The sequence below is a fragment of the Adiantum capillus-veneris genome, chromosome 8 (assembly GCF_014529385.1).
Source record: "Adiantum capillus-veneris isolate H3 chromosome 8, ASM1452938v2, whole genome shotgun sequence".
In the NCBI taxonomy this organism is placed as follows: Eukaryota; Viridiplantae; Streptophyta; class Polypodiopsida; order Polypodiales; family Pteridaceae; genus Adiantum; species Adiantum capillus-veneris.
The window spans coordinates 54,752,771-54,824,859 of NC_140938.1; the positions used below are offsets into that span (position 1 = coordinate 54,752,771).

General features: G+C 42.4%; 2 pseudogenes; both read left to right on the forward strand.

The window, feature by feature from the left end:
* Positions 1–11,025: 11,025 nt before the first annotated feature.
* On the forward strand, positions 11,026–12,445 carry LOC147452161 (uncharacterized; annotated as a pseudogene).
* A 24,632-nt stretch (positions 12,446–37,077) lies between these two features.
* Positions 37,078–38,387, forward strand: LOC147452162 (uncharacterized; annotated as a pseudogene).
* Positions 38,388–72,089: the final 33,702 nt, after the last annotated feature.

A 72,089-nucleotide genomic window follows, 5' to 3' on the forward strand; every position in this document is an offset into this window, starting at 1 on the left:
GCTAAGTGGTCGTATGGATCCCCTGATCCACTGTATTTTCTGACCCATTTTTGAAAATCAGCTGGTCTGACGCGCCTGTTTGGTTCAACTCCAGGTCTTATGAGAGTTGGTCCTGTTCCGAGTCCTTCAAACCAGTCTGTTGGAAATAATGACTCATGTAGTCCTGGACTGGCCTTAGTGTCACCCAATTTTCTATGTGATGAGGTGGTTTTTGGTTTCTTCACATTACTCTCTGATGATCTCTCATGGTGTTCATCCCTTGGAATTGTTTATGGTCCTTGCCCCAATATCCAATCTCGTATGGAATACCCTTGGTATTTCGTTTGTTCTACCTCCTCAGGAGTCATCTTAACAAATTTGTTGTTATAACAATCCCAAAACAGATAGGTTGGTAGGTCCGCTGATCCTTTATCTTTGATCTTGAAGATATAGATGATCTTCATGGCCGGTAATTGTCCTGGTTTGGTATGAGAAGTCCACAGAAGATCTTTTATGTTTCTATCTTCCCAACAATAGACTCCGATCCGAGGATTATCCGTACTAAGCCGTTTCAAAGGTTTCAAGTCTACTTGATCGTATCCCTCGAATTCTAAAGCTGGTGGTCCTTCTTTTGCTGACATATATGAGATTATGGTGTTTACTTCTAACCCCCATTTGTCTACCACGTCAGGGTTTTCAACTTGTAAATATTGAGTTCGATCCACGTACATTTTTCCTTGTTTGTTTTCCCTAACCTCTTCTTCGAACTCAATACCATGGTCATCAATGCGAGTAGCATACTCCTTGTTAGGGTCCAAGTTAACCTGGGCTCCATGACGGTTAGTCTAGTAAAAAGATAGTATATGCTTATAGCGCACTGTCGTTCCGGTTTCCGAGTGAGTCGAGTAAGAAGACATTTCGGATGTTGAATCCGAAAAAGTGTCTGAGACTTCTTCAGGAATCGTGTGCAAGGAATTGCTTTGATTCACGCTTTCTTCGGTAGATACTCTACTGGAGGTTTCTCCGAGTATGCCCTGATTTCCTAGTACACGACCAGATCTAAGGTTCATAAAGACTCATGAAGCCTTGGATGGAGTACTCACCTTTGGATTGGCTTGTCGTCAATTTCCACCTAGTTCAATTGCAACTTTCTGTCAAGCCACTGATTCCTCGTCTGCAACCTGATTCATGTACAAATTTGATCAAGTTAGCTATTCTTCTCTAAGGACAATAGAGTTTTTGCTATTCTCGTGATTGATCTCTGTGTATCACTTCAAATCGAGCTATGAGAGTCAAAATTTGACTTTCAAATTCGACTTTAGCAAAAAATCAAAGGTCTAATCTGCAACCTGCAAACTGAGTGTACATGTATCAATTTTGATCTGATTGAACCCAAAATTGCCCTGTGGCTTTATATTATGTTGGTCTATCACTGTATAAGTTCAAAAGTCAAAATTGATATCTTTGGATAGCAAAAGTAAATAATCACGATTATTTACTTTTGTCAGTTTTTTACACTTTTTTGATTGGTTTGGCAAGTATACAACTTGTTCCCTGGACAAGTTTCAACAAGTTTGGACAAAATCTAATCAAGTTTATCAACTGTTTGGTGTCCGCAGACTCTGATTTCATGAATCTGGCTTAAGTCTCACTTTTGGGATCCAAATTTCACCAAAATGGATTGTGAGGTCTACTTGATGTGATTGACCTTGTGGTATACTCAAATTTGCAAATTCATCAAGTTTTGAAGCAGATGTAAATAATCGTGATTATTTACTCCAACTATATTTTTGCAATTTTTTGCCCCAACTTTGATACAGATCTGCTAAGCACCTTTAGTTAAGGTCACTAGCCAATTTTCATCAAGTTTGGACAATTTTTGGTCAAATGGTCATCAATTATCTGTCTGTAGACTAACTTTGCAATTTTAGTCACAAATTTCAATCCAGTGATCCAAATCTTACCAAATTTGGTTTGTGGGCTTATTACAACATGGTGAAACTAGTGGTATGCTGACTTAGTCAAAAAAGTTGAAAAATAGGACATGCTCAGCAAAAGAGCTCCTGGAAAAGAGCCGAAGACCGAAGTGCCCGACGCGCACAATCCTCACGACGACTCCAACCGCAATGGCCCGGGTCGTCAAAATCTTGGTGAAGAGAGCTCCAGAAAGCAACCACACGCCCTCCGTCCCCGTGACGCGTCCCTGAACACCGGGCCGTCACCCGTGACCCGCGCCGGCCCCGATCCGAGCCGGGCACCTCCATGATAAAAAGGAAAGATGCGAGCCAGACAGGGCTCCCCGTGACGCGTCCTGAACACCGGGCCGTCACCCGTGACCCGCGCCGGCCCCGATCCGAGCCGGGCACCTCCACATGACAAAAAGCAAAGATGTGAGCCAGACAGGGCTCTCCACATGAGAAAAAGGCAGATGCGAGCCAGACAGGGCTCTTTATATCAAAAACAGAGAATCTCCAAAAACGCGACGAACCAAGCCAACGGTGTTCGTCGCGCCCCGGCCACTTTTGTGGCCCATGCTGAGTTGAAGACCCATTCAAGTCTACAAAGAGACCACAGGGCCCCGAGCTATGCCCTCCAAATGACGTCCAAACAGGGACCAACTCGCAAGTGCTGCATTGCGACGGAACGCTCCTTCAGATTCGGCTTTCAAGAAGCCTCCGCGCGGGCCAACGCAGCAGGTGGCTCCACACACACTGGGTTACCTATTCGGGGAACGCTCAAGTACGGGGAATTCTACTTGGGTGTTCAAAGCATACTTTTTCAGCCTTCTGCCAAAACCCCAAAAATACACACACTCACTTTATTCTCAAAAGTACAAAAACAAAGCATGCCTACTTACTTGCATTTGGGAACAGTTTTGATCACTTTGCACTTATATGCACCCCTTTGTCCCCACGGCCTCATGCATAGCCGGACACTCTTTTCCCACGTTCGACGCGGTCGTCGAACTCTCTTCAACCGGGGGTGTATATAAGGGGTATGAGCCTCCCGAGAACGGCCACGGGAGGGGACCCCCCACCTAGACACGGTAGCCTCACTCCACGCACTCGCGCACCGTGGGGACTCCACGCAAGGTTCCCCGGGGCACGCTATGAACCTCCGTCAGTGCGGCGGAGCCTGAGGCTACGTGGGGCTAGGGACCCGGAACGCAAGACCCGCGAAGACCCGCGAAACGCAAACGGCCGTCGACCCATGGAACGCAACCACGCCCGAGCCGGTCCCGTCCGAGCCGGGCCCCCCGTGTACACATGTTTATCACATCAATATAAGCTTATGAATCAAATTTCAACAATTTTGGATAAAATTTCCCCCAATATTTACTCAAGATTCAAAAAGTGAGTACAAACTTTAGTTTTTACCCAAATTGTTTTGCCAGTTTAGTGATCCAAATCTCTTGGGCCTTTACAAAAGTTGTTTGTACACATGCAATGAGTCATGAATCTTGGCCAACTTAGAGCAGAAAGTTAATAATCGCGATTATTAACTTTAGGCTTGAAATGAGCACTTTTTTGCAATTTTCTCAAAGACAGGCTTTATATGAGCTATTTTAAGCCTATGAATCAAGTCAAAACTTAATTTGGTCTAAAATGTCAAGAAAAAGTAACTAATCTGAGTTTTGGTCAACTCTTGAAATGTTTTACTTTGAAGTGTCTTTGAGCTTACCAACCGGTTCGTACAACTCTTCGGCTTACTCTCCAGTCGGATTGAGTGGTTCGAGTCTTTTCGAGCTATTTCTAACCGTAGATCTGAAATTTTGCAACTTCCAATAACAACTCACACTTGATTCTTTCAGAGAGAGAAATGTTTTGAAATCCACCTCGGATCCTACTTACCCTACTAGATTCTCATGCAATGGGGTTGTGGAAAGTGTCCACAAACACTCGTTTTCTTATGTTTTTTATGTTTGTCAGAGCCTTGATCTTAAGACTTTTCTCGTCTACTAATCATTCTCCAAATCCTAATCTAAATCTACAATCCTACGATCCTAAAGGCACTCGACAAGTACGATTACTTCCAAGCTACCTCTACACAACAAAAGACGACAATCTTAAGCTATGCGGTTTCTGAAAGAAAGTTTTGAACTCTAGGCAAATTTAGAGGAAGTTGATGGACAACTACACAAGAAGCTTGTGTTTTTCCCTAGTTTAGGTCTCTTCGATCCCTGGTAGCGGTGCCAAATGTGGGACGCATGTCTAACCTCATCATCCTATCTTATTGCAGTATTAGCAAGAACCACGATTAATTTGTCAAACCATGAAACAAAGCTAACTCGACTAGTGCATAGAGGCTACAAGAGGTTTTCAATCTCTCAAAAAACAACTAACAACTCGCATCTAACTCAAGCTATACTCAAGTGACTGAAATCACCAAAAGCCAATCGCTCATCAACAAGCAAATCACATCCGTTATAGCATCAAATGACATCCAAATGTAACAAAACTTTTAGGACAAGTTTATAAGACCTAAGCACACATGCTTATGGTCTCAAACCCCACTTTAGGTCAAGTTCCAAAATGGTGATTATTAATAGCAGTGGATTTTTTACCTAGTCATTTTCAACCCAGAATGCATCTAAATGCTTAGCAATGATGTCCCAATACCCCTCTATGCTTAGTTTTTTATTTAAAAAGTGATTTTATTTTCTAACGAGTTATTTTTCTCTACACACGATGGCTTCTCCTCATAATGGGGGCCTTACAAATATGTGCTTTTAACACAAAAAAATACAAGGAATAAATCAGGCTCCATACTTAACAATCTTCCACTTGGAGATGATCTCCAAACCAAACCTGTGACTGCTTTCCATCATGGCTTCTTATCTTTGAATGCTGATTGAAGATGAGAAAAAGCTCAACTTCTCCTTGTTGACCACCTTTGTAAACATGTCTGCAGGATTTTCACTTGTATGCGCCTTTCCTAGCTTTAGCTGTCCCTCTTCCAAAAGAGTGCGTATGAAGTGATATCTCACCTCAATATGCTTTGTCCTTGAATGAAAGGCTGAGTTCTTCGCAAGATGGATAGCGCTTTGGCTATCACTGTACAAGACACAATTGTCTTGTTTGAATCCAAGCTCTTCTAAGAATCTGTGAAGCCACAGAATTTCTTTGCTTGCCTCCGTCATTGCTACATACTCTGCTTCCGTGGTAGAAAGTGAAACCACTTTCTGCAGCTTTGAAGCCGAGCTTACTGCTGTGCCTCCAACCGTGAACACATAGCCAGTAGTGCTCCTTCGAGTATCTTTGTCACCTGCCATATCTGCATCAGCATACCCTTCTAGAAAAATATCAGTTCCTCCAAAATACAAAGCATTTGTTGTTGTCCCTTTTAGATACCTAAGTATCCACTTCACAGCTTGCCAATGCTCTTTACCTGGGTTGTCCATGAACCTACTCACAACTCCCACTGCATGTGCAATGTCTGGCCTTGTCCAGACCATAGCATACATTAGAGAACCTACCGCTGCAGCATATGGAACTTTAGACATATAGGCTATCTCCTCTTGTGTCTTTGGACACATATCCTTGGCTAGTTTAAAAATGACCAGCCAAAGGTGTAGAAACCATTTTTGCATTTTGCATTGCAAACCTTTCTAGTACCTTCTTGATGTAATCCTCTTAAGATAGCTTTATTGTCTTCTTCGTCCTGTACCTTGATATTTTCATACCAAGTATCTTCTTTGCAGCACCTAAATCTTTTATTGAAAAATATTTAGACAAATCCTCTTTTAGGTCTTTGATGTCTTGCATGTTAGCGCTTGCAATCAGCATGTCATCAACATGCAACATTAGGATGATGAACTTCCCATCTCCCAAATTCTTCGTGTAGACACAGTCATCCGAGTTGCATCTTGTGAATCCATGATCCAACATCCATCGATCAAACTTCAAGTACCATTTTCTTGATGCGTGCTTTAAACCATACAAGCTCTTCTTTAATCTACAAACCATTTTCTCCTTACCTTTTACTTCATACGCCTTTGGCCGAATCATGTAAATTTCCTCCTCTAAGTCACCGTGAAGGAATGCCGTATTTGCATCCATTTGCTCAAGATTTAAATCATGAGCAACCACAAGGCTTAAGACAAGCCTAATTGAGTTCATTTTTACAACATGAGAAAATATTTCACTGAAGTTAATACCTTTCTTTTGAGAAAACCCCTTTACCATAAGCCTAGACTTATACCTTTTCTTCCCACCTTCTTCTTCCTTCACCTTATACACCCATTTTTTCTGCAGTGCCCACTTACCTTTAGGCAACTCAGCTAGCTCCCATGTTTGGTTGCGATGTAGTGAGTCTATCTCCACTTGCATGCTCTTCATCCATTCTTTTTTGGATTCATGATGCATAGCTTCTTCGTATGATTTTGGCTCTCCAGAATCTGAGATCAAGAGATGGTTGAAGGAAGGAACAAACCTTTCTGTAGGTCTACTTGCTCTTGTGGATCTTTGGGGTATAGGTTGAGGCTCCTCATTTGGTTGATGTTGTTGCACATTGTCACCATTTGTAGTCCTTGAATCTTCACCGTCCTCAAGGTCCATGTACTCATCACCTGTTTCTTTTGTTTGTTTTCTTTCCAAGTAGTCTTTGTATATATTTTTTTCGTTAAAAATTACATCCTACTCCTAAAGATTTTACCATCTTCAGGATTCCATAGGCGATACCCAAAGTCACCTTCTCCATAGCCAATGAAGAAACGTTTTTTGGACTTTGCATCTAGCTTTGATCTTAGGCTTCTATCTATGTGCATGAAAGCCTCATACCCAAACACTTTGAGAAATGCATATATCACTGGTTTAGTTGTCCATGCCTCTTCTGGAACTCCCCCATCCAATGCCGTTGAGGGTGACCGATTGATTAAGCACACAGACATACTTACAGTTTCCGCCCAAAGCTCAAGTGGTAGGCCTGCATGTAGCCGCATGCTTCATGCTCGCTCCATGATTGTCCTGTTCATCCTTTCCAAAATCCCATTTTGTTGAGGTGTCCTTGGGGTTGTCCTTTGCCTCCGAATGCCATTGCTAGCACAAAAGCTTTCAAAATCTTGGCCGCAATATTTGCCTCCATTGTCGAATCTAAGGCATTTAACATTAGTACCTGTTTCATTCTCCACAAAGGCTTTCCACCTTTGAAATATGAAAAACACATTGGATTTATTCTTCATTACATAAACTCATGTTCTCCTAGTCGCATCGTCTATGAATGTTACATAGTACAATGAGCCACTAAGTGATGGTGTACTTGGAAGACCCCAAACGTCAGAATGAACCAACAAGTTTTTTATTTTTTCTTTCATTTTTAGATTTATGAAATTTTACCCTCTTTTGTTTACCATAAACACAATCTTCACAGAACTCTAAGTCCACTTCTTTCAAACCTGGTAGAAGCTTCTTTGTTTGAAGAATTTGCATTCCTTTGGCACTCATATGCCCAAGCCAGTAGTGCCACACCACACTGTTGACTTCCGTAGTTGTTGCACAAGCTGAAGGTTGCGTGCTAACAGTACACAAGTAAAGTGTACCAACCTTTTCTCCCTTGGCAACCACCAAAGATCCCTTTGAGATCTTCCACCGTTTGTTTCCAAATCCAATTTTGTGACCTTCATAGTCCAATTTTCCTATAGAGATCAAATTTTTGCGAAGAGAAGGAACCTGCCTAACATCTTTAAGCTTCCATTCATTTCCGTTAGCAACTTTGACAGAAACTGTACCTTTGCAGAAAATCTCACAAGCTTCATCATTTCCCAAGTATACATACCCAAAATTACGTTTGGTGTAATCTTGGAAATGTTGCTTGTGTGGTGTCACATGGAATGAAGCCCCGAAATCTACTATTCAGGAATAAGACACATTGTCTAATGAGAGAAGTAGAGCATCTTGCTCTACTTTACCTGCCACATTGGCCTCCGATGTTGGCTTGTTGTTTTGAGACTCCGACTCCTTCTTCTTCTTGGACTAGCAATCCTTCTTGACGTGGCCCTTCTTGCCGCAGTTTCAACATTCAAGAACTGACTTTGTCCGTAACTTGCTCCGCCTTGAGCGATCACGACCCTTTTGGTTTTTGAACCTCTCCTTAGGCCTTCCTCTTGTTTCCACTGACAATGCAGCACTTGATGATTCTCCTGTGCTTCTTGTTCGCATTTCCTCGCTTAGGAGAACACCCACAACATCATCAAACTTAAGAGTATTTGTGCTAGAGATAGAATTACTTACAGCCATAACAAGGCTGTCCCACATATCCGGTAGAGATGATAGTATAAGAAGATCTCGCACTTCGTCATTGAAATTGATTTTCACCGATCGAAGTTGTCTTATGTTTATGTTAACATACTTCACAGCTACCACAACAATACATGTATAAGCCTCCTAGAGGTACCTTGGTTGAAATTCAATAAGAGGATGCTCATCACAAAGGATCTTCTCTTTGCTATGCTTGGAGAAATGTAGGAGAACATGATGCTTTTAATCTGATTGACCTTGGTTCTACTCACAATTTTATATCCAAAGAGTTGGCCACCAAGCTAAGCATCAAAGCCTATGAGATGGGAGATGTCCTACCTGTCGATGTTGCTTTCAAGGGGAAAGAAGCCTCAGTCACTCCCTTAATTGGGAAATTGAGGCTCCATGTCAAAAGCTATGTGGACAAGGGGGATTTCTTTATCTCTCCTCTCACGCACGAGGATGTAATCCTAGGGGCACCATGGTTTGATCGCATGGCTACCAATGTTAAATTCCATGAAAGGCAGATCTACTTTAGGTTCAGGGAAAAAGATATGTACATAGATGCTAAGGAGCTGGGTAGTACCATATCTCTTGTACATAAGCAAGCTTTCAATATGTCAATAAAGAACTCTATTTCCGTGTACATGATTTTTGTTAAAGATTCTCAAAATGAATCTAATGATTTAGCAAAATAAAATATAAACAAAAGGAATTAGACTTATCCAATTTCCTCAAGGGGTTCCAAGATGTTTTTATTGACGATATTCCTTGTGAACTGCCTCCCAAACGAGGCAATGACGACCATGCAATTTAACTTCTTCCCGGTAGTTCACCGCCTAATAAACCTCCTTATAGAGTTTCCCAAGCTCAACAAGAGGAGATTACGCGGCAAGTGCACGAGTTACTTGAGAAAGGCATGGTTAGGCCTAGCTCATCTCCATTTTGTTCACCAGTGTTATTAGTGCAAAAGAAAGACGGATAATATAGTATGTGTTTTGGCTATAGAGCATTAAATAGGATCACTTTCAAGAATAGGTTTCCCGTTCCACGGGTAGAAGACCTATTTGATAAGTTACAAGGGTCGACCTACTTTAGTAGGATTGACCTAAAAAGTTGCTACCATCAAATAAGGATAGTTGATCAAGACATTGCAAAGACCGCATTTTGCACTACGTTTGGTCTTTACGAGTACATTGTCATGGCTTTTGGCTTGACCAATGCACCAGCCACATTTAATCGCTTGATGAAGAAGCTGTTCAGGCCTCACTAAACGTTTACTAAAGTGTTATTTGATGATATAATCATCTACTCTAATTCGTTAGACGAACACAAGCAACACCTCCAGGTACTATTTCAAGTTTTACGAGAGAATAAACTTTATATTAATAAAAAGAAAACTGAATTTTTCTTACAAGAGATTCAGTATTTAGGTCACATTTGTTACCATATACATGTGGTAGTGATGTGTGTGAACACACTAGGACCGTCGGGGCATTTTTTTAAAGGAGGTTTTTCCCTCCGTGCATTGTATATACGCCCATCACTCTAGGGCTATCTATCTTTCCATTGCACACTAAGTAAGACACTCTCTATTGTGTGCCTTGAGCTTCCTTCGTCTTCTCCAAGCTGTGTGCGTTTCTCTGCAACCCTAATTCCAACAATTGGTATCAGAGCAGGTCACGTCCTCCCGGGCTTAGTCGCCAGTTGCTCCAGCACACGCCTGCTCACTTTCTTCGATTTCAGTGAGTTTTGGCGAGCGTTCGCAAGTTGACAAATGTTTTGAGAAAACTCGTAGAGCTTGGTCTGCTCAGAATTTTGATTTGGGCTCATTTCGGCCTCCGTTTCCACTACAAGCAGTACTGCACAGGCTATTTCGTCATTTTGCTCAAAATTTCTGTCAGTGCCATTTTCCGCATAGCAGGTGCCTTATAGTCTTCTACGGTTTGTGCTATATAGCACAGGTTGTTCCCGCTCCGTTTCTCCTATTTTCGGGCAGTTTTCACATCAGGTGTAACATTTACCATGGCTGACAACAACAACACAGATGTGTTCAAGATGTTTGCTGCTGAGGACAGGCTGGATGGGGACAACTACCCTATGTGGGCTTATATGATGCAACATGTTCTTGTGTCAAAGGGTATCTGGAACATTGTGCAGGGCATTGATGTACGTCCTGGTTCTGAGGATGTAGGCGATGTTGAGGATGTTGCAGGTCTTGCTGCAAGGATTGCTGCTGTTAGAGTTGTTTTGCCTACAGTAGAACAAGCTTGTTGGGATGTTAAGGATGCGCAGGCTCATGCATTGAATGCGTTGTCTGTGATGCGTACCATTGTTCCTCACATTCGTTCAGTAAAATCTGCAAAACAAGCTTGGGATATTTTAGTAGGTCTTTATGCAAGCCGCAATGAGGCTAAAATTGCTTGGCTACGTAAAGAGCTGGAGTCGAAGATTATGCATGAGGAAGATGATATGGACACTTTCCTTGCTAATGTCAAAGATATCAATGAGCAGCTTATTTCTGCAGGTGAAGTCATTTCAGGAAGCTCCCTTGTGTAGGCTGTTCTTGACATACATAGGCTACGTAGGTGACGAAGGAGTAGTTTGCAGAAGAATGGGCAGGGCGAAGGCGCAGGCGCACGGAGGAAAGGGGCGGCCTCGCAGCAGGCCTTGGGAGGCATAGGCAGAAGACCCATCCTCCTCCAATCACCAATGGCCCGTGCCCCCACCAATTCCTCCTACCCCTGATGAAACAGCTTTGTTGCCGTTGCCGCCGCGCCAGGTAGTGCAAGACTTCGAATTTTGGCAAGTCATGGCACAGATCGCCGAGGACAAGGCGCGTCTCCTCTCCACAACTGAGTGGATCCACAGGGCAAAAGAAGATCCGGCCCAGTGGATCCACAGCCACACGCAGCCCCTGTTACAGGCCCACTCTCAGGCAATTCAAGAAGGAATTGCTCGGCCTCAAGACAACGCAAGCACCAATGATCTGTTCAGGATGCCCACCCATCTCATCTTCTCCAGGCTTCCCGTGGGCCAACTCTTCCAGCTTCGTTGCATCTGCAAGGTCTAGAATTAGGTGCTTAAAGACCCCTTCTGCTCCATCATCTGTGCTGGGGTGGAGCAGCAGGAAGAGCACTGGTTCGTCATGTCTCACCCCCTTCCCTATGGCATGCGCCTATGGGATTTCAGGGGCTTTAGCAGCCTTGACCCCACTGACACCCCCTTCTACCTTCCTCTGCCCAGCTTCAGTCACGCCCGCTTATCATACTTCCTCAGCAGGATGCAATGCAGCCTCTTCCCCCTGTGCGGGCTGCTGCCGCCCTCGCATAGTCAGTGCAGGAGGCCTCATGTGTGCTTTTGTCCACCGGCCAGATGCCTTAGACGATTACTCAGTCATTGTCTTTAACTGCCTCACAGGCTCTGTGCGGGTGCTTCCCCCTTGCCTGGATTTGAGCTACCTCTCCAAGGGATCTCACGACGACGGACTGGTTGGATGCGAAGTGTACATGTCGGTCGATATGCAGGATTCTTCCCGGTATTATGTCATGCTTACTCACCAAGGAGCAGTTGTAAGCACCTACCCAGGCAGTTCATACTTTGAGATATTAGACTCGATGCGAGGCTCCTGGAGAGTTGCGTGCGACATGGATTCGGCTACCTTCGCCAATTCCTCTTCTGAGGTATTTCATGGGGACTTCTTTTTTCTCGCATACAGTGCTTTGTCTGAGAGCACGCTGTTGGGATACCATGCTGCACGTGATCTGTGGAGCAAGGTGTCGTTGCCCACGAAAGAATAGAGGGACACGAGATGGGAATGCATCGACCCCACCTTTTTGAAGCACAAAGGAAGACTTCTGCAAGCCCTCCCACTTTTGCAAGCCCCTGGGCAGGACGCAGATGGTATTCTCTTGGGATTTATTGCGTCGGAGCTGCAATTTGTTTCATCCAAGCCTGCTGCGTGGGTGGAGGTGGCAAGAACACCGCATCATCTCTGGTAGGGGCTCCCCCGCATGTATTGGTGGCACAGGATCATGGCAGAGGGAGATATCTTTTGCATGACTTTTCAAGAAGCATTCTCGGAGGGGCAGCACATAGCACCTGTTGTGTATGATATCGCCAGAGACTTCTGGTATGTATTACCTGGCTCAACGGATCTCGGTTGCATCTTGGTGCATAGGCCAAAACTAAGCATGCTCGTGCCATGCCTTGAGGTGGAGGATGAGACATAAGCTAAAAAATCACTCCTATTGACACATTTAACTCTAGGTTGTATATTGGTGCACAAGTATGCTGGAACCACGCCTTAAGGGAAGGTGGAGAGGCAGGTGTATCTGCTGTCTGGAGTGCAGATATAGCAATGATTGTTACCATTTTGTACGTACTGTTTTGTATCCCCCCCTTCTTACTGTTGGCATTGATGGCCACCCACGCAGGGGGGGAATACCCTTTTGAAGATTGCTCATTGTATGGACTTTCTTGCAGTTTATGGTGTAAATTTGATTACTTTTGCTTAATGCCAGGGATGATTTTTTATTTTCACAAGGATTAGCTGACTGTGCTCAAAGTAGTGCTTTTAATGCGGGAGGGATTCTCAAAGGCTGGTCGCTACTGGTTGTGCAGGCACTTACTCCTCCTTGGCACTATCAAATTGTCCCAAGACTTGTTTGACAAGTTTCCACATTTGATTGCCAATGGAAATTGCAATGTCATACCTTTTGATTCTAACTGGCTGTTTGTTAGAGAGGAGTTGATCTGCTCAAATCTAGTATGACAACAATGTCTCCGGCTATTAATTGGCATAGGCCATATGACAAAAGAGGTGGTGTATGCCTTAAATACAGGGCCGAATTGGCTCAAAAGCGTAGAGTTGATGCAAGCACTTGGCAAAATCAACATTTGAAAGCAGGGACCATGGTAAAAGCTTGTTGGCTCATTAAGGTGGTTGCATAGGGATTTTGGATATGCAAGCCAAAAGGGTCACTTCTGTGGGCACATCCATGCACCCTGCAAATGTCTGTGTTAGGCTGAGTGCAGGCGCTTTGGGCATGTTGCAAGGTTCCCAAGGGCAGGCAGGAGCCTAGGGCCGATGATCAAGCAGGGCAGGGATTTCTTTTTGGATTGGAGCCGAGAACTGCAGGCCACGCCGGCGTTTTTAGAACTGGTTCTGCCAGGTTAATCTTGGACAGCTAATGAGCGGATTGTGGGTGGGGAATGCCTGCTTGATGTGGGATGTGTCCTTAAGAGGATAAACCTTCAAAGGGGAAAACCTAGTAGAAAATGCCTGGCAGTGGCTCTTCAATAGCTGCTCTTTAATTGTAAACTTCTGGAGTGGGGTGCCACCATGTAACATCATCTCTGACATTGTAGAGGGCCCAGTTTAGTGCCAGCAAAATAATATAGGCTTGGCACAATGTACTTTCTTTACAGCTTTTCATCAAATTGGGTCCAATTCGTCTACTATAAGATTCAAAGAGTGCCGTTTGAAATCTCTAGGAAGCTTAATGCTGCAGCAAACACAAGGAGCTTTGGACTAACTCCCATGTAGCAAAAAAAAATAATATAGCTAGATGTTTGCTAGCTTAAACTAGCAAGAGTGCAAACTAGTAAGTGTGAGAATTTGCTAGATACTAAAGTAGCAAGTCTCTCACCATATAGTAAGTGACTTACCATATACCAAGTACACATTTCCCACATGGCAAGTATATGGTAAGTCAATGACCACATAGTGAGAAATTGCTAGTTAGATCTCAACTAGCAAATTTTCTCAATTGCTAGTTTGCACTCCTAGTTTAATCTAGCAACCATCTAACTAATTGGACGTCTTATTTGCTACATAGCAAATGGTAAAAATGTACAATCTAGTAATAAATTTAAAAATATCAAGTTGATTTATCATGCTTAGAACTTATAATTAACTTGGAGAGAAAGAGAGAGAGTGTGTGCTCAAAATTAAGACTCTATTTAAAAAAATAAACAAGCTCAATGAATCAAACTTATATTATCTCCAAAAAGTCCATGAATAGCCTTCCTAATCAAATATAATGTTGACATCATTTAAAGATAGACACCCAATGTTATTGGCATTTATAGACACTATGCCTTCTTAAAATAACCAAGTGACCATATCACTACACATAATTGTAGTGTTAATTTCACTTGATTTTCTAAACAAAAAACCCGGCATCTTGTGCATGGTCATATAAGTGGTTTTTAAGAGACGATAAGTCTCTTCCACTGACTTTGCTCCCAACCACTTCATTATGATCGTCTTTTGGTCAATTTTAGACAATGATTGTGTCTGAAATAAAGTAAGGGATTAATTTAAAAAAACATAAGAAAATATTTTAACATGATTTGACAAATGTAGAAAAAGTTTATAAAGTACACATTACAAACATGCTCTTTTGATGGAGAAGATAATTCGTTTGTATCAACAACAGTCACATCCTAAATAAGAAGCCAAACTTTACTACATGAATAGAGCTCAAAATAAGAACTCATCAATGAAGGTAATAAAACAAAGAAGATCACCTTGGGTCTCTTCTTCTTTGAAATGTCACTCTTATCTTCTAATAATTGCGATAATTTTGCGCTAGGCTATAAGCAAAAAAATAAACTCCTTAAAAGAACTCATTATGATTTGGTTAAGATTATGGTTTTGAAAAGCATTTAAAATTCTCAAACTATAACCTTTCTCTTGCATGCACTCTTCCTTTGATCCTCTTCTAATGGTAATGTGTGCATGCCCACCTCCTAAAAATAGCAAAGATGTCCACAAAAAAATTTAAAGGCTTTTAAAATGCAATAAATACAGGAAATCATATTTAGCATTTTATAAGAAATACCTCAATTTTCTCGTTGGAATGGTTACTTGTAGAAATATTTGATGACTTTTCAAGTAGACGGTCATGAATAAAAGTTTCATACTCCTAATAGGAGTAACACAAGTGTTATATTCTATAAGCACAAGTATTAATCATAGTCCATACTTAAAACATAGATTACAACTAGTGTATACAAAACACATCTCATAAATATCATGTTCTCCACTTATATTTTCCCAAGGTATGTCAGGAATGTACACATTATTTTGATCCTACAAATGCATCAAAGTTAGCACAACATGCCATTTAAAAATTTCAAGTTATTATATGCTTTATGAACATAAATGCTACCTGCAAAACTCGTGGTTGTTCATTTCCATCTCCTAAATTTTCCTCTTCCAAATTTCTCTCAAGCTTTAAATGTTTAAAATAAACAAAAGTTTTAGATTCAAACATGCGTCATATAAATTAAAAAACATAGTCTTACTGACAAGCTTTGAAAGAGATCCACATTGATTGATTTCATCCAATTGTTCATGAGTTTCAATTGTCTCAATCACCTTCATATCTTCATTTACAACCTAAAAGAATTGAGATATTAGCCTAGCGTATTTGAGAGAATAAACATATGCATTTTCAATGAAATTAGCTTACCGAAGTAGCAGTAGATGATGTCGATCCACTAGATTTTCTCTTCTTCCAGTTTCGTTTTGCTGCAAGAGACTTGACACAATAGTTGTAGATATCTACCTCCTCCCAAATATAAGGCTCTCCATGTACAACTATTGGCTTGATGTTTCCTATGTTTTCCTTGATAATGTTCTCTATTCTTTTCTTCTTTGCTGCATTGTTTCGTAGATCCTTTGTAGGTTCTACATTCTCAAACCACTCACCCACAAGGCTATGGTTTGCATTCCATACTCTCACTTGGTCATCACAATGTCTCCGTAAAAACTCTTTTCCATAAAGCTTACTTTTATCTCGATGAGCTAAAGATGGAGCACGGAACAATTGAGCGTACATCATAGATTTACGCTCCTCATTGCTAAGCTCATGAGACACATTGCTCTGAGCCTCTGTTTTTGAGGCCCGCCACAAATCTAATATTTTCAAAGCATCATCTCGAGGCTTTGAGAGCAAACTATCCAACAATGATTGTGGACAATCCATTATGTACCTATCCATAAGAAGAAATAAGATGTACTCAAGTAAATAAATGATACTTACAAGATTTAATGTTATTAGTTTATAATTAAAATTTCACTTACAAATTTAAGTCTTCATATAGATTGCCACATGACAGGTATAAATTTGATGTGTTGTCCATGCTCATTGATCTTCTTTCGTTTCAAGACAAGCCAATGTTGAGCTAGATAAACACATTCATTCCAGCTTTGCCATGTGTTCCCTTCTACACGAACTATCCATATGTTTGAGTTTTGCATATCAGTCTTCAAAAATGCAAACCTTGCTTCCTTTTTTGTAGTATCTATTTCTCGCACTACAGCATATTGTAAGGATTGTCTGTCTCCATCCTTCACAAGTACTTTCACTATGTCATGGAGTTCCAACCACAAAGGAGGATTTCCATAGGATCCCTCCTCAATAAGGTTCTCTCTTGGTTTTAAATCTTTTACCTCATAAGCAATCAACTTTTGACTTCTAGGTATTTGTAAAGGAACAAACTTGTGGAGTAAAGAGTGAATGGGTCTGATAGAATCCCAATTCGAAGGAAGAGGATTATTCTCAAGTACAGTCATTGATGTAATCTTATCAATTAATAAAGTCTCTGATGTCTCATCACCCACAATGCATTGCTTATAATATTCTCCACCAAAAAACAACATGTGCTCATTTCTATGTTGCATTGAAAAAATTGTAGTTATTCTTGCCTTCCAATGCCCTCTGCAGTTGCTAAGGTTTTCATCCTGGTCCACCTTCACAACCACATGGTCCCCAATACCATAGATCTCTCCTCTGAAAAGCACCTTCTTATACACTGTAACGTCATTTATAGAAAACGATTGAGACTCAATGTGCCAAAATGACCTAAGATATGTAGCTCCATGTATGCTTGGCTCCTTGAATGTACGTCTCTTCTTTGATATTGCAATCCCTTTTGTTAAGAGATTATCAATACAAGGCCCATGATCTCCATACTTCTAGAATTTATCCCAGATGGATCTAGCCTTCTCAATTGAAGAAACAACTAGTAATCCATCTATGTGCTAAGGAAAACAATTGTTGCAATTAAGATCTTCATGGTTCACTTCACAAGATAGACGTAATGAGCCATGGAGTTCTTGAATGAAACGCTCATTGGGTAGTAGCCCATCCTTGTCTTCTTGGATCACTTGGAATGCTCTTGTAAAAACACTCCTCAAATAGAACTGCACAAAAGCTGCCTCATTGTTAAGGTTATTGGACTTGATGCCACTATAAATTTTGACCATTCGTTCAAATATGTAGCACCAAAAGCGATCATGTAGGCCATGCCGCAAGACATCATCTAACAGCTCACCATTTCCTGTAAGTAGGGAAAATTTCTCATAAGACATGAAAGAATATGAACATTAATTGTAAACATACGAATAGACCACACTAGCATATTGGGTCCATATACGCACCAAAAACATGCTCAAGTGGTGAGGAAGTTGCACCTGCCATGTCATCTTTTCATACTCGCCATGATTGTAAGAGCTTAATCACAACTTCAATACTATGAAGAGACCATCCATGATCTCTACTATAGTTGTAAAATTAGTGTGCTATGTCTATTAACAAAATACCCAATATCTCCATGTCAGAAGGGATGTTTCTTACGGTTCTGAGAACATAGGGCAAGCACCATTGTATGAACTTTTGATTTTCCTCTGCCTTGAAGCTATCATGATATATGCTAGGATAGTTTGGCCATCGACCGGATCGAATTGATGTAGGCACCAGCTTAGAAACCTTTGTCACATCATCATCAATTTCCTTCTTGAGGCTTGATGAAGCATTCTCCATCAAGTGGGAGATATACTTTTTGAAGACATTTAGTGATAATGTGTGCATGGCATCATACACTAGGTCAATAGGGACATCAAATCCATAGAGATCATACAACCTCCAAAGGATTGATGGTCCTGAAAGACCGGCTCTTTTCCAAACTGCTTCTTTCTCTACATTAGTGGAGCAACGTTTGGCTTCATCTAATGCCATAAGCATATCCTGGGTTCTTCTCTTGATGGGCTTGTATCGAGATTGTTCCCGATTTCCATCATAGACATATCGTCTTTCTCTTCTTCCCTCATTTTGTGTTAGGGAGGCTTGGGCCTTGTCTCTCCTACAAAACTCTTGGCCACCATTGTTGAACATCCCAATTTTACATTGGGTAGGATGATCTCTAGTAACCATCATCACCATGGCACGTAGTTTGCAATCCTTTGTCATATGTGTTGCTTCACCAAATATCTTGTCAACAGGATAGTCATAGGTCACATCTATACCTTCCAGGAAGAGGGATTCCAGCTCATCTATTAAAGGCTTCAAAAATGTCCCAAAGACATCTCCACATGTCTTGATTATTTTCTTACAGCTCGATAGGATAAAAATTACTGGTAATACACCAATAGAGGAGTACTTTCCAACATTCAAGACCATGATTTCAACAGCTACACAACTCTTTTGAGTGGTTCGAGAAGTTTGAAAACCATCCCAATGAAGCAACAAGGAAATATTGCGAGGGTCGCCCTATTTACAAGTATATATACAACAATCTAAATGAAAAATATTCATTTGTAAGTACTCTAAACCTTTGTAGTCTATGAAAAAAAATAGAAAAAGAAGAGCACACCTGACAAAGTACCCTCTCTGAAGTTGTGACTTCTCTACACTCAGAGCATAGAAATTGATACTTGCTAGTTTCCTCATTCCAAGCATCTTCTAGCATAGGGTGGCGCTTGCATTCTGGAAATGTTGTGTATACTTTCTTGCAAGAAGGTGTGCTGCAAACTACTGGCAATTCATACCATGCTTGTGGGTCCCAAAAGTCTTTTACCTCTTGGAACTTGGCACCATCCCAGAAGTCCACAATACTTCTCCCACTTGTCATTGCATCGGAGTCAAGCCATTGTTCCTTGTTACACCAGATGCTTAATAGTTCATGGCAAAAGGTTCTTCTTTGAACATGTAGGTATATCTGTGGTCCAATAGGAATGTAGTCGAATGAAAGCATCATTCTTCTAGGAGTGTTACACACCTTGCATTTATCACAACATGCTGCACAATCTCTCTTTAGTTTTCTGCAAGAGCGACCATTTGAACATGTACATTTTGGCATTTCCCCAACATAGTTGTCCTCATGACTTGGATATAAAATCTCTGGTGCGTGACTTGCATTAGAAGTACCAGTACAGATACGATGTCGTTGGCTACATAACATGCCAAGTCCCTTGAGAATACCCTGCATTTGGTCCCAACAAGCAGGCACTTGAATGCCATTAAGATCACCATCCCGGCCATGTTGGGGATAGCTGCAACAATAACTTTGCCAAACTGCTTTTCAGGCAATTGTTGCTTACTCTGAAACCTCCAAAGCCTCCAAACAATAGACGCAACATTTTGTCTTGAACGCCAATAGGTATTTTGTTCTCGTCCCATAAATCTTGAAGCTCTAAGATTCTTTCAACAAGCTCAGAAACTAGATTGAAATGGCCCTTTGTTCCATCATTCTTAGGGCCATTAGAGTCAACATGAAGATTCATGTCAGTATCACAATCCTCCGTAGTGTGGTCATCCAAATTGTCACTATCATCCATGGCAATATCACAAACTTGGGTAATTTGCGTCATCTGTCCTAGGTTCCGTTGCATATTTGAAGGAAAAGGGTCTACTTGCACGGTGTTTTGCAATCCAAATCCACTCTTCAGTACATCAAATTTATGCATGATTGCTTGATGTCTATAAAAGGTTGATAGATGAACATGTCGTCCACCTTGACAATACACTTTGCAAATACAAAAAGCAGTTTTGTTTGTTGCATTTTGGGTACCACTCATCGAGCGTACATTTGCTTCTATGCCGCCTTGCAAGGGAGTAGTATCTCCTGCATGGCTCTGTATGTGTGTGGGTTGGGTTTTACCAACCGAAGGATGAACTTTTCCTAAAGAGTCCTGAACTTGATGATTGTAAAAGGTTCGCCTTGTTACGAACTCCCATCCCACACTTGAGTGCTTGCATTTATAATTGCATTGACACTTATGGGTCTCCATACTACCTACTGTTGTAGCCATCCTTGCCTAAAAGCATTGGGTTGAATAATTAGATTTTTTTGGATTGAAAATGTTTAAATTACTCAATGGTTTACATGAAAAGGTGCTTCCAATCCAAGATACAAAGAGAGACTAACCCATTTCATAAAAAAAAATAAATTATATATCCATGAAAACGGTTAGCACATCTATCTAATGAAAGATACACAAATATAAAAAGGCACAAAATACTTTAACTTCACAAAAATTTGTTGATTTCATAGAAACATTCAGCTATTCCCAATTTCAGGAGATAATGCGGGAAGATCACAAATTATTATCTTTCTCCCGGGTAGCATAGTCATCAAATAATTCAGCCTAAGGCCCAATACATCGGTGGGTACAATGTTCTTGTAGAAACTAACGAGACCTAGTGTCTCTTTAATTAAAGTGATTCCTAGGTTAAGGTACCAGTCCTTTGGATCGTCCAAGAAAATGATGACTCCTATGGTTGGGGGTTTTGTGTGTCCAAATAAAAAGTACCGTCTCTCTGGCCATGGATCATACTCCGCACCATTGTGTCCCAAATTGGCCACAATATTTTGCACCAGCTCGGAACGCACCTTATACGATGCTTTTTTTGCAACCATTGTCCTAGCTACCACAAAACAAAAAGAATAAATTCAAAATACCCTTCTCTCTCTCTCTCTCTCTCTCTCTCTCTCTCTCTCTCTCTCTTCGCGCACGCGCGCGCGCATGTGTGTGTAAAACAACTTCAACGATGAGCCAAATGAGTGGCATAGTTTGGATGGATGACCCTAGTGTCAAAATACCCCTCTGTGTGTGTGTGTGTGTGTGTCTGTGTGTGTGTCCCCCATAATTAAAACAATTTCAACAATTAGCCAAGTGAGTGGCAGAGTTTGGATGGATGGATCCAAATGAGTGTATGTGTGTGTGTCCCCCCCCCCCCCCCCCCCCCCCCCTTTAAATACCCTTGTGTGTAGTTATGATGGATGGCTCGAAATGAGTGCCATCTATTAAAGAAACTTGAGTGCCATATATAATCAAATTGACACTGCTACATAAACGACACACATTCAAGGAAACTTGTGTGACTAATTTATTCATAACAAATTCCATTGTTATGCAAATTTTTCAATACTTATGTACATTAGGGGGTGACCCTTCCATAAAGATAAGGGGCCGCAGCCGTGTTCGGGAAAAATCATTTTTCCAAACATACAAAATTCTTTTCTTGAATTTGCCAAGAGGAAATTTTAAAAATTTTAGATCTTTTTTAGAGTTTTTACATTATTTTTCTCTATTTTGGGGCGGAATTTCTCCTTTTCCCCTTGCCCTCAATCGGCAATTTTTAAAATTGAAAATGGCACGATATTAAAATTGAAAATGGCACGACATTGTAGAGGGCCCAGTTTAGTGCCAACAAAATAATATAGGCTTGGCACAATGTACTTTCTTTACATCTTTTCATCAAATTGGGTCCAATTCGTCTACTATAAGATTGAACGGTTGCCGTTTGAAATCTCTAGGAAGCTTAATGCTGCAACAAATGCTTGGAACATCTGCACCTTAGCCGGATGGAAGTGAATCTTCAGTTGATCTGGTCGATCAACCATTGCTTAAGGACTTTGAAAATCCTGGCTCACCAAAAAGTATGTGTCAACGATTCTAGGAAAATCATTTACGGACGGAATCGACAATGCTTCTTCCTCCGATAGCGGAAGGAAATGAAGGAAAAGCACACTTGCATGCGCAAGCAAGGGTAAACACGCAACGGAGGAGGGCACGCCCGTAGGTGGTTTGCATGGATCCAGGAAAGGCAAAGCGATGAAGCGATGGGGTGAGGACGTGCGAACGTTTGTAGCTCTCGCTAGCAAATGACCCCCGGGTTAGACACATCCACCTCCAATTTAGAGACAAGAAGTTTGGAATATTCTTAGAATCTTGCTTAGGTGTTATCTTGTGATTTGCTGAAAAGTGCACCATTACTCAGCTTTGGGTGTCTCTAATGCTTCAAAAAGCCATGAGATGGAGCAAGAAACGCACAAGAAAATTCCAAGCATGGAAGTTACATACGAACACAAAACCTTAATCTCTTCCATGCAAAGTGGTTACCGATTCCATCAATAAAACACCAATTTGCGGTGTGGTAAACCCTAGCTTTCTTCCTCAATTCAAGTGAAACCCACTTTAGTGGAGTAAAGAAGTTACCTTGGCCATAATCTCAAGAAGATTTAGAAATTTTCTCATGTACAAAAACGGAGTCTTTTGTGGGGCCAGCGGTCCCTTGCCTCCAATCGTACCTAGCTAGGTATGCGGTGCCTCCCTCACGGAAGCTCATGATGTTGACTTAAGTCGCAATGTGGGAATTATTGTGAGAATTTGTCCAAAACTTTTTGTGAACGCAAGTGACAATGTTTTGGAAGTGTTGCCAAAAGTATGCATTACTACAAATATCAATTTAGCATGTCTCGCTTAGTATTTGCTAACTCCTTTTTATTAAGCAATTGGAGTCCCTCCCAGTAACAGTCTAAGCATCTCCATGCCAAGATTCTCCCTATGATCGCTTGCTATGCAAGCAAAGACATTTCTTACTTTGTTTTTGCTCCCATGTATTTTTTTTTCCCCCACTTTACAGGTTTCTTTTGTTTGCTCTCTCTCTCTCTCTCTCTCTCACACACACACACACACACACACACACACACACACACACACAAAACATGGTATTATTTAGAAAGTAAATTTGTGATCTCTCTCTCTCTCTCTCACACACACACACACACACACACACAACATGGTATTATTTAGAAAGTAAACTTGTGATCATATGGACAATATCTTGAAGCTCTGTATTAAACACAGTCTCTGTAGCATCTCATTATATTGCAATTTATTAGCAAAATGAACGTGGGGACATAGAATCATGTGTCACTAACAATGGCTCAAGCTATAATTGTGGTAAGAAAGTCATAGATTACCCTCTTTACACTTTGTGGTTATATTTCCATAGATCAAGAGATGCAATGATTGGAGTTGTGGGACTTTTCATTGCACACTAAGTAATACTACTCTCTGTTGTGTGCCTTGAGCTTCCTTCGCTTCTCTGAGCCGTGTGTTTCCTTCAACCCTATTTCCAACTATTGGTATCACAACAGATTATCTCGTGGGCATAGTCGCAAAAGCACAGCTTGCTCACTTTCTCCGGTTTCAATGAGCTTTGGTGAGCGTCAGCACGTCGACAAATACCTTCATTCGGGCTTTATTTTCGTCACTATTTCACTACATGCACTACTGTGCAGACAAATTCGTTTTACTTTGTGAAATTATTATCAGTGTCGTTTTTTGCATAACAAGTCCCTTACAATCTTCTTCGGGTTGTGCTATAGTGGGTAGAAATTTGCAAATTAAGTTGTGGATTCAAAGACTGTTTCAGATGCAAAAGAATAAATTAGATGCACCTTTGTCTAGTCGTACTCGTTCAGGTTCTCCCCATGCATCTTATGCATCAGAGTGTTATGCTTTGGTTGTTTGTAGCTTATGTGATGTAGAGGAATCTCTGTCTTTTGATGAAGCACATAATTCAAAAAATTGGATATCATGCAATCAAAATATGATGCACTTATAGAAAATGACGCATTGACGGGAGCAAAGCGAACCCCGAACCCCGACGGCCTCTAAAACACCGGGGACCGAATGGTGCGCCTCGAGCCTGTCATGGTAAAGCAAACAGGGGGCACCACCTAGCTTCAGCGGCTAGGACGCAAACAACACACCACCATAACAAAGTTTTCATCCAAGAGAGATGGATGCTTGGGAGCAATGATGAAGAGGAAAGGGAATGGGATCAAGTGAGAGAGAGAGAGAGAGAGAGAGAGAGAGAGAGAGAGAGAGAGAGAGAGAGAGGGAGGGGGTATAGCGGCTTAGTACTTAGGCACCACAAAAGGATGGCGAATCCGCACACCCTTCACACATACACAAGCTCACTCCAAACACAAGACTAGGTGGCGATTCCGCACATCTCACATGGGCAAAACATTGCAAGAAAACATACTCACAAAACCTCAAGCTTTATTTAGAGAATAAGACGATGAAATGGGGAGCATAGGGTAGGAGAATGAGAAGGGAGAGCGTGGTAGAGCACATGGCGGATAGGTGGGAGTTGATGGCGAAGACTCGCACGAGGGTTACGGCCATCATCCTTCATTTAGTTTCCCTTCATCTTCCATAGCCCAAGGGTGTAGAGGTCATGCTTAAGACGAGCATGGTGATTGCGGTGATGGTGATGGTGTGGGTTTGTGTGTGTGCACTAGGTACACACAGTGCATAGTGTACTCTTTGGTGATGGTGTGTGTTCTTAGTGTGATGGTGACCCCTCTTTATATAGGGGAGGAGGGGGGAGAAATTCTAGAATTTAGAAATGAAGAAATCATTATCTACATAGGCCATGTGACTGTGGGCCCCACTTGCCTCGTTGTGTGTATATGTGCCAGAACAACAGTTTCATGAGAGAGAGACTAAGAGAGAGAGATAGGTTGATGAAAAAAAGTGAGAGGTGACATGGAGAATAAAGTAATTACAAGAGGGGAGAGAGAGGAGTGTGTTCAGAGGTGAATCTGTGTGCAGATGTGTGTGAACACAAGAAAAATCAGGTAACCACCGGGTGGGGATGGATCTGTGGGCACCTTTTTCAGTGAAACTGAGTGTGTGTGAGTGTGGGGGAGGTTATTTAGCTACAAGACAAGAGACATGGCACCCTTTAGAGAGAGAGGGGGGTATTTGGGTCATGGGATATGATAGGAGAGAGAAAGAGGGGGTGGGGTATACTATTTTGGAAGATAGGGTAAGTTGCATGTGAGTTAGGGTGCATTATTGGTGAGTTATAATGCATTATTGGTGAGAGGTGGGGTAGCTTGAGGGGAGAGAGAAAGGAGAAAGGACAAGGGGAAGAGAGAAGGGGTTGACCTTTTGAGTGGAGGAGAGGAAAAGGGACACCCGGCGGGGCAACAATGAAGAAAAAGGAGGCAAGGTGGGGATGGGCTACCCTGCAGGCATGAGGTGGCCTATTTTACCTTTCTTATATATTTACATAATCATACTTTATTTTTTTTCTTACTTTTTCCAATGCCTTTTATCACTCCCTCCCTAAGAGGGGGTTTTCATGGGGTGGGGACGAGAGAAGAGGGGTATGGGAGCTTGGCTTGTGAAAAGCCCCCATCATTAGCCCTCCCCTTTTGGCTAGAGGCATTCATGTCTCTAGCTCATATGTTTGATCATTATTGTCGGAGGTGGCGGCTGATGGTGTGTCCTCATCTGGAATGTCAATTGGTGGAGCCTGGTCAAATTGAAGAAAATAAGGTTTAATTAGCCAACCATTTACCCTGGTTTTATGAAGTTTTCCATCAGCCTCCATAAGCTGGTAGCTTCCATTGGCATACTTTTTCCTGATGATGAAAGGGCCTCCCATCGGAGCAGGAGTTTCTTATCCTTGCGCGTGTCGAAGCGATTGTCGTAGCGGAGCACCAACATTCCTTTCTTCAATTCTTTTTTCCGGAGATGCTCGTTAAAGCTAAGCCGTCTATGCTCTGCTTGTGCTGCATAATAATTTATTGCTTCTTCTCTGTCGAGCTGCAGTCTTTCCAAGTTGATGATGTGATTTCTCAAATGCATGTTGTGTTGTTGAAGTTGGCTTGCCATTACTCTGAGACTTTGTAGTTGCACTTCAATGGGCAAGATTGCTTCCTTACCAAATACTAGATGATACGGTGTGAATCCCAATGATGTATGAAATGAAGTTCTGTAGGTCCATAAAGCTGGTAGTAGATACTTATCCCAGTCTCCGGGATGATTACTTACCTGCTTGGTAATAATTTTAGAAACCATTCCATTTACCTTTTCAACTAGGCCATTACATTGAGGGTAATATGGTGAAGAGTGCCTCCTTGTAATGCCCAGTTTTTGCATTAACTCTCCTACCAAGTCTGCTCTGAAACTGGCCCTCTATCAGAGATGATCTCTAAAGGTGTGCCAAACCTACAGCATAGGTGCTCGTAGATAAATTTAGCTACCTCTACCATTGTGATTCTAGTGGTGGCTGTAGCCTCTTCCCATCTAGTCATGTAGTCGACCCCCATGATAATGTAGAATTTTCCTGAGTTGGCCCTAGGTAATGGCCCAATGGCATCGATACCCCATTTTTCAAATGGGCCATATGAGAGAATAGGTGTCTGTGGTTCAGGCATAAGTGACCTAGTGCCGGTCTTTTGACACAACTTACACGTTTTGCACCAATGGTGTACATCACGGTTGAGGTTAGGCCATATGAAGCCTGCCTGCAAGATTTTCCTACTTGTTATGTCTAGGGCAAAGTGACCACCACAAACCCCGTCGTGATAGCAAGCAATTACTCCCGTGATTTCGTGAGAGAGAGGGACCTTCCTGAGTATTTGGTCCTTACCCTTACAGTACAAACCATCATTGATGAGTCGATACCTTGTGGACTTCCGCGTCAGCCATTGCTTCTGTCCCTTTGTTAAATCTGATGGGCATTCCCCTGTTTCCAAAAAATGCATGATGTGTCAGGCAAGGCATCACTGCCTTGAAATAGAGGGAGCTTTAGTTTTATTACTCCAACCACCACTTCCTGTAGTCTTTCACTTGCTAGGGCATCTGCTTCTTGGTTTTGAGCCCTTGGGATATGGTGTATTTGAACTTCTTCAAACTTACCCAACAAGGTTTTTACACCACTTAAGTGAGTCCTTAAACTAGGATTCTTGCATGTCCATGCTCCATTTACTTGCCTTACCAGAAGTAGAGCATCCCCAAATACATTAAGGCGTTGTACACCTTGCGAGACGCACCATTGTAGACCCTTGGTTAGTGCTGCATACTCAGCTTCATTGTTAGAATGTGAATCTAACAATTGGCCCAACGAAAATACCTTTGTCCCTTTGTCATCAAAGACCACTATGCCTGCAGCTGCTTTGTCGGATGCTCGCTTGTAGGCTCCATCAAAGTAGAGAGAGTATTCTCCTTCTAACATCGGTGGTACTGGAGGTAATCGGACTTTTCCTTCCTTAGATTGCTTCTCCTTCCTTTCAAAGACTTGGTAGGTCATGAGTCCCCCCAAAATTGTCCTTTTCGTGCTTTCTACCTGTATCGTGTAGTCAAACTCTTGCAGACGAACTAGCCATTTAGTAATTCTAGCAGACACATCCATGTGTTGTACAACATAGGGAAATATTTCATCCGTGGTTAGAATCACAAATTTCTTAGGCAGCAAACATGACCTAAACTTTGTAGTTGCAAATCTAAGAGCTAGGACTAAGTGTTCCACATGGGTGAAACCTTTCTCTCCTGCTGTCATCATTTGACTAGAGAAGTAGATTGGCCTCATGAAAGATGTCGTCGTATCCTTTTGGAGTAGCACAGCCCCCAATGAGTCATCACCAACACTTGAGGTGACATAGAATTTTTCATCCCACTTAGGTGGTGAGATAGTTGGCAGAGTGGCTAAGACCTCCTTTACCTTGTTGTAGTGATGTTCGCGTTCCTCGTCCCAAGTGAAAGTTGATCTTTGAGTGAGTTGTTGCAGTGGTAGAACAAGTTGTGATAGTAGATGTATGAATCTACTTAAGTACCTCACCTTCTGTAGAAAAGAGACCAGTTGACGTGCGGTCGTTGGTGAAGGTAGGGCTATGAGTGTGGACACCTTACTTGGGTCGGCGTTGATACCTTTTGCTGAAATTTCATGGCCTAGTAGAATGACTTTACTCTCCCCAATGTGGCATTTATCCACATTTAATTGCCCACCTAGGCTCTGCAACCTGGCCAAACCTTCAGTTACCTTTTCTAAATGTGAAATATGGGAGCTATATATACAAAAATCATCAATGAACACTCTTATGGATGTTCCAAAGAACGGTTGAAAAACATATGTGACATATCTTTGGAATGTGGCAGGTGCATTTGTGAGACCAAATGGCATAACCCTGTATGAAAAACAACCCCATCGCGTGATAAAAGTGGTTTTTAGCTGATCTTCCAAGGCTATGCGTATTTAAAAGTATCCAGAATAACCATCACAGACGGTATATCATTCAAAACCCGCTACTTCATTCAGAATTTCATCCAAGAAAGGGAGAGGAAAGTGCTCTCTCTTTGTAGCTGCATTTAGTGGTTTGTAGTCAACAGAGACCCTCCACTTACCATTCCTTTTAGGCGTCACCACTACGGGTGACACCCATTCTGAGTTTTCTACAGGATAGATGAATCCCGCCTCTAGCAGTTTCCTTACCTCGGCCAAGAGTGCCTTTTCTTGTACGACCCCCAGTCGTTGTAGCTTTTGCACAACTGGTTTTACCCCTTCCTTCAGCTTAATATGATGTTCCACCATTGTACTGCCTGTGATTCTTTCATAGTTGTCAATGAACAGGTTAGGAAATCCCATCAACATTTGCAAAAAACTATCTTTCTTCTCAAGTGTTAATTCCGTAGACAACATACCCTTCAACCTACTTCCTCCTAGGCCAGGTGATTTGCTCTCCTCTTCATTGGGTTGCCCTTTTGGTGATGGATCACAAGTTGTGCTTACCCTTTGTGGATCCTTCATAATGATACCCATCACATCAATGGAACTGTCACTTTATTTGGTGGATGTGGTCTTCTCCTCAGAACTGGAAGATTCGCTAGTGGTTTCATCTGCCGATGTTTCCAGATTCATTTGCTTCTGCTTGCCAATCCTCATGTCGTAGTAGATTGTCTCTTCTTTCTTACCGGTCATGCGTAGAAGGCCAGTACCCCAGTCCTATTTTGCCTTCATGGCCATCAACCATGGCCTTCCCAAAATTAGTGGATAGCCCTCCCCCTTAGTAGGCATTAAAAAAACATCTACCTCTACCTCAGTGTTGAAAGCTTTGATTTTCACGGCACTTACCACACCCACACACTTTACTTTTGCGTTGTTTGCCATCTTTGCCTTGCATGGAGAAGGCGTGTCAACCTTGAGCCCTAATCGAAGCATCATAGCTTCGCTCATTACACTGATTTGTGCACCTCCATCAATGTAGGTGTTTCCAACCCTTTTTCCTTTTATGTTTATGTCAACAATTGGAAGGATGTCATCCATGTTGCATCCCGAAATTGCTCCGGCTACCTTTGTTTTGGAGCGTCTTGTACTTACCATTTTAGACCATTGTCGCCTTACTTTAGGTACAAGATGTAGCAGCTGTGGCCATGTAATCTTCGGTCCTTGCTCTGCCACATCCAATGTTAGATCATAGGTCTTAGAACTTTCCCCTAGCTGGAAGTCGGTGATGCCCAATTTCCGTCGTGGCCTGGATGGCCTCTTGCTAGTTTCTCCTCTCATGCTTCTCTCATCATCTGATTGTGTAGCCTTCTCCCTCCTAGCTCTTTTCATAGTCATGGCCTCAAGTGGTTCTAAAAAGGTTACCTTCTCCCTACCCTTGTCCCTCTCCTTTGCTCTGGGTGGATCCACTTCTACGGCTTTTCCTTTCTCTTCTAGCCTTATGATGTTTACAGGGCGATCAAGTGGTGGGGCTGGTGGAAGAGGTGGAATGGATGCTTGTAGTGGTGTCTGGGGTGGACGTAGAATTTGTGTTAGTGGGGTTGGTGCTCGGGGTGGGGGTGCTCTTTCTCTAGGGGGTGACAATTGGTTCCTCCTACCTCCTCTATTATAGTTTTGTCGTGGTTTGGGACAGTAGTACATACCGTGACCGTCTTCTCCGCAGTTGTAGCAATGATACTCCTTGTTTTGTCTTCGTGCTCTTCCAGGGTCTTGATCTCTTTCTTGACTCCTCCCTTGTTGTATTAAGTGGACAGACAAATTCTGCACTTGGTCAATAATATGGGCCAACATATCTTGTTGGTCATCTCTTACCCCAAGAACCGGTGGTGGTGGTGGAATGGTGGTTGTCGTAGTTGCTGGTCAACACGATGTTCCTGCTTCTTTTGACTCGGTTTCTTTGGCTTTCATTCGCAGCTTCTTGTCCTTAAGGCGAGCAATCTCAACGGCTAACTCGTACGTAGCCGGGAATCTACCTTTCACCTTCTCCTTGAGAAGCGGCCATAAGCCATGCGTGAACCGATCTTTTTTTAGGAAATCGGGTGCGGCTTCCCCTCTTGCCAGTGACTCAACCCACCGTTCCCACAAATCCACAAATTTGGACTCATAGGTGGCATATTCTAAAAGATCCTCCTGCTTCAAGTCTCTCAACTTGTCCCACAACTTTTTTGAAGTGGTACCTCCCCCAAAGCGCCTCTTAAAAGCGGTTTTTAAGGGTTCCTAGTCATCCTTGGTTGCTTGTGGAAGTGCATTGTACAAAGTAGAATAGTGTTGATTCTCTATTGTGTAGAGCTCCTTCCATTTTGTTGTTGTGGGTTGGTTGTAGGTTGCGGACATGGTTTCGACCTTCTCCTTCTTCTTCTTGGAACTTGGCCTATGTATATCCACTGGGTTTGGCGTGTTGGTTGACTCTCCCACTGCAAATCGATTACAGTTACGCCTAGCACTCGAGCTTCGATGGAGATGCGGAGTTGGTCTAGTTGTGCTTGGAGCTCTTCTTCTTCTGTCGTCCAATTAGCAAATCCTGCTAGCCATTCATCCATTCACAATAGTTTAGGGGTTTCAGTTTTGTAAATTGAAGGGTTTCATGAAAAGATCCTCAGTGGGGGCACCAAATGACGGGAGCAAAGCGAACCCTGAACCCTGACGGCCTCTAAAACACCGGGGACCGAATGGAGCGCCTCGAGCCTGTCATGGTAAAGCAAACAGGGGGCACCACCTAGCTTCAACGGCTAGGACGCAAACAACACACCACCATAGAAAAGTTTTCATCCAAGAGAGATGGATGCTTGGGAGCAATGATGAAGAGGAAAGGGAATGAGATCAAGTGAAAGAGAGAGAGAGAGAGAGAGAGAGAGAGAGAGAGAGAGAGAGAGAGAGTGAGGGAGGGGGTATAGCGGCTTAGTACTTAGGCACCACAAAAGGATGGCGAATCCGCACACCCTTCACACATACACAAGCTCACTCCAAACACAAAACTAGGTGGCGATTCCGCACACCTCACATGGGCAAAACATTGCAAGAAAACATACTCACAAAAACTCAAGCTTTATTTAGAGAATAAGGCGATGAAATGGGGAGCATAGGGTAGGGGAATGAGGAGGGAGAGCGTGGTAGAGCACATGGCGGATAGGTGTTAGTTGATGGCGAAGACTCGCACGAGGGTTACGGCCATCATCCTTCATTTAGTTTCCCTTCATCTTCCATAGCCCAAGGGTGTAGAGGTCATGCTTAAGACAAGCATGGTGATTGCGGTGATGGTGATGGTGTGGATGTGTGTGTGTGTGCACTAGGCACACACAATGCATAGTGTACTATTTGGTGATGGTGTGTGTCCTTAGTGTGATGGTGACCCCTATTTATATAGGGGAGGAGGGGGGAGAAATTCTAGAATTTAGAAATGAAGAAATCATTATCTACATAGGCCATGTGACTGTGGGCCCCACTTGTCTGGCTGTGTGTATATGTGCCAGAATAGTAGTCTCATGAGAGAGAGACTAAGAGAGAGAGATGGGTTGATGAAAAAAAGTGAGAGGTGACATGGAGAATAAAGTAATTACAAGAGGGGAGAGAGGGGAGTGTGTTCAGAGGTGAATCTCTGTGTAGATGTGTGTGAACACAAGAAAAATCAGGTAACCACCGGGTGGGGATGGGTCTGTGGGTACCTTTTTCAGTGAAACTGAGTGTGTGTGAGTGTGGGGGAGGTTATTTAGCTACAAGACAAGAGACATGGTGCCCTTTAGAGAGAGAGGGGGTATTTGGGTCATGGGATATGATAGGAGAGAGAAAGAGGGGGTGGGGTATACTATTTTGGAAGATAGGGTAAGTTGCATGTGAGTTAGGGTGCATTATTGGTGAGTTATAATGCATTATTGGTGAGAGGTGGGGTAGCTGGAGGGGAGAGAGAAAGGAGAAAGGACAAGGGGAAGAGAGAGGGGGTTGACCTTTTGAGTGGAGAAGAGGAAAAGGGACACCCGATGGGGCAACAATGAAGAAAAAGGAGGCAAGGTGGGGATGGGCTACCCCGCAGGCATGAGGTGGCCTATTTTACCTTTCTTATATATTTACATAATCATACTTTATTTTTTTTCTTACTTTTTCCAATGCCTTTTATCACTCCCTCCCTAAGAGGGGGTTTTCATGGGGTGGGGACGAGAGAAGAGGGGTATGGGAGCTTGGCTTGTGAAAAGCCCCCATTAGCATGGACTTTATGTGATTTGCCTGCTAGAAAAAAAATCATTTGTACGAAGTGGGTTTACGAGTTGAAACGTAAGCCGCATGATGATATTGATCGCTATAAGGTTCGACTTGTTGTTGCAAACGGTTATGCACAACAAAAGGTACAGATTTTGAAGAGACTTTTGCTCCCACTTGCCGTATGACTATTGTGCGTTTTCTATGTGCTTTGGAAGCTCATTTTAAATGGGATGTACATCAATCAAATATTGTTAGTGCTTTCTTGAATGGTGAAATATTCGAGGAAGTCAATGTAACGCAACCTCACGGTTTTGTCAAGAAAGGACACGATGATAAAGTGTGAAAATGTAAAAAGGCGTTGTATGGGTTGCAGTCTCCTCGAGGCTTTTGTAACATTCCAATAGAAAGCACTTTGTGGGTGGATGTATGAATAGGTGGTACACTAGCTACCCATTTTTGGGGGTGGTAGCAAGGGGGTGGGCTGGTTGGTAGCTAGGTGAGTAAACATTGAGAGTCTTTTATAATGTTTTATTTGAAAATTGTTCATCAAAAGGCTTGAGCAGCGAGCTGGATTTAAAAACTTTAAAAATTATCTTTTCAGTTTCAACTGTGTGTGTGAAAGTAGTGTGGAGGGAGGGGGGGGGGGGGGGGGGGGGGCACCTTAATCCACAATCATGACGCCTCCTGCTCGTCGACGGTTGTAGAGGGGGGCAACTCAGGTGGCCAAGCAGCTCCTACAGCTGAAGCAAAATCAACCACAATTACTGGGAGGCGGAAGAGGGCCCATCATTCATCTCCCTCGCCTGATCCACCCTCGGACTCCCCTGCTAGAAAGAGGAAGAAGAAGGTCTTGACTCCTTCACCAAAGCCTTGCACTCTTATAGCAAAGAAACATTCCAAAATGGCAGATGTTGTAACCCCCAACACTGAGGTACTACTGCATCTTAGTGTTGCTGGCTGTCTTTGCACAATTTTATGTTGTAACTTGTTTCCAAGGTCCATGTAAACTCTCTTAAGCTTGCTTTGAAGCAAACCTAAGTTAGAGGCTAGATGTTTGTAGATGCATTCAAGCTCCATAAGCTAATGTGCATGCATTCAAGCTTGCATTGAAAACCCGTGTAGAGGCATGCATGCATGCATTCAAGCTTGCATTGAAAACCTGTGTAGAGGCATGCATGCATGCCTCTACACAGGTTGAATGCATGCATGCATTCAAGCATATATATTTGTGCACATTGCATTTTTTGACTGAAATTCAATTGGCTGGCTGCACATGCATTCATGTCTTGTGCATAGTTGGGACTGTACTCGTATGGATTGCAAATCATAGTGCTATGAAGAAGCATGAATCAATGATATTCTATTAGTGTGGTAGCTACCACCTACAACACTCATTTAATATAGGGAAAGTGCATCAAAGATAATAAAGATTGTAGCATTCAGCATTCTACAAAAAACATAACAAGTTGGTAGCATTATGTTAGCCAGCTACCAATCAAAAGGGTTCATTTAGCAAAGAAATTCCAAGGTGGTAGTTACATGGTAGCTATTTGTCTGGGACACACGTAGTTGTACCACCTATTCATGCACATGCCGAGCCTGCTTTTGCTCCTACTCAATGCAACAATTGATGTTTAATGTGAAAACTTCTATAAAATTGTGATATTATAAATGCTCACCATGCATAAGTTATCAAAGTTTTCAGTAAATTTATGGCCGTGTATGTTTCAAGCTTAAGTGTTGAACCATACTATACCCGTATGCGTTTGCCGTATGGAAACAACTATGGTCTTATGTTTTTCCCTGTATTTTACAGGGCAAAGGCCGTTGGTGCACTCCATATGTGCCATTTGAAAGGAAGTCAGTTTTTTGCATGACAAAGCCTCAAGCACATGAAGTATACGACCTCCCCAACTCTGGAGTGGATGCTCGACTGCTGACTCAGGCAGATTTCACCAACAAAGATTGGTTGAAATGCTTTAAGGAGGTGCCGAAGAGGGGCAGCAAACTAAAATGTAGAGATGTGAAGCCAGAGCTCTGGAACAGGTTTTATGTATTGTTCACATACATGTATCAAGAACCTCCTGGAAATTATGGTATGGAGGTGACTAAAGGATCTGCCAGAGGCTTTCTATATGAGCAGTTGAAGGGACATGTTGATTGGGCCTTGTTTTCAGAAAGTATTGTCACAAATATGGATCCAGGAAAATTACATGCAAAGAAGCAGCGATGGGCAGCTTTCCATTCCTTCTCTTCCCCTAACAGTTCGCGGCAAATGACGAGGACTCCAGATCATTTGGAGGCACCCCAGGATACTCCAATCGATACACTGGATGATGTGCAGAAAAAGAATTTATTTGGTCCATTGTCTCTTACAGAGTTAGATACTATTTACAACATGGTTGTAAGCAAGCATTCTTTTGCATTGTCAGAGTATAATGAAGCTTTTAAGAAGCTGGAATTGCTTCAGGTTGATTTGCACCGAAATGAAGGTGCCAACCTCCTAGTGGAAAAGCTCAGAGGCCAGTTGAAAGATGCAGAGGCTGCATTACTAAAGGCAGAAGGTAGCATCGATGATGTGGATGCAATTAAGGTGGAGCAACTTAAAAATACTGTCGACAGGTTGTCGCTAACACTCCAAACATTGCAAGTGGTAGTTGAGGAGAAGGCACCACTTGATGCTATGGATAGTGCTCTAAAGGAGAGAGATTTTACACAGGAAGTGGAGGAGTGTGAACATGCGCGGATGGATTTTGTGAAGACCATGCAGGTCAAAAGAAGTACAGTTTTGTTGTCTGCACCTCCGTCGAAAGTTCCACCTGTGGATATGGGCACCTTGTCTTTGGACAAAGTTTGCAGTGCTTGTGGGTTGACGATGTACAACGACGATGCACTTGGCATGTTTTTGTTGGCCTGCAATCATGCCTTTCACATGTACTGTTTTGGCCATCTTGTTGCAAGCAAATAAACATGCATGGAGATGGGATGCATGCAACCGATTTTGCATACCATGCGGTCTTTGTTGATCCTCGGTAGTACAAATGCCAATTTCCAAGGAGTGAAATCAAACACCAAACCCTTATCAGTGCCCTTAAGCATGCCACCATGGTATACACCCTGCTGCATTTTGTAGCTTAAATTTATCTGTTTTTTTGTGTTTCTGTTATCAAGAGAACCCTGCTAATTGTAACTACTAATACAAGACTGGTAGCTACTAGTACAATACTGGTAGCTATCACCCTCATAGTGGCAGCTGTCATGATAATCCTGGTACAGCTAGCTACCAGTATGGCTGTGGCTACCATTCTTCCATGAGCTACTATTCTCCCATGGAAGTCTTACTGGTGGCAAGGTAGCTACCATTCTTCCATTAGCTACTGTTTTACCATGGAACTCCTGCTGGTGACAAGGAAGTTCTCACTGTCAACCCTGGTAGCTACCAGTATAATAGTGGTAGCTACCATTCTACCATGATCTTCCATTCTGTCAAGGAAGTCCTGCAATTGACAAGGTGGCTACCAGGATTGCATTGGTAGCTGCCATTCTGTCATGAGCTGCCATTCTGCTAAGGAAGGCCTGCAAGTGACAAGGTGGCTACCAGGATTGCATTGGTAGCTGCCATTCTGCCATGAGCTGCCATTCTGCCAAGGAAGTCCTGCAAGTGACAAGGTAGCTACCAGGATAACATTGGTAGATACCATGATAGCATCCGTTGCTACCATGATGGCAGGGGGCAAGGTAGCTACTAGGATAGCATTTGGTAGTACTGTTAGCTTATTAGTGCTTGCCTGGTAGCTTCTATTGTCATGTTGACCCTGCATGTAACTTGAAAACTTGTTCTTAATTTCTTATTGTGAATAACAGAATTCAAGGTGTTGGTACATGCTGAGAAGGAAGATGTTAGAGAAGTATAGTCCTGAGAATGGAGATCAAGCAGAAAATGCTCCTTCATCAATGAAGGATAATGAAGTGCCAGCCAGAGACACCAGTCCCTCCATCCTGCAGACCATACAAATGATGCAAAGGGAAAGAAAGAGAAAGATGACAGGTGTTATTTTTGGTTTTGTTTTTTCCTAAAGGTAGATAATATTGTTTAAGGTTCATTCTCGTTGATTGTTTCTTCTCTCTTGCAGATCGAGCTGCCAGAAATCCTACAGAGGATGCAGAAGGGCAAACAAAGACATCAAAGGACCAATTAGCCATAGAGATTGGAGAAAATAGTAACATGGAATCTGGAAGAAAAGGTGCTACAACAACCAGAGTCAGAAAAAGTAGTCTTGATATTTTTGTAGCCTATCCCCATTTTTGGCTCTTTTCCTAAATCCTGTCGCCGTTTTTGGCTTTGTAACAATTCTCCATTTCCTATGAATTAAGAAGCCAAAATAATTTTTGTTTTGTCCTGTCCATCATTGTTGTTTATCTCATTATTGTTTTTATGTTCAGATGCTGCCACTAGCAACATTGACAATCTTGATCACATATTAACTATGATAGCACAATCTACTATGAAAGACCCTCCTGATGTAGATGGTTCATTTAGAGTTGAGGGCCAAGTCCCATGTGCTAGCAACATTGATGACCAAGAAGATAAAAACATGGAGTCTTTTGTCCTCAGCATAGGTGAAGACATGGAGATTATCATGAAAAAGTCTGAACCAAGAAGGGAAAATGGTGATGCATCTGTGATGCAGGTGGTGATGCAAGTTGTGCAGTTGGTGCAGATGATGACACGAAGATTAAAATTGATAAGTCTGAACCACCTCGGGAAGATGGTGACACATCTGTGGATGCAGGTGGTGCAGGTAGTGCAAGTGAAGACACATACATTATCATTGAAAAGTTTGAATCACCTTGGGAAGATGGTGATGCATCTGTGGATGCAGGTGGTGAAGCAAGTTGTGCAGCTGGGGCAGTTGGTGCAGGTGAAGACACGGAGATTACCAATGAAAAGTTTGAACCACCTCAGGAAGATGGTGATGCATCTGTGGATGCAGGTGGTGATGCAGGTTGTGCAGTTGGTGCAGGTGGTACATAATATGTAAGGCACGATGATGGGACGGTGTCTCGGCAAAGGGAGGATGGAGGAGGTGCAGGTGGTGTTGCAGATTATGTTAGGAATGATGATGGGATGGTGTCTCCTCCATGGGAGGATCCTGGGAACATATTGTTTAAGAGTAAGCCAGCTTTAATCCTTGATATTAATGGTGTCCTGCTGACTTCATTAGACAAGAGGTACCGTTCACGAAAGCCTGCCTACTGGAATGATCTAGAAATTGTAGACATAGCAGGAGTGTTTGCTGGGTATAAAAGGGATGCACCTGCATTCTTGGACTGGTGCCTTGTGCACTTTGATGTATTTGTGTGGACCTGCTGCATGAAGACTAAAGTAGAAAACCTATTGAGTGCCTGCTTTCCTGATCAGTTTTCCCAATTCAAGGAAATTCTTGCACAACAGGATTGTGTAAGAGATGCTAGATTCAAGATAACTGGTGGAAAGCCTGTATTTTACAAGAAGCTAAGTGACTTCTGGGAGAAAAGAGGTCAGTACACTGCTACGTCCACAATTCGAGTGGATGACACACAGTACAAGCAGCTGTGGAATCCTCCAGGCACTTTTTGCATTGTGAAGAATATGGAAAATCATAATCCCACTCAGATTCAAGGATATCTTACAACAACTGTAAGATCTTGGCTCACGGCTTGGCTTTGTGCGGAAGATCGCCTCAAGTATGCCGAGGACTGTGCACTGTCAAGACCGATCGATAACCTGAGAATTAGGATCTCAAAGCAGTGGCGTCTAGAGTATTACAGCTAGATATATTATCCTGACATGTAACCATGATAAGCGATGTAAACAGTCAACCATTTACTGAATTATGGAGTATTTTGCTCACTTGTAATGATGACATAATGTAGTAAAGCAGCTTCCAATGCTCAATGTAGTAAAGCAACTTTTGTTAACTTGTACACTTGTTTAAGTTTTTGCATTGTTCATCACTGCACCTCCACAGTTGCACAATTACAAGTACTTAACACAGCTTCCGATACCAGGAAATGTTAAGGGCAGCTACCAATCTGCATAGTAGCTACCCTTGCAGCTACTTAGCTACACTTGTTTAATTTTTCTATGTCTATTGTGGAGATGATTTATTTCTTATGGCTTAATGTACACGCGGGAGTACTGGTGGGCACTTGGGTTGGTTCTAGTGGTCATGATCATTCATGCATCAGATGTATTTAGCATTTACCAGAGTCACCTGTCCATTGTCTCTTAGGACTTGCATATGCAGCCTCGAACGTTTGAGAAGTGCTGCCACATTTGCACGCCCCTGCGATTATTCTAAACGGCTCCTTATTGCCCCCAATGTGATGACCCCCCCTCCCCCCCCCCACGACGTTCAGCTATTATGGTGCCGATGGTGAAGGCGGGAGAGAAGCAGAAGCCTGCAAAAGACTGCTAACGCCTACTATTTTCAGGCTTGCAAAAGCTGACCTTATCCTCTGTCAATACAACCGTTGAGCAACCGCCTGCTACGCATGTGCGAGATCCATCATCGGTTGGCTGTCCGGTCAGGGGCATCGAACCCTTGAATGGCCGGCTGCATGTGTGAGTCTTATCTGGAGTTGCCCTCATCTCCTTTTTTAGGGAAAGGCTTTCGACAGAGTGTTCATGCTATCTGCCTCCGGATATCACATAGGCATTTTAGACACGATTCAAGCAATTGCAAAATAGGGTAATGCTTAGCACAGAGATTACGGAGATTCCCCCAAAGAAAAAAAAAAGAAAAGGTGCTGAAGGGCCATCAAAAGCAGCTTAGATTAAAACTATGAATGCTATACATCAAAAGGAGTGCTATTGTAAATAGCGTCATATGTTTATGAGGAAAGTAAGAATTTTCTTGTACGTCCCACTTTCTGCATTGGGAACTTAATAGCTCGTACAAGGTGGGATTGCAAGGTGGCTTCAGGCTCATAATTTAATAGCTTGAACTCATAGGGATTTTCTTTTGCTTGTTCGTACCGAACTCCTTTGACAACAAATGAGCCGGCATTGCAAACATTCCCCCATGCATCTCTTAGCAAAGCTTTAGTTTGAGTCTTTTCTGCTGTACATTTCAAGACATAGAAATCCACAAGCTCCTTATTGTCATGAGGAGCTATAACAAGAAAATTGTCACCAACATGAAGTGCATCACTCAACGCATCATGGTGTCCTTCATATGCAAACTCTTCAATCTTATCATCATCTTCGACATCATCTGTAGGTTTGAGGGTAACATAATTCCATGCAGAAACGTGTGATTTGTTCGAACACCTCCTCCAGCTGCCTTGCAAACAAGCACTAGAAAAGCATGAGAATTGCCGATACCTAAGAAGTTTTCCATTTGTTAAGGAGTAGCCGCTGACACAATGTAAACCACGTGCATCAGGCACAGATTTAAAATCCCGACGTTAGCTTCTATCCACATCACCTACTTTGACCTCCCAGAACAGTTGAGTAACTGGTCGTACCTGCAAAGAATACGTGGCTGTAACACCATTGGACATGGTTTCTCTCAACAATGGCACCACATCTGCTGCACATTGTAATTTCACACAGTCTAGCTTTAGCTACTCCTGAGTGAGATGCCTCTTAATAACAACACCTGCACCATCATGTTCGCCCTTCCCATGACCTGAACCTGAAAAGTGATGTGTTAGTTTCAAACTTGTCAGAGTTCCATATCGAGGAACAAAATAAAAAGGCCTCTTTGCTTTGAACTCCGAGGCTGCTCCATCTGACCAGACCCAATGTTCTTTGAGCGATATGCCTAGCTCTTTCAACCAACCATAATGGAGCATAAAGCAATGCTGGACAAAAAGAGTATCATGGCTTTTATCATCAGATATATAGAAATGATAGTATTTTTGGACACTACCTGCAATCCTCACATATGTAATGTGAACGAAGATTGTCACCTGGCTAGAAAACCAATGCATCAATTGGATCTCGTTCTGTTCTTTGAAAGTGTAATTTTCAACGAAATCCACCACTGACACTACCACATCTTTAGGGAAGATACGTAGACAATCTTTAAACTGCTCGGCCTGCCATCTGTAAAAAAAATTGTGCTTTATAAACTTACTCAGATGATCCTTGAACAATATGAAAAACTGCCTGCACTGCATCTCCTTGTGAGAAAGAACTTTTCTTTTCTTCTTTTTCCCTGAATCTATTTTGCCAACTTCAAGGTCTTCAAAAATCTTAACTGTTACCATGCGTGCACCATTTAACACTTCAATCGGGAAAATTGGTAGCTTCTTTGAAGGCCCACACGAAGAGCATTCGCCAATCAAACACTTCAGTGCAAAAAAATTTGACCTGCTAGCCTTCGAGCATAAAACTGACTCCCAAAGCTTTGTAAGGCTAGGGCACTGATTTGTCTGAGCACTACATTTCAAATATACACCACAAATATCACATTGACAACTACACTCTTTCCCGTGCACACCATAAGAGATCTACCTTATATGGTTTACAACATCCCTAAAGAATGACATTTGAATATGAGTGATGCAACAACAACTGTAGCGATCTCGAAGCTTGCGTACAAAATAAGGTTTCAGCTTTTTAAATGTCCTTTGGTGAATTTGTACCTCTGGGTGACTCTGTTTGAAGGCAAGAAAGAATTCTGCCTGCATTAAATAATGATATTTAATACACTTATTAGCAAAATCATAACTTATTGTTGACATGCAAAACTGAGATCAATCTGGTGGGATCTAGTATAAGAATGGTAACTAATACATTTGTGATTAGTGGAAGGAGAAAAGTTACAAGAGCCCGAGTCTAATAGTAGAAAGCACTCTAAGACCTGGTTGTTATCAGACTACCTAAGGGTAGCTTCCAGGTTAACAGTGGTAGCTACCAGGTTGATAGTGACAGCTACCAGGTTGACAAAGATAGCTACCAATCCACCAGTATTGCCATGGGAAACTGGTAGTGAGACAAGATTTTCCATGCATGGGAATCCCCCATATATTTTTGCCCTTTTACCAAAATATTTCCTATTATATAAGTTACTTTTGATTTTTTTTCCTTTTTCACAAACGTTTTAGCCTTTATTAAATAAATAAAACTTATGCTAATCAATCACGATGTAGCATAAATAAGTAAGCTTTCTTTGTTGATCTCTCTTTTGACCTTAAATATTAAATATATATTTTCTAAATTACATTATATATTTTAGTATTTTCTAATATATTTTTCATGTATGTATATTATTCCACCCTACCAAATATTTTATTCACTAGTTTTCATTTTCAAACCTCAACCCCACTTTCAAATTTCAATAATACCTCCATCTAGATGATTGCCAATCTTTTCAAAACTCTAGGTCATGTTTTCATACACATGAAGGAGCTTACACTTGAAGGCAAGAGAGAAGTCCACTCAAAGGGGACCACCAAAAGACCTTTGCAGCCACAAATAATACATTATTTGGCTGAATTTTTAAAGTAAAGAAGAACCCCAAATCTGAAGAAGCGTTCAACATGAAAGATGTAGCTCGTGATCTCAAATTTTAGCTCAAAATTTTTCAGAATTTTTGGAGTTATGAACACGGAGATATGATTTTTGTAGTGGACCCCAGTTTTCTCGTGTAATGGTGACACAGGCCATCCCCAATTTTCTTCCCTCTAGAATGGCTATGGTTCTACAAGTTTTCAAACATGATTACAAGAGACAAGGCTCTTTTAATGAGGTCTTGGCAAGTCTAGAGTGATTCTATCACCATTTTTGGAGGATCCATCCTCATCAACAACTATCCACCTTTGACAATCTCTCTTGTAAATTTCTTACCTCTCTCTTCTCTCCCTAATAAGCTTATGTTTAGCCAAAGCTAGACTATTGTAAATATCTCCTATCCTCTACATCCTACCCACATTCTCTCATCTTCTCTCTCTATTGACTCTGGTATTTTAAATAATGAGGAGATAAGATGGGAGCCACAGTCACATGCACCCCATTTTCCTAGTCACCAAAGTGGGACACTCACCTCAAATAGAAATATTGCTAAATCCTCCCCTCCTTCCCTATATAAGGAGGCCATGAGAGCTCACTTAAAACACACACACACACACACACACACACACACACACCTATCCATACACACTCTTGTGCTACATGCTTGTAGCATGAACCCTAATCACATAATCACAACACCATCACCATGCACAAAAGATGAGCACCACACCTCCACACCACTTGTAATTAAGGGTTGAAGGCACAATTTCAAGAAGAAGAAGGGTGGACACACTCATGATATTCCTCGCCATCAACTCTCATCTCTCCATTATGCCTCCTACCATCTTGTCCCCTTCTCATTTTTCTGCCATACGCTACCTATTGTATTCATCTTTTGCAAGCAATCAACACACTCCATCTTGGTGCCATACTTTGTGTCACTTTGGATACATCTCATTGTGAGTATGGTATATGCTTGTTCCCTGCCTTTTTTTTTTTTGCTTATGTAAAGGTGTGCGGATTCACCACCATACACACACACACTCTCTCTCTCCCTCTCATATTCCTATCATCTTGCTACTTCCATCTTGAGGTGTGCGGATTCTCCACCTCTTGTATGATAAGTGAGTATACTTGCAAGTTTTCCCTACCTCATTATCTTCCTTACTAACATGCACGAGTAGCAAGCCCATTCTCACTCATTCACCACTCCTCTCACCTTATTCTCCGACCACCCCATTCCACATTTAGGCGTGGATCTTGAAATTGTTTTCCATGGCATGCTTCATTGTGTATATGTATGCGTCCTAGCCGCATATCTTGCTAGGTGGTGCCTCTATTGTGTTTCCCCCATGATGAGGCCATTGTGCATAGTCTTGGTGTAGAGGCCACCGGGTCTATTTTTCACTTCAGGCCATTTTCTCCTGCTCGGGTCTTGGCCGAAACCTGCTGCGCAGGTATTATGTCCATTTCCACCCTCCCCAACCCCTCTCTCTCTCTCTCTACCTCTACATCGTGTGTGTGTGTGTAGGAGAGAGAGAGAGAGAGAGAGAGAGAGAGCGGTGTGTATGTGTGTGTAGAGGAAAGAGAGAGAGAGAGGTGTGTGTATGTGTGTGTGTGTAGGAAATAGAGAGAGAGAGAGAGTGGTGTGTGTGTGTGTGTGTGTAGGAGAGAGAGAGAGAGAGAGAGAGAGAGAGAGAGAGAGAGAGAGAGAGAGAGAGAGAGAGAGAGAGAAGAGATGTGTGTGTGTATGTGTGTAGGAAAGAGAGAGAGAGAGAGAGAGAGAGAGAGAGAGAGAGAGAGAGAGAGAGAGAGAGAGAAATGTGTGTGTGTGTGTGTAGGTAATCAAAGAGATCGAGAGAGATCGAGATCGAGAGAGAGAGAGAGAGAGAAAGAGAGAGAGAGAGAGAGAGAGAGAGAGAGAGAGAGAGAGAGAGAGAGAGAGAGAGAGAGAGAGAGAGAGAATTAATGTATGCTTAGGAAATTAAAATTAAAGAAGAAAAAATTAAAGAGAGAAATGAAATGAAATGTTATATTTACGTCTTCGAAAGGCGAAAGTGACCTATGAGACATGAGACAAGAAAGTTACAATGTGATGGATTTGATACAAAGTCAGAGTAAGAAGATGATAAAATAAAATATTATGGAATCCTAAACTGCTGGGTGTGGACTAAACGGCTAAACGAGCTAGTTGGGATAGGTAGATCTCCTCCATGGTCAGTACTCTGACCGGGCGTTGTGCATGTCTAGCCAAAGTGACCTAGCTAGATCCTCTGATACAGCCTTTGTCGATGTTGTGTAGTCCTCCACAGTCGTGGGCGTCTAGATCTCCCTAGATCAATCGCTCGTTCGATCATTAGAGAGATAGGGAAGTAGAGAGCAAGAGAGAGAGAGAGAGGTAAGTAGGGAGAGAGAGAGAGATAGGAAATAGAGAGATAGAGAAAGAGAGTTATATATATATATATATATATATATATATATATATATATATATATATAGAGAGAGAGAGAGAGAGAGAGAGAGAGAGAGAGAGGGAGAGATAGGGAAGTGGAGCTCTAGGAGTTATGGCAGAGAAATAGGAAAATAGAGAAATAGAGAGAGATAGGAAAATAGGGAAATAGAGAGAGAAAGAGAGATAGCGAGAGCGAGATCGAGAAGGAGAGAGAAAGAGAGATAGCGAGAGCGAGATTGAGAGAGAGAGAGAGAGAGAGAGAGAGAGAGAGAGAGAGAGAGAGAGAGAGAGAGAGAGAGAGAGAGAGAGAGAGAGAGAGAGAGAGATAGCGAGAGCGAGAGCGAGATCGAGAGAGAAAGAACGAGAGATAGGGTACGTAGACAGAGAAGAAACTATGGAACTAAAAGAGGCAAAGGGGTTTTGCCTGCTACATGCATTGCCATGTACACCTGGGAGTGCACGTATGTGTCTACCCATATAGGATTTGACCAATAAAGACGAGATTTTGACCCGGTGGTCCTGATCTCTGTACACCTCTGGATCGAGGTGTACGGATATTGGGCAAGACTAGAGAATGCGAGGTAGTTTACATTGTGAGGAATATATATATATATATATATATTAAAACAACATTCATAATCATTGTAGATGGCAACGCCATCAACTAACATGGAGGAAAAGATTGCATGCTCGTGCACGCTCTGCAAGTATCAAATCCTGCGCAAGCGTAGGATATGTAATGAGCATGTGCACAAGTATGGAGAGTTTGCTAGAGAAACCGTACAGAATCTGCGATACGACTCCTACAGAACGGGCATTGATTTCCGCGACATAGCACCTACATCTTAGAGAGAGAGAAAAAAGATTATGCGTGAAGGTCCGACCAATATAGAGCCACGGATGGAAGCAGAAAAGGGCTTACAGACAGAAGACGACGACATGGAGGAGATGCTGGATGCCTTCTTCCAGACAAGCGAGGAGAACGCGAACGAAACAGCACCAGAAGCCGTGCGTCTATCTCTTGAAGACATGTTGAGGAAGTTGGCACATCAACCAATCTATGAAGGCGCCAAAATATCTGTGCTTCGTACTTGTCTGGCGTTTTTGAATCTTCAGTCAGTGTATGGGTGGTCAGATGCAAGCGTCACTGCTTTGTTTAGGTACGTAATTTACAAACGAGATTTTCCGATTGCAATGGTGATATGCTCGGAGAGCTTTTTAATTTAATGTGGCTTAAACAGGTTATTGCGGGAGCAACTTCTCCCAGATGGCAATGAAATGCCCCCCTCCACGCCAGACGCAAAGCAACTTCTGACCTCAGTTGGCTTGGACTACAACAAGATTCATGCATGTCCCAATGATTGCATTCTTTTTCGCAATGAATTTGCAGATTGTCTGTCATGTCCTAAGTGCGGAGCAATGAGCTACAAACAAGATGCAGTTGGCGAGACAGTGCAAGCTAAAGTGTTGCGGCATTTCCCTATTATTCCTACGATAAAAAACATGTTTCGTTGTGGTTCCATTGCAAAGTTGATGCGGTGGCATTCTACGAATAGATCCACTGACGCAACATTTAGGGTTCCCGCTGATTCGAAGGCTTGGAGGCACATTGAAGATACCTGGCCACATTTTAAGAGTGAACCACGCAACTTGCGTTTGGGCATGGCAATGGATGGAGTCAATCCATTTGGATTGAGAAGCTCGTCATGGAGCACTTGGCCTGTGTGCCTTATTAATTACAACCTCCTGCCGTGGCTTGCTATTAAGAAGGGTCATTTAATTTTAAGCTAGATTGTACCTGGTAAGTTCAAGGCAAAAAACATGGATGTTTATCTAGCTCCACTAGTTGACGAGCTCCAGGAGTTATGGCATGGGATCGACATAGCAGATACGGTTGAACCAGTAGGACAACAGCATGCAAGGATCCATGAACTTCTTATGTGGACTATGCATGATTGGCCAGGATACGGAGAATCTTCTGGTAATGGTTATTGATTTACAAAATTCTCGCTATTTGCAAGCCCTTTGCCTTGGCTTGATTCATGCTTTGATATATGCAAGACTAACAACTTCGGGATACAATGCATGTCCAATTTGTGGGCAGTCTTTGGATGTGCGCTATTCTACCTCTCTTCGAAAGACAATTTATCAAGGCCACCACCGTTATCTTCCAGATGGCCATCACTTGTGCGAAAGCCAGCTTGGTCGCGTCGAATGTCGTCCTATGCATGTACAAGAGTGGCATCGTCGATGGGAGCAACATGAGGGGCAACCTGTTCCAGGAATGAAACGTTTGTCCATTCTCCATACATTGCTGTACTAGGGTGATCTACTAATTAACCATTTGCTGGATCCAATGCATATATTCAAGAATGCGGGAGAGCTCCTCTGGACGACAATCATGGGAATGAAAGACAATCGAGCTTCACGAGATGATTTGCAGTCGGTTGGAAAGATGCCAGAGCTGTGGCCTTTCACCAATGCAGCTGGTCAGACAAAACTTCAAGAGCGCCATGGGTATTGCTAAAAAACGAATAGCGACAAGTGAAAAGGGTGATTTCAGAGTTCAGTATGCCAACAGGATATATGTGATGTCTCAAGACAGCATTCACCCGTGACGATCAACTGTCAGGGTTGAAATCGCACGACTGGCATAAGTTCTTGCAATTCATTCTTCCAATTGCGATCAAGGGGTGTTTAATGGAGGAAGTGCGGACCTCCATATACAAGATTTCAGAGCTAGTGCAGTGGATCTCTTCCAAGGAGATACGGGAGGAATCTATTGCAGTCGCAAGGGATAACTCCATTGAGGCAGTTTCCATGATTGAGAAGTATCTACCCACGAGCTGCCTAACTATCCAAATGCACTTGCTCGTCCATGTAGTAGATGAGGTTGCAGTGGCAGGTACAGTCCACAGCCGTTGAATGTTCTTTCTAGAGCGGTTCATGAAAACACTTAAGGGTTTTAGTCGCCAAAAAGCGCGTCCAGAGGGGAGCATGGCAGAAGGATGGCTAGTGCAAGAGTCTCTTGTATTGACGACCGAATTTCTATCCGTTTCTGGCCCAGAAATGCCTCGACTGTGGAGCGATGAGGAGGATGCAAGACTGGTGGGAGAGGATCCGCAAGGGCAAGGGGTGCCAAAGAAAATGAACCTGGCCATGCGAGAAAAGATCATGAAGTTCTGTATACTAAATTCAACGCCGATGCAAAAATGGCTTGAAAGGTACGAAGAAGAGGCAGAGAGACGCAATCTAGAGCTACAGGATTTCAGGCGAAGTCGAACGACTAGAGGCTTACACTTGCCAGACTATCTCGCTCCTCTACCTGAATTCCCTACAATGGCATGGTTGGACAAGACAGTGAGAGCAGCTCGAGAGATCAAAGAACCCATATCTCTAAAAGAGGAAGATCTGGCTATTGGATGTGACTGGAAGTATCATACATACATGGCACTGTGGTCGCATGGAAAGCATTTCAGAACACAACAAATTGATAGCAGAAGAAACACGTTTGACAGTGGGGTAATGGTTAGTTTCATGCAAAAGAGCAGGGCCAATGCTAGAGACACGAATGAGAGCACTAACAACCTGGATTACTGTGGTCTGGTGTCAGATATATTGAAAGTAAGCTTCAGGATGTTTGAGATGTTTTTGTTGGATGTGAAGTGGTTCGAGGTGATTACTTCTGGTCGCAATACAACAGTACGCAGAGATGGAAACAAAATTGTGCAAATAGATTCTACAAAGATTTGGACAGATGCGAGCGACACATTTTCTCTCCCCGAACATTGCGAGCAAGTGGTCTTTGTACCAGACCCTCGAGAGCGACAATGGTGGTTTGTGGTTCAGGTTGCTCCAAGAAATAAACAAGTATTTGAAGGGCAAGATCTCCTGGAGGAAAGTCAGTCAGACGACGTCCATACTACTGTGACATTAGATGATATGGACAAAGGTATGGCAAAGGAAGCTGATAGATATACGAGGGATGACGCAGACGAGCCAGAATTGACACTTGTAGATGAAGATGCAATGGATGAAGACAATCTGCCAGAATGAGTTGGGGCAGAGTTATGTTTGCAATTAGAGATAGACGATGATACAGTGCAAGATCTTATCAATGATGCCTCACTCGTCGAGGTCTAGGCCTGTAAGTGTTTGTGTGAAGACTTTGATTTAAAGTTAAGATTAAAGTTAATTTAAACAACTGTGTTCTGACGCTTTATTTTACTTTCTTTGTGTAGGACTTTAGTATGGCAGACGAGATTCCAGATCCCGCTTCTATGAGTGCAGATGCATTCATGGGCTTCGTTACACGGATGACGCCTGCTCAGATGGCAGAGGCTTCTCAATACTGCGTAGCCAGAGGCACGGGTACTACGCCACCGGGCTTCACACCCGAGGGTCCAACGCCTAGAGGGGGGACGCCTGCGGGGTCCAAGACGCCTATGGGTACGACGCCTTCTTCTCCCATCACGGCCGCTTCGACACCTAGGGGTGGGAAAGAGGTGGGTACGTCCTCATCTCTGCAGCACACGCGCACTCGCCGATCTCGGCGATCGTCAGGTGGAGGTGGTGGTTGCTGTGGAGGAGGGTCCGCAGATGCTTCGACCCCTCCTCGCTCACGACCCCTGTCCTACCCAGGCACACCTCTTGACACACCTCTTGGCACACCTCGGACACCTTGGGGGGCACACGATCCTACTGTACGGGGAGATGGTTTTGTTGACATGGATAGGGTCGGGTCTTAGATGCGACAGCGGATTCGCCAGCTCGTGGAGCTGCAGTTTTCGACCAGCATTCTGACGTCTTGGGATCAGCAAGAAAGGGAAAAAGTCACTTACATAGTGGAGACCATCCTGAGAGAGTACCAGCCTTCTCCGAGTTCTTCTGTTGTTCCGGTGCAGTGGATCAAGGGTGTTGCACGGGACACCTTGAAACATTGACGAGATGCAACTCGGAAGGCTTTCACGACCGGCTCGTCGAAGCCTTCGGGCATCCCACACGAGACGTGGCTGCAGATCAGGGAGGATGAGTGGACAACGGCCACGCGGTTCAGACAGCAGCGTGAGGCCGCGCAGGTACGATAGATGACTAGGGGGACATCTCATCTTGGCAGCGGAGGCTTCAACACCTTTCGCTATGAGTTTGTGAGTTTCTAATCCAATCTTAACTATGGAGTTTTTTAAAACGCGATGAATCATGTATTCTTATTACTTTGATTTTTGTATAAACGCAGAATCTTACGATGCATCGAGCTCCGACACGCGAGGAGGAGTCAGATGGATATGGCAGAGGTATCTATGAAGTACTGAATGATCTTGAAGCTTCAGGAGAGCATGTAGACTGGGAGGCCTTACAGTCTCGCTGATCGCTTGAGGTGAGACGTTAATATGTGTAAGTTGATTTAATTAAGTCAGTATATGTGAAGTAATATCAATACTAATTTTGTGAGTTGTCCTATGTGCAGGTTGCGACGCCTAGTCATTAGTGGACTAGATTTCATATAAATGCTTTGTGAGACACAGACACGTTTCTGTGTCTCTTTTTTGTACAAACAGTTAGTGTTCAGACAGTTATTGTTTCCCTTATGGTTATTATTATTGTCATTGTCATTGTATAGACAGTTATTGTTTCTCTTTCTGGTTATGCTTATGGTTATTGTTAATTTTGTTTATGGTTATGGTTATCTGCATTATGGTTTTGATCAAAGTGGTTATAGCCGGTTATGGTTTTAAGTTATGGTTATGGTTCGTTATGGTTATGCTTTTAAGTTATGGTTATGCTTTTCAGTTGGTACGGTTGTCTTTCATTGGCCTTAAATCTCATGTGAGATCCTACATGGATAGCATGTAGGAGGCGTATACATGATATGGTTTTTTTTGAAAAGTTTATGTAAAAACAAAGGGAACTCTGCCAAAATTTCTGCGCGCGGGAGCATGGTTAATATTTTGGTGCTGCTCGCTTTCTTGGGCAGAGGGCAGGAAGTCTGGCTGTGGCTGTGTCCATCTTTTAACTGGGCACAGGCCACGCTACCTGCCCTCTGCCCAAGAATTTTTTTTTCTTCTATGGTCGTCGCTATGTGCATGGCAATCTGTGTCGCTATATGTGTGGCAATCTGCATCGCTATACGCGTCGCAAATAGCGACTGGTTTCACAGCGACGCGTATAGCGACGCGCCGCGTCGATATCAATGTCGATGACACCTTATTTTGTTGTAGTGTTAGTATGAACTCAAAAGTATAGCACAAATGCTTTCACTTATCTGCAAAATAAGAACTAGAATTTTTGTCATTTATTTCTCTCCTTGTCACCCTCATACCGCCTCTGGCTATCTGATACCACACTCTTTCTTTCTCTATCCCACCTTCCCTTCCTCCATCCCTAGCTCTCTTTTCTTCTTGATCTCACCTTTTTCTCACTCTGTCACCCTTGTTCCCTTCTTCAACCCCCTATCTCTCACTTTCTTTAAATCTGTCTATTTCTCTCGCTCTCTCCCATCCAATCTCCCTCCCTACCTCTCTCTCATTCTCTCGCAATCCCTCCAATCCTCTCTCTCTCTCTCTCTCTCTCTCTCTCTCTCTCTCTCTCTCTCTCTCTCTCTCTCTCTCTCTCTCTCTCTCTCTCTCTCTCTCTCTCTCTCTCTCTCTCTCTCTCTCTCTCTCTCACTTATCAAGCGCTAGCGCCCTCCCTGGATCCGGATGTGTGATGGGTGTGATAGAAAGATAGAGAGAGAAAGACTCACCTTTCAGAAATCATCCCACTTAGTCTAGGAATATGAAATTAAATAAAGAAAATAGATAATTGTATGTCTTTTTATAGGCAATCAATTCCTCTCTCTCTCTCTCTCTCTCACACACACACACACACACACACACACACACACACACACACACACACACACTAACCCACACACACACACACACACACACACACACACACACACACACACACACACACGTTTCTCTCTAGATGGTCCTAGCGCCCATCTATCCCTCCCTCTTATCCTTCCTTCATAAATCTCTCTCTCTCCCTCTCTCTCTCTCTCTCTCTCTCTGATCCAATCTCCCTTCATACCTCTCTCTCGCTCTCTATCCCTCCAATCTCCCTTCATACCTCTCTCTCATTCTCTCGCTCTCTATCCCTCCAATCTCCCTCCCTACCTCTCTCTCATTCTCTCGGTCTCTCGGTCTCTTGCTCTCTATTTCTAACTATCCTTGCCTACTTATCAAGCGCTTTGTTCCCCACATCTTTAGCAAGCTCTAGCGCCCACTCTTCTCTCTCTTGCTTTTATTTAGCCTAAGCGCTAGTGCCCAACCATTAGCAGGCGTTTGTGTGTGTGTGTGTGTGCATGTGCGAGAGAGCGAGAGAGACCCACCTTTGAAAAAGTGTTGCACCTCCTATCAAGAATGTCAAATTCATTAAAAAAAAAATAAAATAATATAATTTTATATAGGTGATTTTCCTCTCTCTCTCTCTCTCTCTCTCTCTCTCTCTCTCTCTCTCTCTCTCTCTCTCTCTCTCTCTCTCTATTGCTCATGCGTTTCTAAAAGCCAAGCGCTAGCGTCCCTCCCTCCCTCCTTGTGATTTGATGTGCATGTGTGTATGTGTTGTCCTCCATTCATAAACTCGTTCACCACACCACTTTAGCAAGCACTAGCATCTACTCCTCTCTCTTGATTTTCTTTGTCCTAAGCGCTAGCACCCAACCATATGTAGGCATTGGTGTGTGTGTGGCAAGAGAGAGAGAGAGAGAGAGAGAGAGAGAGAGAGAGAGAGAGAGAGAGAGAGAGAGAGAGAGAGAGAGAGAGAGAGAGAGAGAGAGAGAGAGAGAGAGAGAGAGAGAGTAACCCTTGGTAATTGCAAGCATTAGCGCTCACTCCTTGGATGTGCAAGAGATGAAGAGAGGGATGAAAAAAGAGATTAAAAAGATAAAAGGCAAGTTAATTTTATGTTACCTCCCAACCCCCCCCCCCCCCCCCCCCCCCCCCCCCTCTCTCTCTCTCTCTCTTTAAACTTCTCTTTCTTGCATTTCATTAGCCTAAGCGCTAGCAGCCAACCATATGAAGGTGTGTGTGTGTGCGTGCGTGCGAGAGAGCGAGAGAGAGAAATAGAAATTCCCATGGCAATTGCAAGTGCTAGTGCCCACTCCTTGGATGTGCAAGAGATGATGAGAGGGATTGGAGGAAGAATAAGTGTTATCTTCAGCCTCCCTATGTTCAACCGGCCATCTCCCTCTAACTTTGACTCTATCTCCTAACCGAGAATAAGTGCCCACTACTTGGACATGCAAGAGAGAGAAGGATAGTAAGAGTTGAAGGTGGGGAGGGAGGGAGAGAGAGAGAGAGGGATAGAGAGAGAGAGAGAAGAGATAAAGATAGGATTGGAGGGAGAGGGATATAGAGAGAGTATTTGAGGGGAGCTAGACATAGATAGAGATATAGAGAGTAAGAATGTGGGAGTGAGAGTGAGAAGAGAGGATTGGATATATATATATATATATATATATATATATATATATATATATATATATATATATATATATATATATATATATATATAGAGAGAGAGAGAGAGAGAGAGAGAGAGAGAGAGAGAGAGAGAGAGAGAGAGAGAGAGAGAGAGAGAGAGAGAGAGAGAGAGAGACAAAGATAGGATTGGAGGGAGAGGGATATAGAGAGAGCATTTGAGGGGAGCTAGACAGAGATAGAGATAGAAAGAGAAAGAAGGTGGGAGTGAGAGTGAGAGGAGAGGATTGGGAGAGAGAGAGAGAGAGAGAGAGAGAGAGAGAGAGAGAGAGAGAGAGAGAGAGAGAGAGAGAGAGAGAGAGAGAGAGAGAGAGATTTTATTATCGTCCTCGGAGGTCAAATATGACCTATGGGACCAAAGTTACATCTGATGTAGTATGTGTATGGCTGATGAATGACTCTGGATGATCCAAAATTGTGGTGATGAGAGTCACAATGGAGAGCCCACACTCTGGCTAGTAGAGGAAGTTTTTAGGTCTAAGTTATGGCTGAAAATGTGAGAGAAGCAAGTTCACATGTGACCAAAAGCTGAGCACTCTAGTAGTGTGTGGTACTTAGACTCTCGAACTTGCAATGAGCATAATGTGCACAACCGATTTGACTCTTCTCCAATGCCCCAACGCCCTATCTCTCATCGAAGGAAATGGGAGCTAAGTTGAATGGCTGCGATAGTGCGTATCGCCGCGACAAGGGGAAAGGCTCAAGCATGTAAGTGTGAGGATGGTTTCCTCTTTCAGCGAAGAACATGGTTTTATAGTTGGGAGCAATATGTGTGGTGTAATGTATTAAGTGTGACCCACCGGATTTCTCCCAAGCCGTAATACATTGGCATTGTAGAAAAGCTTCACTCACTTGGGAGTCAATTGAAGCATCATGTAGCAAGTGTAATGCATCCCAATTCCCAAACCACTTCTTTATTTCTTACATCCATCCCATGCTCAAGATCTTGGTTTTATATATCTTTTGAACTTTTTTTTCTTGCTTCCCATGCAATTATAGGAAGTCGATGTGAGGGGTTTTGATGCATCTTTACCATGTACTCCACAACCCTTTCCATGCCCATAACCTCAATTGGAAGAGATCCCGACTCAAGAAGTAGGAGCATATATGGTGTTTGTGTCTTACTTGGAGAGAGTTTGTAAGAAAACTCTTTTGGACATTCTCAAACACTTTCCAAGTAGACTTTGAGATGCTCCCGCCCTACACTTCATCTCCATAAAGAAGAACCGGTGTCACCAATGCATCAAAAAGATACTTCTTGAGAACCCAACACTTGATGTTTCCCGCATTACACATGTTGTCAAATGCATAATATGCTCTCTTTCCCGCTTCCAAACGACACATAGCACATTCATGCCACTTGTGATTGGACGGAACCTCAAGACCAAGGTACTTAAAGCTCTCAATAACTTCAAGTGTATCATTGTTGTACACAATGCATGGCTTCTCCTTATGGTTGGTTTTCACAAGCATAACCTTTGTTTTGGATTCATTCACAATCAACCCGCTATGCAAGCAAAAGTTCTCAAGGCTGCAAATAGTGACCCCTCTCTCTCTCTCTAGGCTCCTTACATTGACTTTGCTTCAATGTAAGGAGCCCCGAGAGAGAGAGAGAGAGAGAGAGAGAGAGAGAGAGAGAGAGAGAGGGCAGGGTAGAAAGAGAGAGATAGAGAGAAAAAGAGAAATGGAGGGAGAGTGATAGAGAGAAAACGAAGTATATATATATATATATATATATATATATATATATAGAGAGAGAGAGAGAGAGAGAGAGAGAGAGAGAGAGAGAGAGAGAGAGAGAGAGAGATTGATTTTATTATCGTCCTCGGAGGTCAAACATGACATATGGGACCAAAGTTACATGCGATGTAGTATGTGTATGGATGATCATGGGTGACTCTCGATGCTCCAAAATTGTGGTGATGAGAGTCGCAATGGAGAGCACACACTGTGTCTAGGAGAGGAAAGTGTGTAGGTCTAAGTCATGGCTGAAAATGTGAGAGAAGCAAGTTCAGATGTGACCAAAAGCTCAGGACTCTAGTAGTGTGTGGAACTCAAACTCTTGAACTTGCAGTGAGCATAATGTGCACAATGGATTTGACTCTTCTCCATCGCCCCAATGCCCTGTCTCGCATCAAAGGAAATGGGAGCTAAGTCGAATGGCTGTGATAGTGCGTATCACTGACACGGGGATAGGCTCAAGCATGTGAGTGTGATTATAGTTTCCTCTTTCAGCGACGAAGATGGTTTTGGTGGTTGGGGGCAATATGGGTGATGTAATGTATGAAGCGTGACCCACTAGAGTTTTCCCAAGCTGTAATACATTGGCGTTGTAGAAAAGCTTCATTCACTTGGGAGTCAATTGAAGCATCATGTAGCAAGTGTAATGCATCCCAATTCCCAAACCACTTCTTTAGGTCTTGCATCCATCCCATGCTCAAGATTTTAATTTTATGCGTCTTTTGAACTTTTTTCGCTTGCTTTCCATGCAATTGTAGGGAAGTCGATGTGAGGGGTTTTGATGCATCTTTATCATGTACTCCACAACCCTTTCCATGCGCATAACCTCAATTGGAAGAGATCCTGACTCAAGAAGTAGGAGCATATATGGTGCTTGTGTCTTAACTTGAAGAAAGTTTTTAACAAAACGCTTTTGGACATTCTCAAACTCTTTCCAAGTAGACTTTGAGATGCTCCTGCCCCACACTTCGTATAAAAAAGAACTGGTGTCACCAATGTATCAAAAAGGTACTTCTTGAGAACCCAACACTTGATGTTTCCCGCATTACACATGTTCTCAAATGCATTGAGGCGGTCCGGGGCGGGCAACAAGAGAGGCGACCTCTAAACACCCCTCAAGGCTTCCATGCTGCTCAATTGGGGCTGGGGCAACCACAAGCACAACACAACAACAAACCCACAGCCAAACCCAAACAAGATAGGGGCACCACCTAGTTATGGTATGCGAACTAGGACGCAAGAGAGATTTTGGCACAACCAAGAAGATGCACCACACAACACACACAAAAAACCTCACACCAAGACACACACAAACTGGACCAGAGAGAGCTAGAGCAAAGGGAAGAGAGAGAGAAAAGGATCTTGCGTAATACCTTATTTGTGACTTGCAAATGGAGATGGTTCGTTATGATGCTATCGTAGAACTTGTATAAACTCACTCAATGCTTAGTGATTGCTAAAACATTGCCAAAACACACACACACTGTCTTAGGGTGTGGGAGACCTCTCACCACAATACCCTCTTACAATGGACACAAAACTGGCAATGAAAAACACACTAAAACACTTTCTAAAATCAAGATCAACCGATAAAAACTCAAATACACAAGTCACCTTGAATTCACCAAACCGTATTGCACAAATGGAAGGACGAAGATTTGAACGTGGAATCACGCCTTTGATGCACCAAACCTCAATTTATTGATGATGAAAGAGCATATACAATAGTGGTTTTGAGGTTTGTGGAACTCACTCTCTCTCACTTGCAATGTGTAGCTTGAAGGCTTCTCTCACACCAAGAGTGAAGCTCACAAGTGGTTGCTACACCTAAGTCTCTCCTCACGCATAGAGTGTTGGGGTGCTATGTGAGATGTTGGAGGTTGTTTTACAAGAAGGAAAGGGGCCTATTTATAGGTTGGAGACCCCTCATTAAGATTATTGGAAATCCTAATTTACAAGCTAACAAATCAGGATTATGATTTTTTTGAATATCAGAACATTGCGGGCCTTCTTTGTCTGCTTGAGTCATGGGTGTGGGCTCAAAAGAGAGCATTATTGATGGTAGATAAGGTGAAAGTAAAGAGAGAGAGAGAGAGAGAGAGAGAGAGAGAGAGAGAGAGAGAGAGAGTTACTATACACATGTCTTGAGGCGAGGTGTCTTTTATGGTTAGGTCAATGGCTATTTTGTGTTAGTATGTTAGTGGTTAGTAATCACTAGAAAGTTAATGTTACATTTACAATGGGTAGAATGAGGTGGATGGTTGAATGAAGTGAGCAAATCCTGGTGATGGTGAAGCTTGAAGATGTTTTGGACTTACTTGTGTAGGTTCTCAAAATGACTATCGATCTTCTTCTTCGTCTTCTCTTCTTTACGCCACCGCCGCCAAGGTTGATTATCGTGATGAAAATGATAATTTCGTTGATGAGATCTCTTGATTTTCAGAGGTTAATCATGGTACACATGCTGAATTATGTATCTATATAAGGGTTAAGATGGAATTGTACTTTGGAGATAATAGAGAGAGGCATAGAGATGGTGTATGTATGTAGAGGTTCATAAAAGAACTATAGGGATGAGAGAGAAGGGTAATGGTGAAGAGGGTGGGAGAAGCCATGGAAATTGCAGGTTTGAGTGAGGGAAGGAGAGGGAGGGATGTGTAAGAGTGAGTAGGTGTGTGGAAGGGTGAGAGAAGACTAAAAGCTACTTGTGAGAAAAGTGGGCAGACTGGGGTCCACTCAAAAAATCATAGCTCACCGCTGGTAGCTCCAAAAATCATGAAAAAATTTGAGGTGATTATTCAGAGCGTGGGCTACATTTTCTCGTTTGACCACCGCTCCAAATTCGGAGTGGAGATAGGTGCCAAAATTCTCACCAAAAAGCCTATTTTTTGTGCCTGCAAAAGTCTTTTAGTGGCCCCCTCCTTTGTTGAATTTGTACAATGCATCCAAGAGTGAGCCCCTCCTTTGTCATATTATAATACAAAGCATCCAAGTTTCCTTTGACCCATGCATGGAGGAGGATTATTGGTGAATAAAGAAATATATACATGGTGGGACTAGTGTATGGACTATTCATGGACTTTAGCTCAATGAGCACATGGTGTTAGAATAATGAGTAAAAATAATAATAAAAATATGGAGGAGTTATGGATATGGAAAGATATTGGAGTCATATGATATGGTCCCTCCTTGAATTATTTTGGGTGAAAGAGAAAACAGTATGCAAGTAAATAATATAATAAAAGTAACCAATGAGTAGAAATCAATTTTTTGTTTTCACGAGGGTGAGGGTGAAAATGTGGGAGTGATTTGTATAAAGGAAAAATATGAGGTTAGAGTATGTACAATATTGGCAAAAAATATAATTATGGTGTAAGAGAATGAAAGAAGGTGTACATAGGTTTAATAAAACACACCTAAGTAGAATATTTAAATAAAATACCAAAATAATTATAAAAAATCCCTATATTTAGGCCATATATACAATGAAATATTTACACACAAAGAGGCCATAATATACTTTTATTTTTTTAAATTTTTTAATTTTTTTGGCTCAACTAGCCCAGTGACTAGCTAGCTGAGGGTTTTTAAGAAGATATGGGAAAAGCCCCCTAACTCACACACGCCTATGTATAGTGAAATGGTAGGGATAGCCATAGCGTTTGGGTGAATTTGGTAGGGTGGAGTAACTTACTATGGCAATTATGGAGAGCCAAAAAACGACTATCATTAGCCCTCCCCCAGGATGATGGTATATTCATGTACCATCATAGAGCATCTTTTCCAAAGAGAGTGCTTCAGAGTCTTTGACAAGATCTTCATTGTTTGGCCCCTTGGAATTTTGGTTTGTGTTACACTCATGCTTCATGGAACAATACTTACATGAGATAGTTTCCTTTTGCTCTGGTAGATCCTTTGGTAGAAGGCGACTCAAGTAAGGCTTCAAGCGATAGCCATTTACCTTCCTGGAGTGCTCTTTACCATTCAAGTCTATAAGCTGATAGTAACTAGAATTGAAAGACTTCTTGACTATGTATGGCCCTTGCCATCTAGTTTCAAACTTGACATCAAAACGATTTTCAAGTCGATTGTCATACCTTAGCACAAGCTCTCCTTCCTTGATGCCTTTGTCCTTCAGTTTCTTGTCGTGCGTTTCTTTCGCTTGTGTGGCTTTCCTGTTGTAGCACTCGTATGCTGCTTCTCTTTTCCACTCAAGCTCCACTAACGTAAGAAGTCGATCCATCCATACCTCTTGATCATCTTGTGCTCCTTTGCCATGAAGTCGCATTGTTGGAATGTTGAGCTCGATAGGCTGCAAAGCCTCTTGACCATAGACCAAGTGAAATGGTGTGAACTCCGTGGCTTCCCTATATGTGGTTCGATATGCCCACAAGGCACCATCCAAGAAGTCATCCCATAATTTTGTCTTGTTTTGCACCATCTTTCTAATGATTCCTGCAATGACACCATTAGCCTTCTCCACCAAACCATTTGACTGTGGGTAGTATGGTGTGCTATGACGATGTAGAATGTGAAGCTCTTCACAAACTTCTGTGAGCAAGCCCTTCCTAAACCCTGGACCATTATCAGAAACAATCTCCAAAGGTGTGCCAAATCTGCAACAAATGTGATTGTACACTAACTTGCTAACTGTCCTCTCATTCACTCTTGCCACACTTTGAGCTTCCACCCACCTAGTCATATAGTCTACAACCACTAGAATGTAGAGTTTACCATTTTTTGTCCTAGGCAGAGGACCCATAGCATCAATGCCCCACTTTTCAGAGGGTCCATTTGCAAGAACTATTTGCCTCGGGCCATGCACCAGTCTTCTATTTCCATTTATCTGACAATTGTGACAGCTTTTATACCAATGTTGAACGTCCACATGCAAGCTTGGCCAAACATACCCCGCAAGAAAAATCTTCTTCACAGTTGATTCTTGGGCAAAATGACCACCACATGCCTCTTCATGCAAACCTTTTAGAATGGCTGGAATTTCCTTGATAGTTAGTACTCTTTTGCACACTTGATCCTTCCCTTTTTGATAGAGGGAGCCTTCTATGAAGAGATAGAAACTTGCCTTCTTCATGAGTCTCCTCTTCTGAGCCTTCGTGAAGTCTTGTGGAAACTCACCCTCCAGAATGTAGCCAATAATGGGAGCCAATGACTCCAATCCCTGGTATCTTGGTTGCTTGACAGCTGCTGCCACCATGATGACCTGCACTTCTCTCTCAACACATGTAACTGCTTGTTGTGCAAGTAAATCGGCATCTTCATTTTGTTTCCTTGGAATATGATATAGTTGCACTTCTTCAAACTGATTAAACATCTTACGAATGGCATGAACTTTTGTCCTTAAGCTTTCATTCTTGCATGCCCAAATGCCTAAAATCTGTTTAACAATGAGAAGTGCATCTCCCTTTACCATGAGACGTTTTATCCCTTGGCCAATGCACATCTTCAAACCATGAAGTAGTGTGTCGTATTCTGCTTCATTGTTGCTAGTTGAACCTGGTAGATTGACCTTCTCTTTCATGACCACCTCTCCACTTGGGTTGAGCAACACTAGCCCTCCCCCTGCTTTCCCTGTGGCTCGTCGAAAAGCTCCATCAAAGAACAAGGTAAAAGCATTAGGAATAATTTTTGGTGGTGGCAATGGTAGGGTCTTTACTTCAGGCACCTTAATCTCCTTTTCATGCACCCTATAAGTGAGAATCCCTGCCAATTGTGCACACACACTATCTTCTACCTTGAAAGAGTATTGAAACTCTTGCAACTCCATAATCCACTTTGAGATCCTAGTACTAAGATTCATTTGAGATGACACCCAAGGGAACAAATTCTCTGTGGTGAGGATTACAAAAGGTTTTGGGAGCAAGTAGGATCTAAACTTCCTTATCGCAAACATGAGAGAAAGCATCATGAGTTCTGCTTCTGTGTAGTCTCTCTCCAAAGCATTCATGACCCTACTAGCAAAGTAGATGGGTCGCATCCTTGTACTGTGGGGATCTTGTTGTAGCAACACAGCACCAATTGTTTCCCTTCCAACACTAGAGCTAACAAAGAATGTGTACTCCCAACAAGGAGGCATGAGTGTTGGTAGCTCTGACAAAATGACTTTAATGTTACAAAAATACTCTTCAAGCTCATCAGACCATGCAAATTCTACTTGTTGTGTCAACTTTTGCAAAGGATGAAGCAACTCCGAGGCTAAGTGAATGAAGCGTGACATATACTTCACCTTCTGAATGAAAGAGATGACCTCCTTAAGACTCTTCGGTGATGGGAGCTCAATAAGAGCCTTTGCCTTTGAAGGATCCACCTCAATGCCTTTATAGGAAACCTTGTGACCGAGCAAGATCACTTCATCCTCACCTATGTGGCACTTGTCGGGGTTGAGTTGATCTCCCATGTCGTAGAGCTTCTTTAAACCTTCTTCTACCCTTTGTAGATGCAATGATTTTGAGCTATAAATGCAAAAATCATCAATGAACACCCTAATTGACTTTCCAAAGAATGCTTGAAACACCATGTTCATGAAACGTTGGAATGTTGCAGGAGCATTTGTCAGACCAAATGGCATGACTCTAAAAGCATAACAACCCCAAGGAGTGATAAAGGTTGTTTTCAATTGATCTTCCAATGCGATACCTATTTGAAAGTAGCCTGAGTAGCCATCACACACAGTGTACTTCTCATGACCAGCTACCGCATTTAGTATCTCATCCTGAAATGGGAGGGGAAAGTGATCTCTTTTTGTTGCCTCATTGAGTGGACGGTAATCCACACACACCCTCCACTTTCCGTTTTTCTTAGGAGTGACAACAACGGGAGAGACCCACTCTGAATTCTCCACTGGATAAATGAAACCTGCTGCTAGAAGCTTTCTTACCTCCTTGAGTAAAGTCTGCTTCTTGATGACTTCTAGCCTTCGTAGCTTCTGAGCCTTAGGTGTGGCCTCTGGCTTCAACTCAATTTTGTGTTGAACAACATCTACTCCACGCACATCGGTGTAGTCTTTAGCAAAAAGCCTAGGAAATTTCTTTAGCACACATTTGAACTCCTCTCTTTTATCCTTTGTAAGTGTTGTAGATAGCATACCTTCTAGCATTCTTTCATCTTCCACTTTTTGGTTCTCTTGGGAACCTACCTCCTCCAAGCCTTGACAAGAGGTCTCTTGGTTGGTTGGCTTAAACCATACCCCCATGAGTTCGATGGAAGACTCCTCTTCAGTAATGCTGCCGCTACTTTCTTCTTCTGAAGTGTTATCGGTCCAACCTTCTTCGTCTCACTTTGAGATGATTCTTCATGGAGCTCCTCTTGGCGTTGCTCCTTCATGTCAAAGACAACCTTCTTATGATTGTCGTTCCTGCAAATTAGCTTTCCACTTTCCCAATCCTGCAAAGCTTGCATTTTCATTAGCCATGGTCTCCCTAGGATAAATGGGTAACCATTTCCTTTGGTAGACATGACATAGAAATCCATTGCCTTCTTAATGCCAAAGGCCTCCACAAAAACATTTTTACATCAATGACCTATGATAATCAATGAGAGGTAGGATGACAGGGTTTGGTGACGCGAGAATTTCTCCTACTCTTTGGGCACCAAACATGAACACCATACGTTGTTGAAAATGGATTTTTCTACTAATTGCAATGTTTATTCTAATGTGTGGAGTGAAATGAAAGGGGAAAACCTCTATTCTTGGGCCATTATCCATTGTCTATGCATGACCTTATACTTAAAACAAAACAAAAATATAGACGTCCAAACTAAGGTCGTACCTAATGAGAGGCAAAATAAAAGGATTTACTGATGCGTTTATCTCTGTCAACCTAAGAGTACCTAAAATTCTACGAATTACACGTTGAAATTGCAACTTAGTACTAACAATTATGTGTACCTTTTGCCTTGCAATGGAAATGAAGGGATCATACAAATTCTCGTGATTCATGCAAGCTACTTGATTATGCTAAAGGTTGAGCCTAGACAAAACATACACAAGCCGTCCTCAGTGGGGGCACCAAAATTGAGGCGGTCCAGGGTGGGCAACAAGAGAGGCGACCTCTAAACACCCCTCAAGCCTTCCGTGCTGCTCAATTGGGGCTGGGGCAACCACAAGCACAACACAACAACAAACCCACAACCAAACCCAAACAAGATAGGGGCACCACCTAGTTATGGTATGCGAACTAGGATGCAAGAGAGATTTTGGCACAACCAAGAAGATGCACCACACATCACACACAAACAACCTCACACCAAGACACACACAAACTGGACAAGAGAGAGCTAGAGCAAAGGGAAGAGAGAGAGAAAAGGATCTTGCGTAATACTTTATTTGTGACTTGCAAATGGAGATGGTTCGTTATGATGCTATCGTAGAACTTGTATAAACTCACTCAATGCTTAGTGATTGCTAAAACATTGCCAAAACACACACACACTGTCTTAGGGTGTGGGAGACCTCTCACCACAATACCCTCTTACAATAGACACAAAACTGGAAATGAAAAACACACTAAAACACTTTCTAAAATCAAGATCAACCGATAAAAACTCAAATACACAAGTCACCTTGAATTCACCAAACCGTATTGCACAAATGGAAGGACGAAGATTTGAACGTCGAATCACGCCTTTGATGCACCAAAACTCAATTTATTGATGATGAAGGAGCATATACAATAGTGGTTTTGAGGTTTGTGGAACTCACTCTCTCTCACTTGCAATGTGTAGCTTGAAGGCTTCTCTCACACCAAGAGTGAAGCTCACAAGTGGTTGCTACACCTAAGTCTCTCCTCACGCATAGAGTGTTGGGGTGCTATGTGAGATGTTGGAGGTTGTTTTACAAGAAGGAAAGGGGCCTATTTATAGGTTGGAGACCCCTCATTAAGATTATTAGAAATCCTAATTTACAAGCTAACAAATCAGGATTATGATTTTTTTGAATATCAAAACATTGCGGGCCTTCTTTGTCTGCTTGAGTCATGGGTGTGGGCTCAAAAGAGAGCATTATTGATGGTAGATAAGGTGAAAGTAAGTAGAGAGAGAGAGAGAGAGAGAGAGAGAGAGAGAGAGAGAGAGAGAGAGAGTTACTATACACATGTCTTGAGGCGAGGTGTCTTTTATGGTTAGGTCAATGGCTATTTTGTGTTAGTATGTTAGTGGTTAGTAATCACTAGAAAGTTAATGTTACATTTACAATGGGTAGAATGAGGTGGATGGTTGAATGAAGTGAGCAAATCCTGGTGATGGTGAAGCTTGAAGATGTTTTGGACTTACTTGTGTAGGTTCTCAAAATGACTATCGATCTTTTTCTTCGTCTTCTCTTCTTTACGCTGATCCGAGCCTATCACAAATTTTTGTTTATCATATTTTGTTGGTTTTCCTTGCTTCTAGAGGTTTACAATAAAAGAAAGAGTGAGAACAACCTCTCGGAAAAATTAAGAAAAAATGATTTGATAGGAATTTTTTTTTGACTAGTTCACCGGAGGTGAAAGGTAGAGGGAGAACCTAGTGGTAGAGGGAAGGGAAAATATGTAACTGTGAAAAGAAAAGATATGATGTGGTTGTGGAGCCATGTACCCATGATTCAAGGGTCATGAGTGGCTCATATCATCATGGCTTTGGAGCCATATGATGATTCAAACAAATGGGACCCAAGTGGAAGACTTGGTAAAGGAAGGAACCAGACACATGATTTTGCTGAATTTTTAAGAAATACTTCCACTCCGATCCAAGAAAAGTTGTCTTCATCAAAGTTGTAGTTGATGAGCTGGAGATTCTGGCCATATTTTTTTTATAATTTTGGCATCTACGGTCTAGGAGATATGGCCAAAATGACGGACGTCAGGTTTTTCAAGTGTGGTGGAGACCACCCCCTCTACCTTTACACACACACACCCTTCCTTTTCCACATTGAGACCTTCTCTAAAAATCAGCCATTAGTCTTCTCACCCTCCTCTCCTTCCTTCTCTCTCTCAAGCTCAAAAACCCATCAAAATTCCTCTTCTAATCACCTCTCAAGTCATGCTTAATCTTGTTGTAATTCATAAGTTCTCATTCAACCCCTTTCTATTATTACTAGATATGTATTGATTTTATGTAGATTCTTTACATTTTAAAATAAGGAAGCTCTTGGACTCAAGCTATGGAGGAAGGAGTGAAGACAACACAAGTGATGATGGAGCTAATTGGTCAACAAATCACTTGGAAAGAGCTTCTTCATTGGTTGAATGTCCCTAATCAAGCTTCATTTGTACAAATTACACTTGGATCTTAACCTCACTCCTAATCACTCTCTTTCCTATATAAAGAGGCCTTCCCCTTTGTAATTTCAAGCCTCACTCAGCCCCATTGAGTCTTTGTATCACTCACCATGAGCTCATAAGCTCATTCATTCACTCTATTCTTGCACATTCTAGAGTGAAAATTGTTTCATGCTAGTAACCTCTCCTCCTCTTACTTATGTTAATTAAGAGAAATCTTTTATATGTGTGTGAGAGTGCTTGATGTGATCTTGGCTAATCCTTGAGTGGTTGTTTGGTAATCTACATGACTATTTGTGTTGGGAGTGTTTGAAGTCATCCATTCCTTGTACACACACTAAGGTTAATGCTTCATTCATAGTGATCTCTCTCTCTCTCTCTCTCTCTCTCTCTCTCTCTCTCTCTCTCTCTCTTTGTGTAGCGGTCCTAGCCCACGCTTCCAAGACTAGGTGGTGCCCTTATCTCATTTCCCTTGTGGCGCAATGGAGTTTGTTTTGGTGTAGAGGCCGCCATTCCAAATTTCCTTCGTCAACGCCACCGCCGCCAAGGTTGATTATCGTGATGAAAATGGTAATTTCGTTGATGAGATCTCTTGATTTGCAGAGGTTAATCATGGTACACATGCTGAATTTATGTATATATATATAAGGGTTAAGATGGAATTGTACTTTGGAGATAATAGAGAGAGGCATAGAGATGGTGTATGTATGTAGAGGTTCATAAAAGAACTATAGGGATGAGAGAGAAGGGTAATGGTGAAGAGGGTGGGAGAAGCCATGGAAATTGCAGGTTTGAGTGAGGGAAGGAGAGGGAGGGATGTGTAAGAGTGAGTAGGTGTGTGGAAGGGTGAGAGAAGACTAAAAGCTACTTGTGAGAAAAGTGGGCAGACTGGGGTCCACTCAAAAAATCATAGCTCACCGCTGGTAGCTCCAAAAATCATGAAAAAATTTGAGGTGATTATTCAGAGCGTGGGCTACATTTTCTCGTTTGACCACCGCTCCAAATTCGGAGTGGAGATAGGTGCCAAAATTCTCACCAAAAAGCCTATTTTTTGTGCCGGCAAAAGTCTTTTAGTGGCCCCCTCCTTTGTTGAATTTGTACAATGCATCCAAGAGTGAGCCCCTCCTTTGTCATATTATAATACAAAGCATCCAAGTTGCCTTTGACCCATGCATGGAGGAGGATTATTGGTGAATAAAGAAATATATACATGGTGGGACTAGTGTATGGACTATTCATGGACTTTAGCTCAATGAGCACATGGTGTTAGAATAATGAGTAAAAATAATAATAAAAATATGGAGGAGTTATGGATATGGAAAGATATTGGAGTCATATGATATGGTCCCTCCTTGAATTATTTTGGGTGAAAGAGAAAACAGTATGCAAGTAAATAATATAATAAAAGTAACCAATGAGTAGAAATCAATTTTTTGTTTTCACGAGGGTGAGGGTGAAAATGTGGGAGTGATTTGTATAAAGGAAAAATATGAGGTTAGAGTATGTACAATATTGGCAAAAAATATAATTATGGTGTAAGAGAATGAAAGAAGGTGTACATAGGTTTAATAAAACACACCTAAGTAGAATATTTAAATAAAATACCAAAATAATTATAAAAAATCCCTATATTTAGGCCATATATACAATGAAATATTTACACACAAAGAGGCCATAATATACTTTTATTTTTTTAATTTTTTTAATTTTTTTGGCTCAACTAGCCCAGTGACTAGCTAGCTGAGGGTTTTTAAGAAGATATGGGAAAAGCCCCCTAACTCACACACGCCTATGTACAGTGAAATGGTAGGGATAGCCATAGCGTTTGGGTGAATTTGGTAGGGTGGAGTAACTTACTATGGCAATTATGGAGAGCCAAAAAACGGCTATCAGCATAATATTCTCTCTTTCTCGCTTCCAAATGATGCATAGCACATTCATGCCACTTGTGATTGGACGGAACCTCAAGGCTAAGGTACTTAAAATTCTCAACAACTTCAAGTGTCTCATTGTTATACACAATGCATGTTTTCTCATCATGGTTGGTTTTCACAAGCATAACCTTTGTTTTGGATTCATTCATAATCAGCCCACTATGCAAGAAGAAGTTCTCAAGGACAACCATAAGCTTTTTGTTGGAGTTTTTTTTGAGCCTCGAGGAGTGTTGATGCATGATTAGTTTTCTCTTCAAATGGTTGTTAGTGTTTGCTATTGTGTTTATTACATTGATGATAATCTCACTTGATCGGCCATGGGGAGTTGTTTTGGTAGGATATGGTGTGCTTGGAAATGTTGTAGAGTGAGGTCCTTGGCTTGGGAAAATATTAGCTCTTGATGGCCCATGAAGGTGTACCATAGTGACTGGTCAAGAATTAAAGGGACAAGAATAATTTTTGGAGCCAGAGGGGAAGAGGAGAGAGAGAAATTCTCCCTTTGTACGAGAATCAAAGTGGTGTCAATACGGCAAGATGGATATTAAAATGTCAAGAGAGGAGAGTTGGGAAGCAGGTCCTAAAGGAGTTGTAAGATATCAATGAAGGGTTCCATGTTGCTCACAGTGCGTTTTCTACGGACACATGGGAAAACTTTAACGAGAAGATGACTCAAGAAGGTGTGTGTCGATTGAAGGGGGGTCACCAAGTAGCCAAGCTGCATCGGGTGTTGAGAGTGGCCGTTTTGAGGTGGGACAGAGAGAGAGGCATGCAAGCTATGGGGGGGTGTGAACAAAAGCTTAAATAAGCTTTGCATTAAAAAAAAGAACGACATGTTTTAAGTTTTTTTTAGCTGACGAGTATGTGCCAACGTTTTCAAAAAAAGAAAGCAACATGCGAATCTAGGACGGATGCCGATTGTGGAGTTGGGAAAAGAAAGAAGGGGAATGAAGCGCAGCCTGCAAGCTCGCATGAAGCAAGGGAAATACCAATAGGTCGCGCAAGGCGAGGGATGATCAAGAAGGATGTTGCAAGGTGGGGGAAAGACCAAGAGAGGCTAGTGCTTTGAAGAGCTGGCAAGTGTAGAGAAGTTTTGTGTAAGTTTATGGTTTGCTGCTATACACAACCATACGCTGTCCTGCTGTGGCACGTATATAGTGGGAACGGGCATTAAACGATTTATCTTGTGACTTTTTGATGCATAAGTATACTTCATATAATACTCATATGCATAAATAAAAGCTTTCTACCATACCTTAGTATTACCTTTGAAGTAATATAAATGTACATTACTATTAGAAAGTACTGCAAGAGAAGTATTAATGATTGTGCCTCTTTTTGTCTGGGGGAAATACATTTGTATACTTATTCTAATATCTCAGCTATACCCCACCATATATAAATTATTTTCTTCTTTTCACATTTATTTAATAATATAACCCTTCAATAATGCATACCTTCTTGGATACATACAAGAGGGAAGGGCCTACTAGAAGACTTTATGAAAAGGAAGATCCAAAGCTTCTTGGACCATCCCAATTTAAAAATCCTGACCTAAGGGCATGGAGAAAAGGCCAAAACCAAGTCAAGCTCTTTTAGTAGGCCAATTTTTCCTTTTGAAGCATGTCAATCAGAGTTACAGGTCAAAAGTTACATGGGAACCAGTGAAAAACCCTCTCACAACTACACTGCAAGAAGAGATGGTAACAGGTGAATCAAGTGAAAAGAGGTAATCTTGTTCTTTTTCCATAAAATAAGATATTTGGAGGATAAAAGACATAAGCATGTGAATGTGACACCTCAAAGATGCCTTGAAGGACAAGACACACAAGTTGGGACCCCCTGCTGGAGCCACATAGAAGATGCCTAGGTGGGGCCCACATACATCATGCACCCACATGGAGTCTCAACGACCAAAAATGTTGAATTTCATGATATTTTGAGTCCTAATATTGCCCATTTTAAGAAATATCCAAAGAACATTTGATTTGGGCTAACTCTTTAGCCTAATCAAGTGATTATGTAAAACATGTCTCCCTCACCTATAAAAAGGGCAACCTCCTCTTCATTGAGGTAAGTTATGAGTGAGTGAGAATAGCTCAATTTCATAGTGTCACACTCATCTTAGTGCCACACTTTCTCTTGAATAAAGGCTGAAGTCTTGCCTCATCTTCACTCTCCATTACGATGGTGGCGATTGGTCTCACGTAAGATATATGTTGCTAGTTTTTCTTTCATTTGCATATCTAGTCCAATACTTGTCTTTAACTCCTTCTCTATCTCTCATTATTTATCTTTAATACCACCACCACACTTAGATCTATCTCTAATTCTATCTTTACTCCTCCTTTCATCTCTCTTGTTGTGTCCTAATTGTTTCATTGGAAGGTATTCAAGCAGCAATCTTGTCAATGTAACGGGCACAACCTTCTTGCGGGAAACAATTATGTGCACAAGGTTAGTAACCATATCTTCATCTTTCACAAGCACCTCTCTGTCTTAAGGTTCTCATTCTCTTCCACAAAATCTAGAATCTCCTTGCTACAGGTACTTCTCTCCCCGCAGTATCCTTTTTGCCTAAGGGCAACAATAGGGCTTGGGAGAGAAACTCTTTTCTTCTTCTCCTTTCACTTCTTTCACACCTTTATATTTGAACATACTAAGTATATCATCGATGAATAACCATAATCCACATAGAGGCGATTTCTTTCATTTCCATTCTGTGGAATCTATTAGGGTCAACATTTGGATTAGTCGAAAGATTCACTTTCAGCAACGCATAGTGTTTCTATTTGGTCCTGAAAGGCTCAACGAAATACTTCTCTCACCAGATCCCATCATACTACCTATTATTGACTATAACTTCTCTTTTGATGTGAGTGTGGTTATTCTATTATGAATCAAGAGGATTTGTACTCACAACTAATCCCTGTTGGACGGATACGCTGCGACGGACGTCAGCACAGTGAGAACTCACCTAACAAGTAATGTGAGCTAAGGACGAAGCTCGACCCGCAGGCGCGTGGAAGCAAGCATAAGGTGTCAACTTACACTCGACCGACTCCTAACTAGTTCCTACAGAGGCCCCTACCAATTGTCTAAGTCACAGTCTTCAAGATAACAAAAGAGGATGCTTCCTACAACGCTTGCTAGAGCCGAACACCTATCAAACAATTCGGAAACACCACAAAACTTGAAGGAGACCCTACGAATACCTATAGGCCACTCTCCCTAAGGTCTGTGAACCAAAGTCACGACCCTAACACCCGGCGCAGAAACACGTAGGATGTCTGGCCCAAATCTGCAGGTCTTCGTTTCCAAAATCTGAAGTGCCTAATGTGTGGTTCTACTCAATGTGAACGTGTGGATATGATGCAATGAAAAATCGGACAACGTATGCTCACCCAAAAAGCCGACGAAGCTGGTAAAAGAAGCTTTCGAAGGCGGACCGTATGCGCGCAATGTTGGTATCGGCTCGTAGCTCTAGTCAGGGGCGACACGCTGCACTTCTCCGCACTCGATTCCGACCACCGTAGCACATGTAGCGTCAAGACAAAGCTCACACTCTCTCTCACGTACACAGTACGCTCACTCACAAACTTAAACTTGTTTAAAATGACAAAAGGTCCTTCATTAAGGTCAAAAAGGGATATATATACCTTACAACTTCTCAAACCCTAAAGTTCGAAAATCATCCATCTACTCCTTCTAACTATCAAAACTGGGATACAATCTGGAAACTTCTGTAAGTCCCAATATTTACAAGGTGGAAAATCGGGTTTTCCTCAATGAATGACTAATCACAAAAAATAATAATCCACCGAGTAGTTAGATGCCGTGGGGTGTGTCCAGCTTCTAACATCCCCCCCCTCCTTGTTCATGTCGTCCCCGACATGGCCTTGAACTTTTTGCTTCACCTTATGGTCTCCCGCATCTTTAGCAGCGATTTGTACCGTGCATGTAGATTCAGCATTGTTGGCCCAAAGATGTCTGTATGCATGGTAAAGAACCCCGTGTAGAAAGCTTCTTCAAACGCCTCGAGGTGATAAGATGGGAGAAACATGATTCTTTGATATAATGCATGTATCACCTCCTTGGAAGGTTGACCTAACGTCTCATACGCACATCTGTATGTGTCCTGGAAGAAGAATATGCTGTCAGTCACCTGTCCTAGCTTCAAGGTTTCAAACACTGCTAGGATGGTCCTGCAGATCTTTCTCATCATGATGCATGTAAGGTCAGGTAAGCCAGTGCACAACTTTATGGCGCCCGTTAGGGTTTTCACCATGTATTGTACACTTATTCTCTCACCTGCCTTCATGCCTGACAGCTTTGGGTAGTTCAACCAAGTGGGTTGGCTTCTCTGTAAGATTTCGTGTGCTTTCCACGTCCTAACCCGTGGTAGAGGGCAGAAGCTGAGATTGTCCCTGATGTGTTTAGGTGCCTCTACCAAGTGTATTAGGTACTGAGGGTACTTGGTAAGCCAAGCTTTCCTCCACTTGGGCTGAGAATCTACTATCAACCTTACTCCTTCTGGCCTCAAGGTGTCTGCGTTGTAGAGAGGGAAAATTGGTTCTTCTCTGATCCGCTGGTTTATTGTTGCCGCTTCATATTTAAGCAATGGATATGGGAGAGAGGGTTGTAGCCATTCATGCCTGAGATTGCTGGCGTCGATTTTCTGAATTGTCATTGATTTGTAAACCCTCTGTTCCCATTCCAAGGCCTCTTTGGTGCTCTTTCTGAGCTTTGCCTCTATTGCTTTTCGCAATTTTTCCTCTTCTTCTTGTGTTAGATCCTGGGGCTCTTGAGAGGAGCCTGCTATGCTTTCCTCTGGCATGGGTGTGTCCACAGGATCCGACACATTGTCGAGGTTGATCCCCTCATTGGCAGCTGGCCCTGAGCTCTCTGGTTCTGCTTGTTGTTGGCTTTTCAACTCCTCTATTTGCGTGAGGAGTGTCTGCTTCTCCACTTCTGCTTCGCCGCCCATAGTCACGAGGAGGTCATTGAGTTCAGCATTTACTTTTTCTGCCTCCTCGAGCTTTATCTTGATGCTCGTCAATTCTTCTTGTAGGGCCTTTTGGATGTCCTCC